Source organism: Aythya marila (assembly GCF_965140915.1).
Source record: "Aythya marila genome assembly, chromosome: 1".
NCBI lineage: Eukaryota > Metazoa > Chordata > Aves > Anseriformes > Anatidae > Aythya > Aythya marila.
Genome location: NC_139042.1, coordinates 170,261,376 through 170,322,323, shown reverse-complemented (window position 1 = coordinate 170,322,323; position 60,948 = coordinate 170,261,376). Strand labels below are relative to the sequence as shown.

Sequence of the window (60,948 nt, the reverse complement as noted above, 5' to 3'; positions counted from 1 at the left end):
AAACTTTAGATGTGATATGCCTAGCCTGAAAAACACAGATGAGAGAGAAAACAATCTGCAGAAACTTCATGCACAAAAATAGAAGGTTAGTTTTTAACAAATCACTGCAGGGCTAATGAACAAACTGGCAGTTTTACTGAAGAAAAAAAATATATATATCCAGCTCAATATACACCATGGTATCAAACTCCCAAACTAGCCTACCGAAAATCACTGATTTTAAAACTGTACAGTTTTATCAGGGCTGCATGCTAAGAACTGTTTTGTCCTAGAAAAAGGGTTGCTAAACTTGTTTTAATCTTGGAGATTTAATCCTGTGAGTAACTTTTCAGCTGGGAGACATTTCATTATGTCATCGAAATACTGCTGGAAGCCGTGCCATGTTCTCGTGTCACAAGCAACCTCCCAGCCAAGAGGAGAGCTATATTTGGAAATGTTTTTGATTTGCAGGCAATCTATTTTGTGTCAGCCATGAAGCACAAGAAGGAAGATATCCCTGTCCCAAACAAAATGAAACCAACCTTTTACTTCAGACTTCTCTTTGAAATTCCCTGTTTCATTACGCTTGCTGAGCTGACTCTAGCCAGTGGAAATAGTTTAGGTTGGTCACTCCAAGGGAAGTTATGTCTTTGTAGCTTATTAAATCTCTGGAGATATGACTGCAAACAAACAAACAAACAAAAAACAGTCTTATGCACCGGAGAGGTTTTCTAGAGGAGCTTATGTCTCTTCCTTGATAAGGGAAGAAAATCAGAAGCTTAATTTATAATGTGAACTGAACGCTAAGATGGTGAATGTTAGCAGACAGCACTACTGCTCCTGATGACTAAAACTCCAGCTCTCCTGCTTCTGTGTCAGGAAGATACAGGATATCCTTCACAGAGAACTTTGAGATGTTGTTCAGCAACCCAGAAACAATAAAAAGAAAAATGATTTCCTGCAGAAGAATTACTAAATTATATCCACCATAGCCTGTAACTGTGGCCAGTCCTAAAAAGTGGCTGCATAAAATCACGAGGATGAATTTTTAAATGTTTACACCCAACTATGCATAATGAGTGGTGCCAAACATTTTGCATTATGAACTGATTTTACTTACTATCCAAGCAGGTCCTTTCCAACAACAAACCTAATACCATGTTCCAGCCAGTCATGCTGGTGCTTGGAGCTGTGCCACTTTGTGCTCTCCTCTTAGACAGGCGCTGGCAACAGAAGATCTAAGAAAAGGAGTCCCAGTCAGAACTTGTGAGAAGAAACTCTCCTTTCAGATTTGATAGCCATAACTTGAAGCTCAACCATCATTTCTGTGTCTGTACCTGTGATAGCTTCTTCAGACAGATTTTATTCTTTGCCTGGTCTGTAGTTACTGAGCACATTTAGTAATGCACAGAATGGACAGGATTTCCTTCACAGTCATTACCATCATTAGTATGCCTTCAAGATCTTCCCCGTTTTGAAGTACAATACTCTGATGTCTATCCTGTGTGTCTGTAATTTTAGGTCCACACTGTATCCACTGCTTCCATGGTTTATTTACAAGTGTACTGGGCCAAAGCCCCTAGGAGTAACCTAATGCTGAGCAGAACTTCTGATCTTCCTACCCAACCCCAAGAGAGAAAAGGTTGAAGTGCTGAACATATACTTATTTACCTGAATACCAGACTCAGAGCCCAACGCTATGTTCACTAGAGGGGAAACTGCTACATGCCATAAAATAAAGTAACAGCAGTTGTGCATCTTTCATGTGTCTATGGATAACAAGGATGGCTGCCTTGCTGTGTCCCCAGCTTGAGCTTCCTATCTGGAGACATTCATATCAGAAATTCACTGTCATAAAACAAGGCTTTTCAAGCTGTGCACCTCAAGACTGAGGTTCCCAGCTATGTTTTGGTCTGCACCCCAGAAGCACATCCCCAGGGACTTTCTGTGCCGATCTGCTAGAATGTTGCTGGAGCACCCACAAGGGCTGGACAGCCATGCCCTTTCCCTGCCAAACTTGGCCAGGCTCGATCAGAAACACTCAGACCCTTTGAGAACAAGCAGAAAACTCACTTGGGAGACCTGTAGATCTTCCTCTCATGTGGCAAGGTCCCCTCTTGTCCTGTTAGTGAGCATCATGCTCTGTTCCTGCTGTCACCTGTGCCCCAAGGTGAGACAAACTCTGGCAGCTGGTGGGGCCTTTCAGCACCTGGGGTCTGCTGATGCCTGGCACCTTGATGCAGATAAAGAGAAAAAGCCCAAGCAATCTGGACACGGGGCTGTATTCTCTTATTTCCCTGTTATTTCAGGATAATGCACCTGAATAGCCAATAGCACATTATTAATCCGTAACTACCTGCTGTGAAACACATTTGTAATTTTGGGATTAGGCACACCAGATTCTCTTCTTCACATATCTTATTTCTATTCATGTTTCCCTAGTTTGCCTGTGGGTACTTTTAAGTCTAACTCTCATTCATATTAACCTCTCTCCTGGCTGTGAAGAGCGGTCTGAATAAGGTCATAAATAATGAATAAGGTTCTTCCTCACTGCCACACTTGCGTGAAGTCCCACGAAGTGGCCTCAGTGTACCTTTTCTGGTCCCATGCATGTCCACAAACATTGGCAAATGAAGTTGGTGTGTTAATCAAGCTAGTTTTCACCTGTGGAGCACATGGCTTTGAACGTCTACTTTCATTCTGCACTAAAAAATGCTACTGGAAACATGGAAGAGGAACTATTTGCTCTTTTTGTTGCTGTTGTCCCTTTTAATTGTTTTTAGCTCATATAATCCTATAGATTTTTCCATGTGTCCTTGTACATTTACCTAAAACTGCCTTGGTGTTATACAGATTTTTCCAAGGGCAATGGGAAAAAATAAATAAAAAATAAAGATAAAAAAAATAAAGGAGGAAAACCACCACCAACAACACAAAAATATTTTATCTAGATAAGTGCATTTTAACTTACGTTATGGTGGGCCCTGTGCTCTTTGGAAAGATTTGCTGTGTTCTCTTTGCCTGGAATTTTTTGAACACACGTCATGCAATTATGTACAGTTACACCACGTACACTGCACATTTGTATGCCATTACTCTCAATAGCTTTGTAGTGTAGCTGTTATATAGTAAATCTTATGTAAACTAGATATTAAAATGTCATTTTATTTTGTATAAACATGGATTTCATTTCACTGGTCAGGTAAACAATGATTTAAAGAAAAGTACATCTAAACTCTAGCCTGGGCAGTATGAAACTTACATATTTTTCACTGTTTAGACCTGAACGTCAGCCAAGTGAATTTATTCACTTTTTTAATTTACTGTTGTGTTGCCAGAAGTCTTTTGGAGTCATCAAGAAAAACATAAATCAATTCCATACTAGTAAGTTATGCTTACCTGCGTATAACTCACTTCATCCAAAAGAATCCAAAGGCACTTTGAAAGATCCAGTTCCATCAGCACAGTCACATGAATAATCTCACCGAGCCTGGTTTTGCTCCATCTTTTATTTTCTGTACCTGTTTTGGTCTCAGAGAGACTGCAAAGTGCTTCTCCTCTCCACTGGCAGTATTTTAATGCATTGCCTAAAACCTCTGGTGCTGGTGTCATTAGGAGCTAGACTATCCCTGACAAAGTAACATGTAATGGGATCAGACCTGACAAATGTAAAGCACAGAATGCAATTAGTTGGCTCCATGTTGCAGGGGAAACATGGTAAATATGCAGAATATCATTACCACTTTGACCATAACTTTATCTGAACAAAACAATCTACTCCAGATAAATCATGCTACATGTAAAGGGAAGGTAAATTAGCTCTGATATCAGGATGTAATTAGCTACAATATCATACATTCATTTTGAAATCAAGGAAAGGGTTACAAAAATAAATGAGGTTATGCTCAGAAATAAATGGTTCTGGGAGGCAAGATTTGTGTCTCTATTGTTAATTTCTGAATTACGTATTTACTTTCTGCTATGGATGGTGAAATATAAGCCAGCTGTAAGGTAAATGTAATGATGTTTTTGGGTTGGTGATTTTGCTTTTTTTCTGCATATATATTCTGCAAATATATTCTGCAATATTGTATTAATTAATCTTGAAATATGTATTATTTGTAATGAATTTCTACATTGTGAAACTGGCTTTCTACCCACTGACCAAATGTAAACAATATTTGAGATGTATATGTGGGTAGACCAGACCTTTGGTCTGGTCTGGGGAGGGCTGCAGTTTGGTAGCAGAGGGCACTCAAAACAGGCACAAAATGCTTCAGACAAGAACTAATTTCTGGATGCTGAAGCAAGACAAATTCAGACTAGAAATAAAAACAGAATGTTGTAGCAGTGGGGATGGTCATTGAAGTACAACACACAGGGCTGAGGGTGAATTCTCCCCCACTGGAAAAGCAAATTATTAATACTTTTTTTAAAGATATGCTCCATTTCAATCACTGGCATGGGATCTAAAGAAAGATTTTGTTTTACTGAATCCTAAGGCCTGTAAGACATGGGATTTCAGATGGGGAGATCACTGTAAAGCCATCTGGACTTAAAATCCAGGAATCTGCACGTTAAAGCAACTTTGAAAACAGGGTGCAGATAGGTGCTTGTCCCAGGTAGATGCTGAAAGTTATGGGATAATTTACATTTTGACCCATTTCTGAGATGCAGAACTTCTGCTGTAGAATATGCTCACGACCCACTTTTGCAGTTGTCTCCTTTTCTGACAATAGCTGCGTTTCCCCCTATCCTTTTCTCTCACTTGCAGTTGAGATGCTGTTGTACAAGGTGAACTTTGAAGAGGCAGGCTAGATTTGGAAGCTGCTCTTCAGCTGTCTAACAAGAAAAATGCCTGTGGGCTGAAAATAGAATGGGTAATCTAGATCCAGCTGATAGATTGGTTACACTGAGGATATCGCAGCTGATCTTCAAATACAGAACAAGGACGGGACTCTGATAAAAGAGCATTGTTTAGGAGAGCTAGCAAGGTGAACGCAGTGGTAACGGAGGAGATCAGACTCAGCAGGTAGTGCAGTCTTGACTAATTCTTGTCTACAGCTCTATCTGTCTCTCCTTTAACATCTTGTTAAATGTGTACATTTTGAGTCTTTTTGACAGATTGGCTGGAAAGATGAAACCTACGGGAAGACAAAACCTTACCAAACAGAGCTGTCAGCTTTGTTTGTTGCTTGTGTGCGACGGGATGTTCCTGGAGATCCAAGTAGTTAATTCCCTTCACCTCAAAACTGAGAATGAGCCTCACGGGCCCATTCTTACAGCCTGCAGTGTTTATACCAAGCCATTCTTGTGCAGTCAGGGTCATCATTTCTTTCTGAAGTTGTTTGTGCCTGCCAGATTCTTTGATGCTGCATATGAAGAGGGTACTCCATATGTTCTGAAACAGTCTGCAGGAACCGACAAAGATGCCTTGCTATTACTAAACAGAATAAGAAACCTTAACAGTAGTGTGCCGTCAATTTACCCACAGAGCCCCCTGTTCCCAGGGCTCTACCCCACAAACACGTCCATCTACGTCAGTCCTCAGCACCCCATCCACACTGTGCACTGACTTGGCACTGGCAGGCTGTGGCAGACGCTGAATTCCCTAGTTTCCCTCTCAATCTCATCACATCCTTCTCTTTACCACATCCTTTCCCTGCTCCTGGCTTCCAGCACTGTTTATAATAGCATCAAAGACTGCAAAGCCTCAAAAATGAAAAGATGGGGCAATCACAGCCTGAGGGGGCAAAGTCACAGACAGCTGAGGGCAGGAGGAAAGGTTAGGGCTTGTCATGAATGTGCAAAGATGCTGTCTCCACAGCACTGCAGAGGATGGAGCCCCATGGAGGCTTGCAGAGCTCATGTTATTCTTGCCCAGGGCACTGCAGAAATTAGTGTCGGTCTCAAAGGAAACATGCAACCCTTAAAGATACAAAGCTATTTTTTTTATATTTTTTTTTTATTTTTTTGCAAGCACAGGCTACATGAGCTATGAGCCCATGGACATCACATCACCATTTTGAAACAGAACTTAAAGATGCAGATATTAGAAGGTAACTGTAGATCTTGTGTAATATCACTAAGAACAGTACAACAAAGTCAAATTTCCTAATGAGAGCTGAATGAAGACCACATTTGTTTAAAGATCTACCAGGATTGTGCTGATACTGAGCATTCCCACTTGGGGTGGGGAGGATTCTGTGTTTTCCATAATGCCTGGTACTTATGAGTCAGTCTTACACCAGGTCCTTCTTCTATTTGCAAAGCAGTGTCAGGATTTTCCGTCTACTTCCTTGGGATCTGTATCAAAATGGAAATTACCCCCAAAATCTCTTCAGGGTAATAAAATGGCAGTCCTGACATTTTACGAGCCATGTGGGAAAGAAGGGCTTAAGCATAGTGCTTCTGCTGCTTCCTCTCAAAGATGACAGTAGTCTGGTTGTTTTTCAAGTTTCTACATTAAAGTTTGCTTATATCTGGGTGGAAAAACAAAACAAATAAATAAAAAAAAAAAAAAACACAAACCAACACCACCAACAAGAAACAACTCTTGTATGACATGTCTGGACTAAGCTGACAAGCATACTGCATGGGTGATTTGTATTTACAGCAAGTCCCAGAGGTGTCTGAAGCAATCTACTTTCAGAAGTAGAAGTTGTCATATTCTAAGTCTGCTTTTAAAGAAAACTGGACCTCAGTGGTAGTCTGTCATTAAAATATACAATAATCAGAAGACAGGGCAATGTGTGAGAACAAGCATGTGATGTTCAGAGTTTAGTGAGGTACCTGTTCTCACCATAGGGTGCTTTATGGTTGTAGATAAATGAATAAGGTGATTTTGTTTTAATCAGTGAGTTTTTTAAATGGTGTTTATGCAACTGATAGACATTCTTACTGCATTGGTTGTAAATGGCTGGGGTTTTGTGAATCCATGTGCTGCTCAAGGCAGAGGTGCTGCACTGGGTGCTGGTTTATAAGTTGATGTCTTCCTCACAGCCACAGTGTGTCCCTAGGGTATGTTGTCTGCCTAAGCCCCCGTACTGGTTCTTTATTATTTTGCAACTACTGTCATTTCAAAGACTTCACATCACAGTGCTTGGGGAAGATGGGAAATGAAAAGGCCTCCTTGTGGGAGATCGGCTTGCTTGAGGTCAACATTTTTTTTTCTTTCTCAAACAAATGTTTCTTCTCAACTGGAAGTGTGTTCAAAGATGGTCATGTTTCCTGGCTGTGATATTCTGTTGATCCTTCAGTTATCCTCTCATGTAGATTTTGGAGGATTTTGCTCCATGGGATCAAAGAAAATGTTCAAACTCTCATGAGGATAATTCAAACTAAATAGAGGAAGTTTCTTTCTCTCTCCATGGTTGTCTGCAAAGCAAACTTCTAAGAATTTGTCTTTCTCTGTAAAGGGCATGAAGCAGTCAGGTGTCATACTTCTTTCCCCCCAGGGTTTACTGATCATCTGCCAACACAGTGATGGCCACTATCAATGGGCTTCTCCTCAAACAATTTCCTCTCCACTGCTTTCAGCTCCCTAGAAGTGAGCATGTGGGATCTGTTACAGACAGTAGATGCTGTTACAGCTCACCTAATGCTATGATATATTAATATTTACTCAAAAGCCTTATCTTCTCAAGGAATCAACATGTTGGATCATTTATCTTTCCATTTACAAAATAAATACATACACATATAAAGCAATGATTTTTCCTCTATGTGTACTCCTTCTTGTACTCATACCTTCAGCTTGAAAAGAAAAATCCCTTTTGAACTGAATGCCTTGTGAATACTCTAGAGAATAAACCAAAAGATTTTATATCCTTCCAGGATTTGGGAGAAGCTGTGGAGGAGTGTGGACTTTCCACTCAAAGTCTTGGAAGCAGCAACTACAACTTTGGCTAAAGGCCAAATGAGGAAAATTATATATATATATATATATATATAGGGAGAGAAGAACAATAAATCAGCTATCCTTGGAAGGCGTGTGGTCTATTCTTCATCAGCTCTTGTGCCTCTGGCCCTCTGGTTTGCTTCCTGTAGTTCTGGCAGTTTGCCAACAGAGACATTTTCTCTCTCTCTCTCTCTCCACCAAAAAAAAAAAAAAAAAAAAAAAAAAAGTAGCACATATTTATACTGAATTACTTCACTAAAAAGCCTGAGCAATAAAACATATTTGCTATGGAAAAAAAAAATATAAATTACTACCTTTTGCTTCTCTGTTATGTTCAGTGGCACTTCCCAGTTCACTGAATTTGTCTCAGTTAGACCTGAGCTGTGACTTCACATCGCACAAGTCCTGTGTAACCTCTGAGAAACAGACAATTTAGCACATACCCTTGAAACTCCATTTTAGCTACAGGAACCAGTCTGGCACCCCATCAAAACTTCCAGAAGACATACATTTATTTTCAGTACACACAGCATCTTTTTGCTGCCCAGATGAATCTTTATGTATTTAGTGGTTAAGGAATTGGTTCCTTCAACCATGCCATTTCAAGGTGCCACCACCTTCAGAAGCTTGGAATTTTTGTCAGCTTGCAATAAAGCACTTCCCAGGAGCGGAGACCATCATGCTACACAGCTTATCTCACAGTGATAAGAAGCCACTGAACAACTGGAGGTGAGCAAGGTGAAAATCTTATACAGAAAGCTAAGTGCAATGATGTTGCAACAACCAACACCTGATTGATTTTATAGTCCTCCATGACAATAAAAAGCATAGCTTAGGAGGACCTCAGTGTATGAGAAGAATTTACTGCTGCAGTTGAAGTCTGGATAAATGTATGGATTGGGGGGAAGGGAAGACCTAGAAATAACTGGAAAATGAAGTAAAATCAAATATGGATTTCACGAAAAAAAATGACTGTCTTGAAACTAATGAAGTTTCAAGAAGTCTGTTCACTAAAAAAACAAACAAACAAACAAACAAAAAACTTTATTATTGTTATTTTTGAATTTACCTGTCAGGGCCCCAGTTCCACTAGCCCATTCCCCTAGGCTTCCTTCTTCTGCTCCCCTGGGGTAATTGCCCCAGACACAAATTCTGCAGCTGCAGGGGTTGGACTAGCACAGAGCCTGCAGAAAAGAAACTGGGGGAACAGTGAGCTATTTCTATTCAGACAAGCCCTGGGCAGACTTAAGCCCACCAAACATTTCCAGTCATCCTCTCATGCTTCCAGCTCTCTTTTCTCCCAGCTTATGTCCCAAAGTTTGCTGGGAGATGGACAGCCCCAGCTAGGAGGTGTGGATGGCCAGGGCTGGGTCCATCTGCAGCCTCCCCATTGACTGAAAAACAACCAAAGAGAGCAACAGGCAAGAAGAAGTAGTAGGCAAAATGTTGACTTAAAACGGGAGAGCATAAGTGGAAACGGCAATGAACGGAGAGACAGAAAAAGACAAAGGTCACGCTACCAGGAAGTGAATGCCAGAAAATAAGTAAATAATAATAAAAAGATTATGTTTTTGCTTCTGAGCTTCATCCTCTTTACTCTATGTTGCTCTCCATAATATTTTTCATATATTTCCTACTGTATTCTGACTTCCTTTCCTGTCTCTTTGGTATTTATTGCCTGTTTTTCAGTGCGTTTTCTGTTTACAGAAATAGATCATTAAGCTTTACAAACGGAAGCTGACCTCTATGTGAAAGTACTCATTCTGTTTCTAAATCCAGACAAAGCCTGCACATCGCCTGACTGGGGAGACATAACATGACTGTATGCGACTGTATGCGATATTTCAAAAAAAATACTTTAAGGATTTCCCTTCTCTAACCTCACAGTAACAGTCTTTTCTTCTTTACTTCTTTAATTTCAGCTCTGTAACTCTGTCCCAGTGCGTTATGAATCTTCTCTGCAGATGCTGTAGCTTGTAGTGTTCTGCACACCTTCAGGGGCTGAAGGATGGAGAGGCACCGAGCTTTCCCAAATGACTTCTTTTGCTATTAGCTGACTCTACAGAAGGGGACATGTCATCTCTATGATGACAGTGACATTTTTTTCTTGAAAGAATAAGCAGATGACATCCCCAGGAGATGTTCTTGAGCTCGCCAGCTTGTGCATGTTGGAGAGTAAAAAATTAGGGCTATCCAGTTATCTGTGGTTTGTGTCTGTCTGCTTTGACACCACTTCACAGCACAGTTTTCCAAGTGCTGGAATAAATGCTGGCACCTATCTTGCTGCTGTGTATGATTTCCTTTTATGAGCTAGGCACTTATTAGAGGTATCCCCAAATGCTTTATGTTACCCATTTCGTACTTAACTAAATCTCAGTTTATAAGGATTTGCCTATAGTTAGCAAATTTGACCTTTCTGCAAATTAAAATGAGAGGTAAGAAAATAATTTGTTTTTTTATTTAAAGCCTGGATCCTAATCGCAGGTGGAGCTGTATGTGAGTGCTCCTTTTGAAATCACTGGGATTAATTTCACTAGGAAAGCAGTACACATACTGAAGGGCTCTCTTGGGCCCTTTTTCTTTTTCTCTATTTGTAGAGCATCTGTAGGAGCTCTCCTTTGTTTACTCGATTTTCCAAATTCTGGAATGACTTTATGTTGCACTTTTCTGAATTGACAGTGAAGTGCTTGTGTGTTAATGTGCCCGTTTATTCCTTTGGAAGGAGATTACAAATGAGGACAGTGAGCTAAAGCTTCCAGTTCCTTTTCATGTCATGTATTTGCTGATTTCCTTCCCTCCCTCTATCACGTACGAATACACACACAACCACCAAGCATTCAGGCAGCAATCTAAATGAGGCTGAGCGGCTTAGGGTATTTCCACACCAAAGGACCAGCAGTAAGGTACTGCAGGCGGTGTTAGGGAATTCACTTTTAACTTTCCCTCCCTAATATAAATACAATGGCCTTTCTCCCAGTAAGTCAACTTGGGACTTACACCCTGTGAAGTGGGGAGCTGAAGAACTCACCACAGCTCTCTGATACCTCCAGCTCCCAGTCTGAGGAGAGCTCGGTTTAACTCAGTACATCAGGTTGGTTCTTTCCTTGTTGCCCTAACAAACCCTGGTTACATTTTAATGAGAAAGTTCTTTCCCAGCATGTAGCCTTAAATTTGCTTTTCAGCAGGTGGCTCGTGGTTTAACTCCAAAGTCACCATGTAAATCCCGACAGTAGATTATACTAGTTAATAATATAACACTCAGGCCCTGAGACTTCAACTTAATGATTCATTTTCCTTTTATTATTAATAAATTCTGCCCAGTGAAAGCCCAGGCGAGGAAAAGAACTTGGCTGGATTTTTTTTTTGATTCTGAGTCCTTCTGACACATTATCTTTTAATTATGTCTCACTTTGTGCTTTGGTAGAGTGGTGATTTTAATGATATTAATGAGCTTTATCACGAGTGAGTGAGGTATATAATTTCCCAGTTGCAGTGCTCCCTGTGAGATACTGGGCTCCCTGACCCCAGAGAGCTGACACCTCTCAGCACCTGGCGGAGTTATAATCTCAGCTCCCATAAAACGCTGCTGTGGAGAGTGAGAGGCTCCCATAAACCCTTTAATGTTCAGTCTCTTTCGGTTTTACATATAGAATTGGATGAGCAAAGGTTACCGGAGTTTCGACAGCTGGGACTAACCCCGTGTGTGAACAGCTGGGCTTGAAACTGAGTGGCCCACACAACGAGCACATGCAAGATTACACCGAGTTTCTGTATTGATCTTCGAGGTGGTTAGAAGAGGAAACTGAATTCAAAGAATGACACGGTGCTTCACAACCTTGTGGTTTCTCTCCAAAATGGTTTGGTAGAAATCCTAATGACCAACTGCACGCTAATCTTGCAGTAACAGTTATTTCACAGGAGTTTTTTCAGGAAAGTCCAGCACTCAAGTGACAAGAGAGCCAGCAGTTTTAAATGATGCCTTTGGTCTCCTCACATCTCCCTTGTTTGCATAGCTGGGGGAATGGAGGGGCTTCACAAGTGAGGTGGGAAGGCACAACACCAGAATGGCCAACGGCACACATATTTCCTTCTTTTCTTGTTCCCGAGGTTCCTTTTCTCTGAGTGCACGCTGAAGGGTGTGCCAGTGACTGAAAAGAATCAGCCACCATTAGGCTTTTCCCTGAGATTAGTTTTGTATTAATGCCACTCCGCTGACTCCATCACAATTGCTTCAGTTGTACGCGAGAGGAAAACAGGAACCTTTCTCCTCCCATTATGCATGATGGGAGTGTACACAAAGGAATAAGTCTAATGTTCTAATGAATATTAATGCTAAAAGAATCCAGAAATGATACAGAAAATATATAATATAGACACTTAGAAACACTGGCATGGTCTGGTGAAAAGGGAAAACATTTTCCTTGATGTGTGATTTACCAGCACTAAAATATAAATATGTTGTGAGATAATCTCCTGCAAAATAGCTGTAATAGCAGGACAATAAAAAATAACTTGTATTCTTGCAGACTGATGCATAGGAGCTCAGAGTCTCTTCACTGACCAATAAAACACCCTTTGTTGTCTTAATACTGTAATAGAAGCAGTGATTTATGTGTTCTTAAATGGCAGAAAGTGCAAATCCCTGAACACAGAATAAAGTTTAGCCACAGTAGAACACGCATTGGAATAAAGGCCAACAAAAATCTAAGCCTAGCAAGCCACTTTAGCTTCATATATGCTCGTGTCAGTATGAACACATAGTAGTGAACTGATTTGTGGCTGTGACTCTCCACACTCTTGCTCTGAATATATAACCTCATTTTTTATAATTGTATTGAAATACAATTTTATCCTAAGATAAAATTGATCCTCTGCTGGGATTTTTTTTATTTTAATTTTATATATATATATATTTTTTTTTCCCTCAGAGGTTAGAGAGAGGGAGGAGTTGCAAACCTTACATGTGTACCATGCAGTGAAGTGCATGTCTGAGAATTAGCTGAGCCTTGACCTGTGTGCTGTGAGGTTGCTTTAGTAGGTTGCTGTATTTTGGTTCTGAAGTGCCTTTGCTGTGCTCAGCCCAATCTGCTGGAAGGACCACGTTGACGTGTACTCAGCCCTGCTCATGTCTAAATTATCCACAACACATTAATGAGACCCTGGTGTCGACTGTGTTCAGGACCTCCTGACACAACCTCTTACTGGGTTTACTTTTAAAATATGGATTACAGGTTGAGAGAACAGGCTTGGACCTATCTGCAATTGCTGGTGAGATATATCCAAAGGGTTTTAATATTTCAAGCTCAGAATGTAAGGCCTGCTTCACAAAAACAGTGGGAAAAACAGAGATATTTAAATGGCTTATACCCTGGAGCATTTTAAAAGATGTTGAAAGTGTGTGTACATTCTCCTTCTGTGCAAACTCTGCTTAGCATGAGAGGATGATGAAAAAGCAACAATAAGCCAATTTTTTTGCTTGCCTATGTTGTAGGCCAGTTTTCTCTCTCTTTTTTTTTTTTTTTTTTTTTCCCACTTCCTTCATCCTCATCATATCTTTGAGTAGCCTTGGATTTGCTTTACGTACGGGTCATTTATCCAAAGCCCAAATCATTTGCTGTGCCAGATGCGAACAGTCAGAGCATAGCAAGGCACTGAGCACCCGCTGCGCCCGTCACTGTGGGAGCCCCCAGAGCCATCATCTCAGCTTCGAACATGCGTGGCGTCTCAGGAATTCCCTGGTGGCTGACCACGTAAGCGTTTGCTAATACCACGGTGGCAGAGATGCCGTGTGACTGACTGGCCCTACACTCCCGCCCTAAAACTACATACCGAAGTCCCAGATAATTAACTAGCATCCACCTTGGGGAGGCAAAAAGATTGACAGGGGGAATTTCACAGTGATGCTTACGAGGTGCAATGCACAAACAGGGCAATTAGATATGAGCCGTGTCCCGAGGCAGCCTGGCAAAACCGACCTTGGTGGTCCCTCGTAATTTGCTTGGAATTGCCCTGTCTTGGTCACAAGGCAAGAGCCCTGATCAAGGCAGAGCCCTGACTGAATGGCTCATGAAACACGGCATGCTCTGTACCTCTCCTCACTGTACTAGCGTATTATCTTCAATAATGCATTTTAATGTACTATGTGGGCAGGAATACTTTTAGACAAAGTTTTACAGATAAGATGTTTTATTCTAGACTATTCTGGTTCTGTTTTTTTAAACTATACCTTAATTCTCTCATTCAATGGATGTGATTTAACCACTTTATTTTTACCAATAGTTGCTAAGCTTTGTTCTAGAACGCTTTGTACAGTTTATCACAGGAGGATGATACCTTTAATAGCCCAGCCTAAGCCTCATCAAGACAGACACTTTATTGGCTTTCCCTTGCAGCAAGTAGCTTTCTGATCCCACCTGCATCCCCAACTGCTGACCTGCTCCCCCTCTTCCTTAGGTGACCACTGTGGTGAAGAACCAGTACTGTCTGTGTCCCACTGAGCAGGCACTTATGAGTCTGCAGGACTTTTTGGGTGCCCATCTGGAAAAACCATCCTCAGATTATTCTTTTTAAAAACAAGTGATTTGATGCCACTGCTTTACAAGCCCCTGGCAAATGGTCTGACACTCATGAACACACTGTACATTTATTTGCAAGTAAGGGAAGACTAATCTTCTGTCACGAAGAGTCAGTTCATGCTCTTGGGTAATAAAAGCTGAGGGGGCAGGCAAATGGATCAAGAAAATCCTAATTCACTTTGCCCTCTGATTTCTGAGCACTGTATACCTTCTCCTGCCAGGTTTCTAATACATATTTTTGTCCTGGGAGCTGAAGTCTGTTGATTTCATCTATGTGCAGCAATGGTCTGGAAAGTGCTGATATATATGTTCAGTTGGCCAGTGTCAGAAAGAAGAAAGTTTTGTGGCCACTCAGCGAGACATAGTTCAGATTCCTGAGTATAACACTCAGGCACGAAAAAAAAGCAATCTTTGCTTTTGAGTATTTAGCCCCTTTTTTTCTTTCTTTCTTTCTTTTTTTTTTTCTTTGTATTTTTTTTTCTTTGTAGATCTGTGACTATGATTTTGCAGAAGGCTGGTAAAGGAATTAGTATTTGCAGCCAAGGTACTTTACAACTATATTAGTATGTTCCTCCTCTTTGTCAACCTAAATCTTGCATGAAAGAGGCTTTTAAATTGAAGTTTTTTGTATTGCATTCAGAGGGAATCAAGATGAGCTTGTCCTCATCCTGAACTTCACTTCAGACTCCATCAGGTAGAACTATCCTCACTAGCAGCTGCCAGGATGGATTGCAGATGGGAAAAGAGAGAAAGAGAGGCATGTAGGCAGGCCCAAGGTTCAAAGGCTCACGCTGAAAGCTTACAATGCACACAGGTACCAATGCAATGTGTTCCCTCTGATTTAATTACAAGGCTGCTTGTTACATGATAGACTCTTTTTTTTTTTTCACACATATTTTTCATAGTAGCCCAAGATTGCTTGAACAAACAGTGGAAGCAAATTGTGAATGGTGCACCTGACTAGAAAGGAGTTGAAACAGGACACTTAACAGGCTTTCTCTCGTCTCAGTGTTTAGGTGTAACTAATCCCAGAACATGCACGAAGCCATCTGTGACTCTGACAGTCAGAGAACTCAACATTTAAGATAGTGAAGTAAGAAATCCTGCAAGCCCTAGGAAAAGATTATTTTATATCAATTTCAGCTTTTCGTATCAAGCTTGAATGTGAACAAGCTTCCTTCCCCTTCCCCTCCTTAGGCTAACTAGAAAAGCGTATTTTCCTTGACCGTTCCTTAAATGTTGAAGGTATCTCACAAAAAATGCAAATATTATGACAATGTTATTCAAATACTTTTGATGTGCGTATGCCGCTTGTGAAAATGACAGGAAAATTCTGGGAGTCACCAGAAAGCATTTATATGACTGGCAGTGAAGGGGAGGGAAATTCGGGGTGTCTGTGACCATCTGGGGGGATGTTGAGGAAGACAAAGCTTGCTTTCTGCAGCAGTGAAGGGAAAGATTGGGTGGGTGTGGGCAGGAGAAGGTACGATTGTTTTCTCTGTGACAGGAGGGGCTAAGGGAAAGTGTTTATTTCTCTGTACCAGTACAGGAAATGTCTTTGTTTATCATGTATCTGTGGAACTGGAAGAGGCAAAGTCTTTCTGGCTGCAGGGATGGATTTTTTTTTTTTAATTATTTTTTTTTTTTTGCTTAGGCACAGGGAAAGGGGAGGTTTATTTTTCTGTGGAAGGGGATGAAGGGCGCTCTGTCTCCAGAGCCACCAGCTGTTTCCAAAAGGCAAACGCGCGGCCTGCACGGATTTTTGAACGAGGGCTGTGCTACGTAGGTAGGAGAGCTCCTTTCAGCGCCGTCCCAAGCCCAGCAACTCCTCGGCCACCTATTTTTGGCAGGAATGCCGCTCGTGCTGACAAACCAGGCACCCAAAGCACCGTGCTCGGGGCAGCGGGGCAGCTGTCCCCTCACACCCCCACACCCCGCTCCCCTCCTGCGGGCTCGGGGCACCGCCAAAACCCTCTCCTCCCTCCGCCATTTTCCAGTTTCCACCCCATTAAACATTCCGGGTGCCGTGTGTCCACACCCTGGGTGCCACCTTTGCCCCCACAGCCGCCGGTGCCCCCCATTTTTCGGTGCCCCCCCCTGACGGGGAGAAGCCGTGTCCCAAGATGGCTGTGCCCGGGGGGGGCATCGCCGGCCGGGCGGGCGCTGCGGGACGGAGGAGGAGCGGGTGTATGGGATGAGGAGCGGCTGTATGGGATGAGGTGTCCATGGGGGGAGTGTTTGGGGTGTGAGCTCCACACGGGGCCGTTGTGGGGCCGGGTGGCTGGCGGCACGGAGGGAGCCGAGGGAGGAGCGGAGCGGAGGGAGGCGGCCGGCGGGGCGGGCATTGCCCCCGCAGCGAGCTGCTCCCAGAAGGAGGAGGAGGAGGAGGAGGAGGAGGAGGAGGAGGAGGAGGAGGAGGAGGGCCCCGTCCGGCCGCCCTTCTGCTGCCCCCTCCTCCGCGCGAGGGGACCGCGGCCACCGGGGCGGGGGCTGGGGCGGTGATGAGCTTGGGCCGGGGGCTGCTGCGGTGGCAGCGCCGCTGCTGCTGCTGCTGCTGCGGGAGGAGGCGGCGAGCCCTGGGAGGCTCTGCCCGGCGGGCCCGGGGCCAGGGGGATGCGGCGGAGGACGCGTCTGGGTGCCGCTGTAGCTGATCGGGGCCGAGAGGCAGGAGCCGAGCGGAGAGGCCGAGGGGGAGCGGAGGAGAGGCGCCCTGGCACGCGTGTTCCTCTGCCTCCTCTCCAGCGGCCATGTTAACCAAGAAACCCTCCGCCAGCAGCGCCGCCGCCGCCGCCGCCTACCCAGCCGGTAAGGAGGGGGCCGCCCCGGCCGGGCCGTGTGGGGCGCGGGGAGGAGGAGGAGGAGGAGGAGAAAGGAGAAGGAGGAAGGAGAGGAGGAGGAGGAGGCGGCCGCGGGGCCGTTCGTGCCGGAACAATGCTCCGGCCCCCGCCCGGCAACGGAGCCCGGGGGGCCGGCGGGGGGCTGCGGGCTGCGGCTGTTGCGCGGGGCGGTGAGTTGGCGGCGGGGAGAAGCGAGGGGGAGCGAGAAATAAACGCGGGGACGGCTGGGGAAGACGGGAGGAGGAAGGTGAGGGGGGCTAAATAAATAAAAATAAAGGAGCAGGGGTCCAGGCGAGGCCCTCCGCGCTCACCCCTGTGCTCTCCGCAGGCAGGGCAGGGGACAGCGGCCGCCCGCTGCAGTCTTCCCCGGGCAGCGGAGCCGGGGGGGCCCGGGCAGGAGCTGGGACCGGGCCGCCGTCACCCCTCGCATTGCCGCCGCTCAGGGCCAGCAACGCCTCGCACACGGTGAGCACGGGCTCGGGGCGGGGGGCACGGGGCGCTGGGGGTCGTTGGGGGGGCGGCTGAGGGGCTGGGTGCGAGCTGGGTACCCCCCGGGTGCGCTGAGGGGAGGCTGGCGCACCCCTCTGCCCCTCTTGGGTCCGGCTTTACAGCTCGTTTTTCACTCCCAAATCACCCCCCTTCCCAAACAGGGGCTGTTCTGGTAACCGCATTTTTCGAGCTGAGGGTGTTTTGTGCTCCCCTTGTCTGCGTGGGGAGCGCGGGCCGAGCGCTGCCTGCCTGGAAACAGCTCCCGCTGGGTGCAGGGGCAGCGCTCGGGTGGCTCCGGCTTTATGGCTGCGGTGGTTTACCTAGAGAAATGAGCACCGATGGCATGAAAAGGATGTTATTTTCCTGTTCTGGGCTATCTCACGTTATCTCCCACTCCTGGTTAATCTAGCAGGAATGAAACTTCCCGAGTATGCCACTATATATGGATGAGAGAGGGTATCTCTTGTCCTGGAGGCACGACGGCGTGGAGAGAGGGGTCTATAGGCTGTCATGTTAACACTAAATGTCTGAAATTTTTATTGCATACATTTCCTTTTAAATTAGGAAAGATCTCAGGCTGACCCTGAGAGGCATTGATGGCATACTTTTCTCAGAATTAATGAGTTCTTGGTGGATGCTCACATACTATCTTCGTAAACATATGGCAGGGCTTTAAATGGTAATGTGATTACGGGCTGGTGGAAGGTGAAACTATGCATTTAGATATTAGTGTTTCGGTGACTTTCCGTGTAGCTTCAGGGGTAAAAGCGTCTTACTCAAATCCATTTATAGAAAGAATTGGCTTAAATTAAAAAAAATGCAAGTGTATGTTGGATGTTCTCAAAAGGAATGATGAATATTCTGCAGATTCGAGGTGGAGCTGCATACTTAAGATCAACATCAGTGTATATTTATGTAGCTAGGATATTTATTTGAATAGTTCATTGCTATCGAAGACAGGGTTTTGCATATTTGCATTCCAGTTAGGTGCTGGTCGATTTTAGAAGCGGAACAGTGGTTTAGTTTTTCTTTAAAAACAGAAAATAAACATAGTACCAACAGCCTGGGCACCAGTCATGAAATTGTACATGGAGACAGGCCCACAAATAGCAGGGGCCCACATGTAGCAGAGCCCAGACTTAATTTAGGATTTGAGAAAGCCCAGTGATCCAGCTGTGTATCTGGGACTATCGGCTAATTTTGGAAGCGCAGGACCCTGGTATTTTTATACATACATGTATGTGTGTGTGTAATGTATAGTGTCTATAGATAGAAGCACACATTTTTGTGTACGTACGTATATAAAGGTGATGTCTTTATGAAAGCATGCAAGGAGTGTTTGAGCATTATATTTCTGTTTCCAGTATTTTTATACTTATTTCACTGTGTATGCATGCATATGTTTATATTCAGCATATATGCGTGTGCATATACGTACGTACAGATGGAATACCTAATGGAAGCACTCAAGGGTGATGGAGCGTTATACTGCTGTGTTTCAAGGCCCCCTGGATTCTGACTGTTGCAGAGCCAGCCTTGCCTTTGCGATACGTTTCTACTCTACAGTATTTATTTAGCCTTGGGTACTATTACAGAAATACCTCAGACTGCCTCTGTGAGTTGTGTAGGTTGTTATTTTGTGGTTGGCTAACATAACTTTTTGCGGTAAGGATCAGATGTGACATCAGAATGCTGGATTTTAACCAAAAAAATGGTTATAGATGTTGTGCGAGCATTCTCTAAACTTCAGGCCTGCTGACCTCAGCTGACACCGGCTGAAATACAGTGACTTTTGTGTCCCACTGCTTCCTCCAATCAAACCTATTTGCAATGGAACATTTCGGTTTTCCTAAATCATTTTCTTTCCTTGTATTTGTCTGTGTACTGTGTTTTCATCCCTGTTGTGTCATTTTAACTTCTCTAATAGCTAAAAATGAAACGGATATTTCTCTTCTGTGTTTCAGACTCTCAGAGGTATAGTTTGCTTAAGTGGCTGAACTTGCCTGTGGCTGCCTGTGCACGTGTGCATCGTGTATACACTGATTGTGAGGAGAGACTGAGATGGAAGAGAGCTTTTTCTTTAAGCCAAAAAGTTTTTCTTTGAATTCAGACAGACAAGAAGTCCGCTACCTGCCGTGTTTTCTTGCAGCAGTTGTGTGATCTAGCCTGTAGCAGAGCTGTTGTCTCCCTCTTTCTAGTGACGTTTGGTGTTTGGCAGGGCACAGCAGCCTGGGGGGGGGGGAAGCGGGGAGATGCATGGGCTTCATGTAACAGGGCAGAGGTTTTGGCTGCAGTCTCTGCAGTCGCAGCAGCCTTTGTTGCTAAGCAGACTGTTGTGTGTTGTACCAGGGAAAGGTTTTGTTTATTTTCAAAGATCTGGGGCTTCATCCTGGGCATTTTCTTGCCTGTCTCGATCCGTGACTTTATCTTTTTGGATGCTTGCGATGGAAAACGTGAACTCGTTCCCAATCCCTTGCCCTCCTCATTTTCCTCTCCTTGTCATTGTTTTCTCTTCTGAAGCCCTAAGTTTTTGCATTGATGATTGGAATCGTTTCCTATTTGCTCTGTCCTGTTTCATTACGGTGTGCTTGCATCCACTTGACATGCTGCAGTAGAGATTATCTTGCTTGCCTGCTGCTTTGCTCGTGTAAATCCCCACCCGTCTGTGAGTCTCTCTCCCAGACTCTTGTCTCCTGCCTACCTCCATCTCTGTTCTTTCTTATTTGGCACATGTCCCTGCGTTCTGCACTCTTCCTGTTTCTCTTGCAGTAAAGCAGTCTTAATCTTTTTCTCCTCCTGTCTAGGACTGTAACAACAACCCATTTACAGTGCCTCATTCAGTGCCCTCTTTCTTCAAGGCCTTTCCAAGATTTCCCTGCAGCAGGCCTGTTTTCTTTTGCCACCAGGGACGAGTGTAGCCATATACTTTTGCATCATTCAGCCTTAATCTTGAAATTATATAATTAAAAAATAATAATTTATGATGGAACAGAGATCCCTAGAGTCTGTTACCTGAAGATCTGGTGGGTCACATGCTGCAAATTTTTTTTTGTTGTGTGCAGCTGTTTTTAAAGCAAGAAGAAACAAAGAAAACATCTTCCTATTCTGATATGTTTGTGTAATAAATTGCCACAGAAATGCTGTCATCTTTGAGTGGAAATAAGTATACAGTCACGACCTTGCTCTGCCTAGGTTTCTTTGGGTGATTCTTCTGCATGAAACTTTGGCTTAGGGGAAAGTGAAGCTACCTCAATTTCTTTGGGAGGACATCTGAAACTTGGGCTCTGACAGTTGGTGGCTGTGCCATGGGAGCGCAGAACATCTGGGCACATCTCTCCTACATGTGCACATCAGCTTCCCTGAAGGTTGGATGTAGTGTGCACGGAGTGTCCTTGTTGATTTGAACGTGGGTAACACACGGGGGTGCCCCACGAGTATCCAGGCTCACTGCATATGCACAGCATAGCCCAGACAGGTGGAAGGGAATTTATGAATCAGTATCGCTCCTGAAGCATAGCTCTGTCTCTGAAAATATTTGCAGTGTAAAGTCAATGTTAACTTTTCAAAAATAAGCTTATGTTGGCCGTGTGTGACAGCAACGAAAAATCCAAATGATTTTTTTTTATTTATTTTTTTTCTACAGCTCTTGTTGAACACAAGCTCTTTAGGACAAGGGCTTAGTCTTTTTCAGTGTATAAAACCCACACTCATAATAAAACCATTATGATAATCCTGCATTATTGTTATCGTGCTAATTAGCAGCTATTTTTAGTTCTGAACAGAGGAATGCTGTTGAATTCATTTATCAAGGAAAAAGGGCCTTTTGTACATTTATTCAGGCTGTAGTCAACAAAATAGGCAGTGAAGCATGCTACACCTGATACCATATGCCTCGAGCGTGGTAGGCTCACTGGGGCTGAAACTGGCGTGCCTGGAAGTACTGTAAAGAAAGGGGGTTTAGAGTGCAGCATTTATTCTTTAAATAAATTATTACTTTGGCACGGTGTTTTTCATCTGTACAGAGTAACAGCAGATGAAGACATCTTATTCCCGTGCAGTATTTCTGCAGGACATCATACGATTGCTTTATTATTGGGATTCATTTTACAAATCCTTCTAGATTCTGACTGATAGGAAAGTCTTTTTTTCTGGGGTTTTGCTCAAAATAAAATGATAAACTGAAGCACGGGTCAGTCTTGAATACTTTTATAGGGTGTTAATAGCACACCGAGTATGGGTTTTATTTTATTTTAATTTATTTGGTTTTGTTTCATTTTACAGAAAAGATGGGATGTGGTACAACTGCATAATGTGTTAATGGTTTTGGAAGACACCATGCAGAATAAGTATTTGATACTTATCAGATTGGTTAAGTAAGATGGCATTGGATCCTACAGACAGCTATTCCAGTCCCGTAGGGGGTCTTGAGACAGACATTGCACTGGCTGAGCGGCACTCCAGGAGAATTGTCAGTTTACCTTCTTGTTAGCAGGCAGGACTCAGTTTTATGCCACTACCGTGTCGTCACACCTCTGTCATCTAGGCGTAGTTCTGTAGTCCGCTTCTGTCTTTAAATCCATTTCGGGAGGGGCGGGGAGGGAGGAGAAAGAAAAAGAACAAAATAATTTCTGCTTGCGTTTTTCTCGGTGTCTTTGTTTCAGAGATTGCATGAATTGTTTTCAGCTTAGCCATCTATTTCCATAAACTGAGCAAACCCAAGTTAAAGCAGAATCATAGCAGTGATTTTGAAGTTACGAAACACTGCAGTGAGAGGAAAAAACCTTGTAATATTTGCTGTTTTACAGTTGATGTTGCTAGAACATTCAATATTAGCTCTTTGAGTTCAAGCTTACCTGGTATTTCAATATGTTTATGTAGAAGTGTGCACATCAAGACGTTTTTGAAGCTGCATGCTCTAAAAACATGCAAATCTTAGAAGGCGTGTATGGGTCTGAGCACAGGCAATCAAATATTGTAGTAAGGAAGGTGTGTAAGTGGGTGCAGGCTGTTGGCTGTGTACATAGGTTGTTGGTTCTGGAATTTATGGGCCCAGATGCAGAAGGGAGACGCATTATAAACCTCTCGGGCTCGTGGTTTCAGATGAAAGGCTGATGGAGATCCTGCGAGCCGTGAGCAGTTTGCTGCAGGACGGAGAGGGCTGTAGCCCTTTGTAGCTTCCCAAGCCCATTAGCTGTGGTTTGGGGAACTTGGAGCGTCACCGGTGAAGCCTGCGGAGCGTGTGAGCAGTGCAAGCCCCAGCTTGACAGCAAATCTCAGGCAGCTGGTAGGCAGAAGCAGATAGGCAGAGCAAAGGGCTGGTGAGAATCCAGCCCTCAGCTCATCCTGATAGGAGAGAGAAGAAAAGGTGGTGGTTCTTCTGCTGCGATGTGTCCGATACCTCTGAAACTCCCGCTGGGGTTTTTGAAAGAAAAGGGAGCTGTCATCTCCCCCACAAGCTTTGGAGCAGAGCCTGTGCTGATTTAGTGGCTTTTCTTCCACAAAGAAAACCAGTGCTACCGTCTGCATCTGCATTTGCATTCCCCAGCAGCAGCTGACTGCAACTGGCAGAACCAGTCACTGTAGATTTGGGGTGAAGCTGGGATAATGCTGCTGATTTCATTCTGCTGCTTGCAAAAAAACAACAACCCTATGAGCAGCAAGGGAAACAAAGAGGCTGCCTCAAGGTACAGGAAGCAGAGCTGCATGGTTTACACTTTAGAGATGTGTTTACAAACGTGCTTTTTAGGAAGAAGAACTCCTTAGTCCCAGCGGACTTTTGAAAGTGGACAAATGTTTGTGTTTTGTTGTTTTTTTTTTTCCAAAGCCCTGGTACAAAGCAAACAACTGAAGTTTGAAGAATTACGCAGCACATCTATTGAAACGTGCAGTGCTTGGGAAGGGAAGAAAATAGCTAACTGCGAAAACAGGCGACTCAAGTGGAAATAAAAAGAAAATTAATTCAAAACGTGAACTGTGTCAATGAGCACTTGTGTTAAGAAATTCTGAGAGATGTTTTTCTCCCCGTGCTTTTTCTTTCTCATTGGCCATACGTTAGTATAATCTGCTCCCAGTTTATCTAGGTATGTGCTGCCTTGCTGGTCAAGCAGCCCTGCAGAAGAAGTGTTTGTACCTGGAGTTTCTTGGCTGAAGTATTTGTGGTCTGTACAGTTACTCTGCTGCTTTGTTGTGCATTTCTCTCACAGGGAATTTTGCCATGCAGCATGCACTGAACCTCCAAACACATCTTACAAACCAGATCCAGTTCTTCTGAGGTGCACCTCGTAGCAGCTCTTGGGGCCAAATTCTCTTAGGTTCAGTCACTGCTGCATAGACAGGATCAGGACAACCTTAACGAGACTGTTGCAGGAGTGTGCTTCAAACTTGGCCTGCAGGAATCCCTGTAGGCAATTCCCTGGTGCTTTTGAGACATCAAACCAGGAAGACAATTAATGTCAATATCCTATATATCTTCCTTGTGCTTGAATGTTACAGGTGCCTTTGCTCTGAATTGCCATTGTGTGGTGGCACTTTCTATGAGATCAATCAAATCTGATTGCACGAGCTGAAATTGCTCTGCAAATAAACCTACGCAGTCCGACTGCAGTGATGAAATGAAACGGACCAGTCATTCAGTGTGAGTCAAAATGGAAACAGGAGAACAGTGAACTCAGCAGAAACAGTCCCTGAGAGCTCTTGTTCTTGCATTGTGTGAGCTTATGAGCTGCAAATTTCAAAATATTATCCAAAGGCGAAACCTTTGCAAGTTGGATACTCCTTGGGAGCAATTTAATGAAATGACAAAACCAAGTTACTACCGTATCTGACTGATACCTTAACAGAAGCAAAAATGGTGCTAGAATCTGCATTGCTTGTCCTGGCTTTTTCATTAGGAAGCACCTCTGCAGTTGCAGGACAGATTTCAGTGCCTCGTATCACTGCACACAACCGTCGTTTTCTGATTTCATTTCAGCAACCTGAAGTGAACAGGGAACGTGTTTTCCTTAGCTGCATAGAAAAAATAAGGTTCAGATTAAAAGCGCTCTCAACCCTGACTTGATCATCTGTCTGACAGTATCTGTGAACTTTGGGATGGTAATTTGGCATAAATATTAAGGCTGGTGAATCAGCTGGAGAGACAGCAGGGGAATTCTTCCCACGTCTGTCTAAGACCAGGCAGAAAAGACAGACTAATTATCCTCTACTTTAGAGCAAATGAGGAATTTTAAGGACAGCTATTTTTGTGGCAAGTATATGCTTGTAAATTTCCTGTTTCTCCTTAAAAGTAACAGGTTACTTGCTGTTTTCATTCTCCAGTATTTCTTTGCTTGAAAATGCTGAGTGCTTCTTCTCCCTTGTGAAAACTGTAAAGAACAAATGTAATCTGTAGAATCAACTAAATACTTTCTCCATCCCTATAAAATAAAGTTGCATGTATGTTCTTCAAGGCAAAGATCTTCTTCCCATTCAAGTCTGTATCAGGCCCCAGATCTCATCTTGGTTAAAAGTCATTGTAAGGCTGGCGTGGCAAAGTGCTGAGGGATGTACTTATGCTTATACGTTGATTTGAGTGCTTTGCTGAATAGGGACTGTCTCAATCGCAAGCAGGGAATGGCTTCTCTCAAACTTGAGAAATGTCCAGGTTCTTCTCCTCTTTGTGCAGGTCCCAGCACATTCCTCACTGTTTAAAATTGTGTCTGGTGCTTTTGATATCCAGCTAGTTTTAGAACAAGTTAAAATTTTGATTTCTGAGAACAGATGACTGGGAGAGCCCTAGCTATGTAAGCTCTAGCAGGCATTATATATTGACCTTCAGCAGAAATAAAACTGCTACTCTGAAATCTGATTTAATATCCCTCAAGCATACTTCCTGGTGTAACAGGACTGTTGCCTTGAGGGTTCCTTGGAGGAATTGTTCGCTTAATGTTGTAGCACACCATTGACTGCCTTGTTACAAACATTTCAGAGAATCACCAAGGTGGAATTTGAGAAAGTAGGATCTGGAGGGTGTAGTAGCATCTAGTAGTGTTGTAGTATGTGTGTTGTATTGTTTACATTAGCTGTAGACAGCTGAATTTTAAGAAAATACTTTGTTTTGAGGTTTTGAGTTCAGAATGAATGGTGAAGTGTAGAAGAATTTATGCCTTTCTTGTTAACTGGGTATGTATTTATTTCCAATTTTAGGTTGGAGGCAGTAAGCACACGATGAATGAGCACCTCCATGTTGGTAGCCATGGACAAATCCAGGTTCAACAGCTGTTTGAAGATAACAGTAACAAGAGGACGGTTCTGACAACGCAGCCGAATGGACTTACAACGCTGGGCAAATCTGGATTGCCAGTGGTTCAGGACAGACAGTCAGAGAGTGCTCACAGACGACAAGGGAGCTCCAGCTCTTTAAAATCTACGGATGGAACAGGGAAGGTGAAAGCCTCCGTTATGACACCAGAGCAGGCAATGAAGCAATACATGCAAAAATTAACAGCTTTTGAGCATCACGAGATTTTTTGCTACCCTGAAATATACTTTTTGGGTCCAAATGCAAAGAAGCGGCAAGGTGTGATTGGTGGTCCAAACAACGGCGGGTACGATGATGACCAGGGGTCTTACGTGCAAGTGCCCCACGATCATATTGCGTACAGATACGAAGTCCTGAAAGTTATAGGGAAAGGAAGCTTTGGGCAGGTGGTGAAGGCCTACGATCACAAGATGCATCAGCATGTGGCACTAAAAATGGTGAGAAATGAAAAGCGTTTCCACCGCCAAGCTGCGGAAGAAATTAGGATTCTGGAGCACCTCCGGAAACAAGATAAGGATAACAACATGAATGTTATTCACATGTTGGAAAACTTCACATTCCGCAGCCATATCTGCATGACATTTGAATTGCTGAGCATGAACCTGTATGAATTAATAAAGAAAAACAAGTTTCAGGGCTTTAGCCTGCCTTTGGTCCGCAAGTTTGCCCACTCAATTTTACAGTGCTTGGATGCTTTGCACAAAAATAGAATCATTCACTGTGACCTTAAGCCTGAGAACATTCTGTTAAAGCAACAGGGTAGAAGTGGTATTAAAGTGATCGATTTTGGCTCAAGTTGTTACGAGCACCAGCGTGTCTACACTTACATTCAGTCGCGTTTTTACCGTGCGCCTGAAGTCATCCTTGGTGCTCGTTATGGGATGCCCATAGACATGTGGAGCTTGGGGTGTATTCTAGCAGAACTTCTCACCGGTTACCCACTTTTGCCTGGAGAAGATGAAGGAGACCAGCTGGCTTGTATGATCGAGCTATTGGGCATGCCTTCCCCAAAACTCCTGGATTCATCTAAGCGAGCCAAAAACTTTGTGAGCTCGAAGGGTTATCCCCGCTACTGCACCATCACAACCTTGTCTGATGGTTCTGTAATACTTAACGGTGGACGCTCTCGGAGGGGAAAACTACGCGGCCCGCCAGAGAGCAGAGAATGGGGTAATGCATTAAAGGGATGTGATGATCCCCTCTTCCTTGACTTTTTAAAACAGTGTTTAGAATGGGATCCCGCTATCCGTATGACACCCAGCCAGGCTTTGCGGCATCCCTGGCTAAGGAGACGATTGCCAAAGCCTCCAACAGGGGAGAAAGCCTCGGCAAAGAGAATTACAGAGAGCACTGGTGCTATAACATCGATTTCCAAGTTACCTCCGACTTCAAGCTCAGCTTCAAAACTGAGGACTAATTTGGCACAGATGACAGATGCCAATGGGAATATTCAGCAAAGAACAGTGTTGCCAAAACTCGTTAGCTGAGTTTGAAAAACCCAATGCTGTTAATACAAGAGATACAATGTGGCTGAGCCTTATTTGTATGAAAAAGTAGCTCAGATAATACATTTTTATTTGCTCAGTAACTTTATTCATTTGTATCTTTCAGCACTCATTTTAAATGTAAGAAATGTTGATTTTGTTTTTATAAAAACACGGGGACAATGCTTTAAGTTTTTATACTTATTTTTTAAAATGTTTGTCTTCTACAGTACAATTAGCCTTACTGTAACTAGTGTGACACAGTAATAAACATCAGTGGCAGGCCACTGGTTACAACATGATTGTCATGCATTGCAGCGTGGTGTCAAAGGTATTAACCTTTCTCTTCCATGGTTCATATTAAGTTTCACCTGGGGTAAATTCGTAAGGCTCTTCTGGAGTTTACGGGTATGGGTCTTGATCCTGCAAACACTAACACCCATGCCTGACTGGACTCCAGGGAGAATTCTCAAAGAAATACAGTTAAGCACCTGCAAACTTGTTATCTGAAATGGAGCCATAGCATGTAATATTGTCATTTGCTGTATGGTAGCCCAGAAAAAGTAGTGGTATCACCTAGTAATGATACAGTCACCGCCTGTGGAATGGTTTCTCTATTAGACAGTAATGTTTTTGATTAAAATGATCGTTCATATGTAATGCAAAAAAAAAAAAAAGAAAACTTCTAGGGCTAAAATAGACTTTCTACTGTACATGCCATGTGCTAGAGTGAGAGGAACAGGCCTGAAAGAATGAAGCTGAAAGTATGTCTGTTCCTCTAAATCTGAAAGTGACCGATGAGTTGCTTCCTAAACCTGAAGTCAGGTAAAGCAAAACATTCTGGACTTCATTTCAGGTATATAACACTGAGGATTCACACTGGGTTTCTCTCTGTTTTTTTTTTTTTGTTTGTTTGTTTTGTTTTGTTTTGGGTTTTTTTTTTGGTTGTTGTTTTTTCTATTTTCTCTCCTCATGTGCAGCTTGGCTTCCCTGAATTACATAGGCAGAAGTGCTTGTTTTGTCAGTTTTATACTGTAACTTCCAGACTGTTAATGCTACATGAATTTCATAGGTTGTTTTTATTTCTTCTGACAATGTCTATCTGAGTGATTGTGACCTCTCTGGTACATTTACACTTCAGATCAAATCTGTACGTAGGGGCAAACACTATGTTACTGTATGGTTTTCTGTAGACAGGTACATTTCTTTAGACAGCGTAGGTGTAGATGCAAAGATCTGCTTTGGAAAGCATTTCACTTGGCAGGCACCACCTTAGATATTTACTAACACAGGAGAAATATCAAAGAAAAGGTAAATGACTGGAATTTGGCTCAATCTTTGGCGCTTGTAGCTGAAAATGATTTCGAAGGAGCAGTTAGAGATATGTATAGATTTGTTCATGTGTGTGTGTGCTGATGTTTGGTTTTTCTTTTTTTTTACTTTTAGTTATATTCATGGAAGAAAGATGGTCTTTACTGAGGAATAATATCTAGACCTACGTGAGAAATATTTACACATTGTAGCATGTTTTCAACAGGAACAGTTTGAAATCTAAGACTGGTATCTCATCACATGCAATGACTGTGGTCTACATTAGATGTATAAAACAGCATATGAAAAGGGAATTTTAAACAACGTAGAATATAATCTAGAAGGGTTTATGGATGTTAGGATGAGAGAGACTAGAATGGATTGCATAAAACCTCAATAACTTTACTATAGGCAACCTTTATATGCACAGATCTTACTAAGTTACGTGTACAAATTATGAAAAACACTTAAAGCATGGTCCCCTGAGAGGCCAAGAAAGTTTCCGGTTAAGTTGTTCTTCATGTTCATTAAGATTTACCACTTACAGCCTAATTTTGTTTGTTTGTTTGTTTTGGTTTGTCTTTTAATTTAATGTAAGACTGGGGGAGGGATAGAAGTATGAAACGACAGAATTCTCAGGAAACATATCACTCAACTTCTTGCCAAAAAGTCAACACCTAAAGAAGCTCCAAAAATAATTTCTGAGTAGAGGATGGTATTTGTTGATTGATAACTGTAAAAATTAGAGCATCAATCAACCATCTTTATTACTTTTTTTATATATATAAAAAAAAAGATCATTTCCTGCCTCTAGTCAAAGTAAATTATTTAGTGTTAAATGTTCACAACTTTATACAATGTGTGTAAGTGCAATATGTAAACATGTGTGAAATCATGTTAAAAATGAAATATAGTAATACAGCTAAGAGAAGTGGCTTTTGGAATATGAATATCCAGTAAGTTATGGTCAGTAAATTCTAAGTCTGGAAAAGAGATATATTAATTTTCCTATAAAATTAGCTGACTCCCATGACTGTGGGAATACAGTACTGTGTATTTTTTTACAGTAACTGGGATTCTTTACTTCCTCCACCAACTACTTGGCTTTACCACTCCTTTCTACCTTAGCTCTTCCCGCAAAAGTTAAGAAATGGGGTTACTTACGTGAGGGGTGGAAAAAGAATCGCCTCCCCCTTAGTATATTTTGAAGATAACCTTGATACGTGTTCCTGCCTTTCATGACAATTGAAGATGAAAACGTTCATAAGGTTCATGGGTCATTAATGGGCTAAAACCACTAAATTTTCTTTTACATGTAACCAGTTCGTAATGCCAATAACGCATTTATGACCAACCTTCTTCATAAATGCTACCGGAAACTTTAAGGCCAAAATATAGTGTGCAGAGCTATTTTTTTAACCCAGATATAGTGGAACTTCCTCTATACTAAAGAAGCAGCTACATCAAGGTTTCTAAGTTATGTGGCTGCTTTTTATTGTAGCTTATTTATACATGTAAAAAAGGAGGGGGGCGGGGGGGAGAAGACGTTGCCTCTTGCTTTGGTGTGATTTTATTATAAGGGCTCTGATAATTAGGCTGATAGAAGTTGGCTTGGAAACAGTGCTTAGTCTCACATGTTACCATTGTCTGGAGATGTCTGAGCTATTTTCAGATTTAGTAATAGCACAGTGTTGTCTTGTCTTTGGTTGCAGTCTCACTTGGCTCAGTTTCTTGCACCACTGGAGTGTTCATTACCACTGAAGTGTATTGGAACAACAGAGTGATGCAAGATGTGTAGATTAACAATAGAGGATGGATTGTGCCCTTGGTGTTAACAATGTGCCTTTTGTTACCAATGCCATGTTGTAGGGCATGCATCTTGGCCTCTTTAACCCTTTGAATACTGGAGCGTAGGGATGAAACCTATTTTTAAACGCCGAACCTGTTTTAAAACATCCTGTAGATTATCGAGGCCTTAACAGAAACAATAAGGCAATCACACTGCTGAGGTGGAAAGGACACTCTGTTCTTGTAGGACGTCTCGCTAAGGGGTTAAAGACGGCCCTTCCTCATTGGTTGTACTTTAACATCAAATTGATTTTTTTTTTTTTAATAAATTTTTGTTACGGTAACACTAGACAGAAATCAACTGTATTTGTAAAAATTTACCTCAGACTCTTTAGTTTTATAGTGTGATTTAATCCCAGGGCATTTGGTATGAACCAAAGTGCATTCCTTTTATATGTGCCTGGCTCTTATAAAGGTGGCCAGGGATTTTTACAATTTGGGTGCAAGGCACTTAAGCCACTTTTAACTTGGTGGGTGGTTTGAAGTTATAAATGACTTCATGGGAACGTTGGAAACACTTTAGACACAAGTAGCATTGGGCAATATTAGAATCTTTTGGAAAGGGTGTGCATTATTTAATGCTCTCCATTTTTTAGTATTTTTTTCCATCGATATTTGTGATACGTACAAAAAGAACACTTTATCTTTTTCCAGTCGGTAAAGATTAGAATATTGCCCAGTTTAACGCTACGGTAGCATTTAAATAAAACAAAAACATTTGTGAATTATTGTTTCGAGGGGCTTGTACATCTCTGCTACAAATTGTAATTACTCAGTTCGACTGCTCTACAACGACGTCTAAGCAGTAGCTTGGGGTTTTATTGGGCAACGACTTAGACACGTGACTGTAATATGCTGCAACTGTGTGTACTGAAAACATGTGAAAAACGATTGAATGTGGACTGTGTATATATGTATGTATACTTTTCTGTGAGATGCTGCTGTTGCCACTTAACATTAAAGATGTTGTAGTGGGGTTTTAATCCTAGTGGCCAGTTTTATGATACTGTATGTATTGTACAGCTGATGACAGGAGTTAAGACTGTTCTAGTGAATATTTGTTACATTTTATTGTTGTGGCCAGAGATCATTTCAGAATAAAATTTTATGTCCTACTTTACTTCTCTCCATTGTAGTTTGGGTTTTTTTTTCTGGTCATAAAGAGAGCCCTTGGAGTGATGGCAGTCCTTAATCGTGGAAAAGCCTTTTCCTAGCCCACTGAAGTCAGTGCCAGCCATGCCTTTGTCCCCCAGAAATGCCTATGGTACCTGCATTTAGTATTTACTTAATGCTGGAGGATTATTTTAATGCTGCTTTATGTGTCTTGACAGCCTTGAATATTGCCCAAAGGCTGCTTTTGGCCTGGAGTTTCTAAAGTTCTTCTCCGGACTTAGAAAGTGATACATTTCTTGGTTTATTTGCCTAGAGAAACCATCCTTGGCAGGAGTTTTGCCTGCACTGGTATTTAAACGTGTCATGTCTTTGTTTTGGTTTGGTTTTTGTTTGCTTGTTTTTAACTGACTTGAACAGTTTTTCAAAATAAAAGTAGATCTGGTTTTATAAGATTTTTTTTTTCCTGAGAAAGAGGGAGAGTATGTGATTTATTTCTTTGAAAACTGCTTTAAAAACAGATTTCTGCACTGACATTTGGGTCAGACTGACTTCAGAACTTGTTTGACTTTGTGAAGTCCCAGGATACTGCAAGTTTGGATTGGTACATTGGGCTAAAACTCTTGTCACATATAAATCCAGAGTAATTTCACTGCTTAGTGCAGTTACTGTGAGTAACTGGCCACATTCTCTTCTTGGTAATGCCAATGCCCAGAGCAGCTTTATTGAAAAGCCTCCCTGACTGAAGCGAGCACAGGCTGAAATCAAGGGATTTTAACAGCCCTTCTGTGTCTGCTATCCAGCACAGTCAGGAGATTCCAGGCCATGAAAAGCATCAAGATTAAATATAGATAAATACTGGTTACAGCCCCAAAAGAGCAGTGAGCCAAAAATTATATCTGTGTGGATTAAACCCTATTAGTTAATTACTGTGTTCCTTTGAGGAAAAAAGGGCATGTTTTTTAAGTTCTTTTTATTTGTTTTAATGGTTTTTCTTTTCATTCTAACCTGTTTCTCTCACCCTCTCCCCCAGCTACCTGTGCCTTGTACACTTCTGTTACATCTGTTTTTTCATTTGAAGAAGGGAAGGGGTCATTCACCTGATTTCAGAGGTCTGGAAGCTGGATTTTGGACCTATGCCATTTGCTGAGACTTTCCCTGTGGCTGGTGGGGAACGGAGTTGCCCTGTGCCAGCAAGGCTTCCCCCCCCGAGACAGCCAGTGGTACCTAACCCAGCTTAGGTGCCTGCCTTAAAAGAGGTGCTCACAATCTCAAATCCCACCCTGTGCTTGTCTTTGGGTGCTGTTATCTCTGCAGTGCTTCCTTCTGCAGGGTAACTGTGGCTTCCTCTGGCTTTCAGCTGTGCAGCTCAGGTTTGCTGTATTTGTTTTTAGAGCAAGCCAAGTAAAGAACGTGAGAAGTGCAATCATGATCAGGTACCATGTTTTTCTCTTCTAAGTGCTGCTGCTTTTCTTAAAAATACCATCTTTTTGTTTCCCCCCCACACACACGTTTTTTTGGTTTTTTTTTTTGATCTGCTTACTGAAAGATCCAGTATTAATTTTACTTTTTATCAGACCTTGAGAAATAATAAAAAACAAAAAACAAAAAACCAGGTAAATAAGGGAAGTATTTGCATAGGATTTGCATAGGGCTGTCTATGGTTAGGATCTGGTATTTAGAGGAAAAAAGACATCTGCAAGATTAATAGGGTCAATTTTGAGGTAAACTTGATCTTTCCTCCATCCATTGAAGGTTCAAGAGTTAAATATCAGGTTGAATTAGGTAAATGTTCAATGCATCTCAGTGTCTAAAAACCATTGATAATCTATTATGTCGGTAGAAAAAAGATCTTCATTCTTTGAGGGCTTGTCATTTTAAGCTGTGGTAATTAAAAATAACACTAAAGGGTCTTTTCTCTGGGTAGAATTTCAATTTCAATATTATACTTCTGTTTCAAAAGTTTAATTAATAATGGGAATATGCTGCTAGCATAGTCTTGTGTTTTATATTTTCAATTTTCTGAGACAAAGAATATTCCTAGTCCTTGCCCTGAGCACACGGTCTCCCAGCCACCAAATATGCTGCAGCAGAATAAAAGTGGCATTGATAGCACTGGGTTTTGCTCCTTCACAGAAATCCTCCGCGACTCCTGGAGCTGGGGTTTCTCTGTGTCATTTTCCCTATTTGGTTTTATGTCTGTTGTTTGCCTGCTTGTTCATTTGTTTGTGTTTAGGAAGCGCTTTCCACCCTCTGACTGTGGTGAGTCTTGGACTTCTGCCGCCTGTCAAGCACTTCAGAATCTGGGATAGAAAATACTGTAAAAATATTTTTTTCTCTATCTTTTTCCAAACAATAAACAGAAAATCTAATTTAGTACCAAACTCCAAAGACAAGAGATGCACATCTAGTTCCAACTGCAGGGTTCCAGTATCCAAAGCAGCCTTTAGCCTGGTCCTATAACCTCTGTATGAAGTTCAAAAGAAATGCCAAGTACTACAGAATTAAATAGCCCGTGTCCACTGCTTGACAGGAAGAAGAGATTGCTAAAGCCAGATTATGACATCTTTTTGGAGGTTTGGGACATAGCTGGAGTTAGGGAGAGGTCCTGCTGAGAAGTTTTTGTGCTGGCAGCTCTGCATGCCTCTGTGGGTGGTGGCAAATGCAGCGTTCCCACTAACAGAGCAGCCGCTGTTTTCCCCTCGTTGTAGATGGTATTTGCTTTGCCTTGGTTATCTGCAAGCAGCACATGACCATGCATACCTTATGCACCTAGAGATACTGTCCAGTGTAGGTACAAATGCCAAGGTGTTATTTTATAACTAACATTGGCCCTGGGAAAACCGTTCGGAGCCTGGCTGACCTGACGGTGCCCCATGCATAGCACCCACAGAGTCCATAAAGGTATGAGTTTCTAACTGCAAAGCATTGCAAGATAGAGGTGCAGTGAGGTATTAAACCTTGATTAAGCATAATGTGGGAGAGAAGCATCCACTTAGCAGAAAAGAAAAAACAGTTGACAATTGTATTCTAGACTCTTTGGGCCAAACACATTTTTCAGGTATAATACTAATGCATTTTATAAAAGGTAACACTAAAATTTACCTTTACTTCAGCTCCAAAGTAGCAAAAATTTATTAATTTTTAGTAGCATTAAATTTATTTTTCTCCAGGTGTGTGAGGTGCCATCAGACACTACAAATATTCTCTTCTCAAGCCATCTAGGTGTAGAGACATCATTTCTTGACAGTGAATGGGATCTAAACTTAAGAAAGACTTAGACTTAGAACTTGAAAAAAAAAGAAAGAAGTGCATGCATGCGTGTGTGTACACATGTATATATATATATGATCCTGTGAAAACCAAGCCCAAAAACTCTGTGAGCTTTCTTTGTAGTGCCTTACAGAGGAAAGAGATGTGGCTTCATTTTCCCCTCGCCTCTTTGAAGGCTCAGTACAAGCCCAACATCTCAGTGTCACACACGTGTCAAAGCACAGCCTCCCTGCTGGGATCCCTGTTTCACTGGCAGGCTGTGCGGAGGGGGACTCTCCACTCCTGCCGTGAGCAGGAGGTGGATGTTACCCCAAGGACAGGTGCTCCTTCTCACTTTTTCTGAAATGGGCATTCATCCTGGGAGAGCTGTTTTGTAGCCTATCCTGCTTGGCAACTGAAATTGCTACTTTGGAGTTAAAGCCTGAGTCCATCTACTTATATTGGCTTGATACAGAGGAAGAAATCTTAAGGCAAAGGCAGAATTTGTAAAGCCCACAGCCGAAACAAAAATGGCTTTCTAAATATCCCAGTACTAGTCATGTCCAACTGTGGCACTTCCAAGGTGGCACAAAGATGTTTAAGAAGAAACAGCTTTGCCCAGGACAGCCTGGCTATAGGAAGGCAAAGGACAGATGGTGGCCCTGCCTGCAAATTGCTTGCCAAAGGCTGTGAATTGCTAGTACGGTGCTTTGGAGATGGAGCTGCTCCAGAGGGTACACCAGCAGGGCCTGACAGCCCACTGGTGGGAGCTGGCTTGGGAGCAGGCTCTGTCCTGGAGCTGTGTGAGGGTAGCAATGGCCCTGCTCCCCTCAGGGTGCTCCTGTCACTAACAGTGGGCATGGGGCAGCGATGCTTGGCCTGTCCTGCCTGGCAGAAATGGAGGGTGAAGCTCAGGTGGTGCTCCTGTTGCTGCAGGAGAAAACGGTCCCTAGCAGAGGGCTGGGAGCATCAGGACCTGGTGCTGGTTAGGGTAAGATGCAAGGAGGCTGTAACACGCCGTACTGCTGCAGTGGGGGGTGATGTTTCCTGTCATAAGCATTCGCAGATGGCCTGTCTTAATTAGCTTTGACAAGTACCTAAGTTGCTGTAAGTTACACCACAAATGGGATCCTGAAACTTCCATTTTTGTCGCTTTTAAATAAAGCTTTGCCCCTCCTCTCAGTACAGCATTTTCATTTTTCTTTCCATGTAAGGCTCTGGAGATGAAATGAGATCTTTGCATAGCTGAGGAGCTGTATTTTGATTGACTAAATGATTTATAATTAGGAGGTAGCTCCTGCCAGTGCTCCTCATACGCTGAATGAGAATTGCCTGCAGCAAGTCAGCGCGGGCAGAGCTGCCAGAAAGGCACGCTAGTGTGTTCTCACAGCAGATACCTTTCAACCCCAAATTTCCTTCTTCCCCTGGTACTGACTCAGACAAATTATCTTTATGGCCAATGACTCTACGGGAGTCACCGGGTTGCCCTCGGAGGGCCTTCAGTACCTGCTCAGCGATTTATGACCTGCTGTGTGGAGGTGGTGGTGCTGGCAGCCTGTTCACAGCCTGCGAATGAGGTGTGAGGGCACGTGTGCCTCTGTCCTTGAAGGATGTGGAGCAGAAACCTTTCCCCACCTGGTAGAGGCCACAGCCTGCTTGCTGAAAAGGCCTCCCTAGGAGAGAGCTGGCTGCTATAGGGCTTCGAGGAGATGCAAGATTTTTTCCCCCTCAGACAAAGCCATGGCATGACAGGCCCCTGGGGTGCTCTGAGCAGGAAGGATCAGGGAACAAGATCAGTTCCTGGCCACAGGGGAGGACCAGCCTAAGGCTGTTCATTCCTATTTTTTCTGGTTTTCCCTTGACTGAGGTAGGCCTGGCAGTAGTGGTCAGGGAAGCTCTGCTTTTGGCCAAAGCTGAGGAAATCCTCGTGAGCCAGCCTGCTTGTAAGCAGGCAGACCAGAGAGCCAGGGAGCGTGGTGGTTGCACAGAGAGGGCGACAAGCAGTAAACGAGGGGATTTCTGGTTTTCTGTCACTGGTTTCATTCAGCCTTCTGTTGCAACAGACTTGCGTGTCAGTAGACAACCACCTGCCTGAGTGAGAAGTACCTTGAAGAACGGATTAAAGCAACATAAAATCAGGAGATTTAAATAATTGACTAAATAAATAGGTAAATAAATAAATAAATAAAGTTACCAGTGGACTTCTGTTAGATTGCCTTCAAGTATCTCAGCTTTCAGGGTTCGCATTTATCTATTTTTTTCCTTCCCTCTAACTGTGACAGCCAGAACCTTTCCAGGATCACAAAGCCTATGGGACATGCACTGTTACAGCATGTCATAAATTTCCCTTACATAAATTTACTATTTTTCTGCTATAAAAATAGTTAGCTTACTAGCTCCTACTGCTTCTGTTGGAAGGCTTTTACAAAACACTATTTCTCTGATGCTTAGAAATGTGCTTTTAGTTTAAAATAGCTAGTGACTTTTTTTTTTTTTTCATGCTATTTGTTCTTGTGCCAACATTGTCTTATAGCTTCAGTGATTCCTCAGCCCTGCCGGTATTTAGGAATGTATTTATAAAATGTAACCGCATCTCTCTCAGCCTGTATTTTGCTAGGCTCACCCCATTAAGCTATATTTGTCCCATCTATAAAACTGACTCCCCGTTCCCATCCTACTCAGTCTCTGCACCTGTTCTGGCTGGAGCTGTGCCGTGTGGGAGCTGTGGGCAGCCTTCTGGTCATGCTCCCACCAGGGACATGTACGGTACAGAGAATGCCTCTCCCTGCCTGTTAGGGTACTTCCCCCGGGCATCCCAGGGATTTTCTGCCCTGTGCTGTGCAGGCAGCTCACGGGCATTCCTCGGTCACTCTGCTGTACCCTTTGCACTCCCTCTGTCACTTACAGATGAGACACAAGGTACAGCAAAACTTCACGTGGCTGGCTTGCTCTGTTAAATCTCCATCGTCTCACTGCAAGGAATGAAACCCTGTGACTCTCATGAGTATGTATTATTTGAGAAGCTGGGGCTTTTAGGAAAGCATTAGAAATGATATGACTGTAAGAAAAAGTATTCACATTTGGCATTCAGTTTTCAATGAAGTGTCTCAGGATGTAATGCAGTTGGCTGTAATCAACATAGAAGGATCATGGTGTTGCCATTACACTAAAACAACAACAAAAATTTTTTGATTATTATGCTGCCAACTGTCAGCATTTCAACTCATGTTTTTCCTCAAATCCTCGCTCCTAGAATTACAATAGTTATATTTTCTGACCTTTTAGTGAATACAAGTTTCGAGACTCAGAGCTGTATCTGAAAAGAAGTTTGCTCTAAACCTCAAATCCACAAAACAATTCCTATGAATTTAAAAGGAACACATTAGAAAAAGAAAGCAGATTTAAGTTCCAGACTAATGAATTTGCAGGACACATATCAATATTGTGAAGGTTTTCTTAGTGTTCAGTGTCCTTGGTGCTATCAATAGCATGTGCAATAATATGATTTGAAGGAAAACTGCAGGGAGTAGGGACTGTTTAGAATTGCTAGGGTGAATTTAGTGCCAATCAGAACTAATAATGAGGGTGAAGGAGAGAAACAGACTGTCCCCTGCCATTTCCCACTTATGTGTCACTCCTAAAAGGGCAGTAGCTGGTGAGAAGGCCCAAATGTGCTGAATCGTGGGGTTTGATGGGGTTCACAAGGGTTTCAGGGATGTCTTCAAAGGTGGTATGCTTATATTGTATTGGCCCATAGTGCTGGCTGTTCTGCATGGTGTGCTTCCCAAACGTAGGTATTTTTCTAAAAAAATCAACGCCCATGTGGGTTATCTCAGAATAAGTTTTCACTACCTATCTTTTTTATTCCCTTTAACAGCGAATTCCATCCTGTAAAGATGAATGGAGTTTTTTTGCAAACGGCTTCTGCTTGGGATTGCTTCTGGGCTTTCCTTCAGTACAAAGTTTTCTGGACAAACTAAGAGACCACAATGAATGGAAGGGCAGGAAAGTATCATGGGTGACTGCTTTTAAGCTGGGAAAAACGTTTTTTTCAAGAACATTCTGAATATTTATTTTGATTTTTTTCAAAAGCGTGATTTTTAAATGTTAGGTTTCCCTTCTGTTTTTCTTCCCATGCTTCACAATTCTGTCTTTCTCTCCTTTTCAGCACTCACTTATGTTGCCACAGGAACCTGGAGAGAAGGAGAAAGGAGTTTAAAAATGAAAGAAGCTAGAGGAAATCAGTTTAAATGTGAAACTGAAAATGCTGCAAAAGTTTGCATAGAACTTTCATTTTCAGACGCACAGAAAATTAACTGAAAAAAAAAAAATCAGATAAAAAGAAATGAGACAGGTCTAGATCTGGATTTTCTGTACACAGAAGTTGTAGCTGACTAAAACTCCAATCCTATAAAGATTTCAGTACCTGTTTAGCTTAATACACATAAACATTTAATATTGCCAGGGTGGATTAGAAGTCATGTTCAAAGCGCTTCTGTGAAGCTTTTAATTGCTGGAAGATCTAACGTCCAGGATCTTAAGCCCAGAAGAACTCACTTCTTGTGTAACTAGAAAATACGGCAATATTAACGTCTGGCGTTGGATGAATGACTGAGGAGTTGACAACTGAGGCCTTTGCTGGATAGGTACGTGCTCACGCCCAAGTCTTTTTAATCATTTTTTCCCTTAATTTTTATTTTTTTCCCCTCCCTTTTTCTTAATTTTTACCTTATTTTTTTCAGGGAAGGTTTAGGGATCTTGTAGGTAAGTTTCCTGCCTTGAAGAAGACTCTTGAATTTAGTCAGTTTAGGAGAATGCAGTTGTTTTTGCCTGACAATGACCATATTCAGGTACAACATTATTCTGGTAAGAGGTTGGGATAGATTTTGTTTTTGGTATTATTTGCCCATCTAAATACACAGAAGAGGCAGCATCTATTTTTTTCTTTATTGCTGCCTTGCACACCAAGGCTATTAGGAAATGAAATCAACCCAACTTTAACCTTCAAAATGGGCAAGGGGGTGGGTTTTTCGGACAACCTGCTCCAGGAGCTGGCCAGCTTGTGCCTGCTGGGTGATGCAAAGAGCACGGGCAGAGGAGGGACCCGGTGTGATGGGCGGCAGCTGCTGCCCAGCTGGTGTAACTCAGTCATAGCCGGTGACAGGCAGGGACCAGAGGAGATACAAATGATAATTCCCTGGGGAGCTTCACGCATCAATAATTCATCACAATGAATTTTATAGCAGGGGTCAGAAGAAATTGAAGCGAGCCTGAGCGTTAGTTCTCTGAGGGAGGAATTGATGGGCTGTTTTTGTACAGGCCTCCTGGCGGGGAGGAGGGAATGCAAGCAAATGAAATGTAAATGAAGAAATTGACGTTGTTCCTGTTACCTGGAGCCAAAATAACAGAGACATGAGACTTAAAAACAAAAGGAGTGATGATTAAGGAAAACCCAGTAGCTGAAATTGGGCAGCAGTGTTCATCTGAGCTGAGGTGCCCCATCCATGCTGAGCTGGTGCACCAGCAGTGCACACTGCGATGGGTGCCGTGTCCCCTCCCAAAATGTTTTGGGTTCCCCACAGTGAGGCCATTTACCTCCAAAAACACCCTCAGAAGCTGGTGTTCAAGGACAAGGAAAGCCGTCACGCTTCGTTCAGCACTTCAGCAGGAGCTCCCCAAGGAACACCATACTTACACTGAGAAAATGTAAGGGCTGGTGCTCCAAGCCTGCCTGCAAAAACATCTCCTGGTGGAGCTCTGTTTGAGCTCGCCCAGCACAAGGTGGCTATTTTTCCACATACAAGACTATAATTCTGCCACTATTTGTGTTTGGGTTTTGTTTGCCTTACTTTGTAAATGCTGACTGAAAAGGGGTATTTTTGTCATATTTGAAGAAATGCCGGCTTAGGAGTAAGCTGTTATAAGCCCGTGAAAATGGCATGTTGCTTATGCGCAGCGCAAAATTTTCCACCCAGGCTCATATTTTCAAAAGCGGTCTCTAATTTTGGGTATCCAAATTTAGATGGCTGGAGGCTGCCCTGCAGTGATACCGCCTGCCCCTGAGTCTGAGCGCTTGGCAGCCCCAGGAATAGCTTCTCCAGCGGGCTCTGCCTCGTGGCGAGCAGCAGCCCTTGCCCTGTGCCTTGTGCATTCCTCCATGGTCACAGCCGGGGACTGCTCGTTCCCCTGGGTAAAACGTTGGCCCTGGCTGTAAGCTTTGTGCTCCCTGACTCTGGGAAACTTTCTTTTCCACTGACTTTGTTATCGCCACAGATGCAAAAGCATCTGGGCTCAGAAGAAAAAAAAAAAAGGAAAGGCTTTATTTTCCTCTGTAATCACTTGCAGACAACAGCTGTGAGACTAAAAGGAGAGCCACTTTAACCACCGCGAGTATTTTAAAGCAGAGTGGTGCGGGAGAAAGACGATCCCTTATCCAAAGCAGCCACGTGTGTTTGTTGTGCAGTGACAGGAGCCTGGCTGCAACCTTGCTGTGTGCAGAGCCACAGTGAAAAAGTTGACTTTGGTGCTTCTTACCCCTGTTTAGCTGAGTAACCCAGAGGAATCTCCTTCAAACTGAATGGGATGAGGGGAACAGGGTGAAGAACAGCCAGAACACAAAATGTTTGAAGTGTTTAATTATTTTTTGTGCTAACCTTGCAAAAGGCAGGGAGCTTGCCACTTTCTCACCACATTTTCCTCTTGACTGCCTTTTCACAGGGAAGCGTGACCTGATAACAAGTTAAAATGTGATGTTCTGTCTTACGTGCAGAGGTTTTACTGTGATTTAAGGAAAAAAGTTGCGCGTGTGGTAAGGCACCAGTTTCCAAAAATAAATGAAAGAATATCCTGGTGAACTGTGGTGATCAGGGGATTAATGTTGTCTCATTACTGAATCCATGCTGGGTTCAGGTATAATTAAAGGGGGCTGAAAAATCACAGGGGACACAGTAGGGTTTTTTTGTTTGTTTGTTTTTGTTTGTTTGTTTGTTTTTCATTTAAGACATAAAAAAAGCAACCCTGCTGTCAGCTGTACTGCAATTTCCAGAGCCAGATGAGAAACACTGGCATTATAAATAATGCCTTTTATACTGGGCATCACATTTGTGGTGGTATAACCCAGAAAATAAAGAAGCAGGAAAAGCTGTGCATCTCTCTTCAGACTGAAAGAGGAGGTTGAACAAGGGACGCCTGCTGTTGCTGATGAGGTGGGCATGTTCTGGACCAAGGATGCAGCAGGGGGAGAAGCAAGGCCGCTTGCTGGGAAGGCACCAGCAAGCTGTTTTCACATTTTCTCATGCAACAAACCAGGCATTGACTGACAATTTTGCAGATGTGCATGAGGATAAAGAACGGAAACTTTCAGCTCTTGTACCACAAGGCACAGCAGTGCCAGCTTTTGCTGATCTTATGTGATACCAGTGGTGTCCAAAAGCAACGAGGTTGGAAACCACTGTGCAGCCCTGCTGGTGCACAGGGTGGTGGCAGGACCCCACAGTGCACAGGGTAGGGGTCATTTCTTCTTTTATCTCTCTCCAGCCCATGACACCCTTTCCCTTTCTGCCCTCACAGTGAGGAAACACAATGCTGTTCTTCCTTTTGGGGGTCAGACAGGTGGATATGTCCTGCCATTTCCCAGCTGCAGGATGTGATCCATCTTATGTTTTTGTGTAGGAATCCCATGCTTCTGGCTGTCTGACTCGGTGCCAGCACAGAGGTGGCAATGTGTCCCACTGTCCCCACCAGGGCTGCTGGCATCACCCACGTGCAGTGCCTCTGACATGAAGTGTTTCTCTCTGGAGTCCCCATACAAGACTGCCTATCAAAAACCCAACACTCCTGTTGAATAAACCCCATGTGGCACCCTGCTCTTGCTGCCAGGGTAGCTAAACACAGGGATGCCACAAGCTTTATGGTTTATACCAACTGTCCACCTGCTCTCAAGTAATGTCCAGATATCTATCATAGGCAATTTTGCTCATGTAATTCTCCAGAGAGCAAGCCTCTTTGATACTTATTTAATGAGTTGGTGCTGAGAATGAGTATTCGCTTTGACTTGTGTGCTGAGACCATGGCAGCCACTCTACAAAATGTTCAGTGCTTCAGTAATTTTTGTGTGTGTTGCTTGTGTACACGTATTTGTCAGGTTTGTTTAATGGTACTATTATTTCCTCTGAAACCTAGGATTAACCCGTAGCAAAGTGGTCTATCCAGGCTTCACCCCATGACAGGGGTGTCTGCTGGCTGCCAGTGTGACCCACTGGAACATGGAATAAAGATGCTGCCTGGTTTACTCTCCCTATTGATCCCAGGAGTGACAAATTCCACCTGGGGAAGGCAGCACTTTGAGATATTAAAGGGTAATTTATGGATTCATTCACTGGGGTTCCAGAATTGATCTTTCTAAATGTTATGTAGCATATCCAATGCAAATCCCCTGGGATTTGGAACAATATTGTAAAATACCATCAATTCCTCATTCCTTTTGTAATCATTTAATGAAGCCAGAGTGTCCTGTGTTAAATGGACCCCTTCATCCTCTGGGTGAATTAGGTACAATTATAATTAAACTTTCGTTTAGAATTGGAACTAAATTAGAATCATATAAATAACTGAATCTTCAGTATTGCTATTCCTAATTAATAAGGTAACTGCCCTTGCTGGAATAGATTTTTTACGATGCATTAATAACTCCCAATTCCTATTACATATTTATCTAAGGCAATACATTATATTTCCAGTGTTTAACAGAAGACTCCCATAAGGAAAGATCTAATAAAGTGCTCTATTAGATATCGAGTGGTTTTAACTGTACGGCAGATTCTCTCAGTGCCTCCTGCTGCTTCTGAAAGATGAGACAATAAAATCCATATTGCAATGTGGTGCCACATTTTATCTGAAACTCAGCGAGGTTCTTGGTGTGCCACGCAGAATGTTAGCACACTGGCTAGGGTGACCTGAGAGCACACAGACACCAGCAAATAGCACCATGTCATTACTTTTTTTCCCCCCAGGGCTATTTTGATATGTACTTTGAAGACCTTGCAATTCATTCTGCAAAGCAGTAGGTACTTAGGATTTAGGATTGTAATGGCATTTCATAGTAATGTTAGCATTACCCTAAAGTTCCACTCTCAGTCAATTTTAAGTATGTGTTAAACCAGACTCCACAAAGTGTATCATGCTCATTACATGTTTATTCTCAATGTGGAAAGAAATTACTTCATGTGAAGCCATAATTATGTAACATCCCACTACCTTTACCTCCTGTGACAGACAGCCCAGGAGCTCCAACGGGCTCCGCTTGCTCTGCTTGCAATGCTCCAGGACTGAGCATTCACCCTCAGCTTCCCCAAGTCTTGCCTGACCCAAGTGAGTGACCTGGGACCAGATCACTCCAGGTGACTGCCTTCTTATATCAGCATAAGTGCGAAAAAGTGAGGAAAATGTTAACAGCAGAAAACATAAAAATAATCATCATTAGAACAAAACTGTATGAAATGAATATAATCTTCTGTGAGGAGAGGATAAGAAAAGCAAAATCATGGAAGGTGTTAATTTCTTTTTAACGATGTTTTGATGATAAGGATGGTACAAAACAAAACAAAACAAAACAAAACAAAACAAAAAACACAGACAAAAGTATATGGAATAAACATCTCTGCTGCAAACAACAATTTTGGACACCCTTCATCACCCTGATCTTTAGCTGTTCATTAGTATCATATCTAAAATGTGGCATAATTATTCCATTAAATATTACACAGTTTACGTAACTACAGTTTGGCAATCTGCTATGCTATTTTTTGATCAAAGTGTTTTAAAATATCAGACAATCAACAATAAAAAAACAACCCTCTCTGAATTACTGAAATGTGCACAAATATGGAATTTTCTTGCCAGAATGTATGTGAACAGCTCTTTTTCACCAAGCTCAGGCCTTAGTGTCTGTAGCTATGTGGTAGACCAATACAAAACTGTGGCACTATGAGACATATTCAGTGATGGGATTCAGTAGGTCAGGTTGATGGTTGGATTTGATCTCAAAGGTCTTTTCCAACCTAGATGATTCTTTGAACACAAATGCATTGTCAAAAACAACAGATTCAAGAAAACCAAAACACGATGGCATTTTGTTGCTGTGAATTCCCACCTACATCTGTGCTCAGGTGAATGGGCCATTGCACAAGACTCTGCAAGGAGTGAGGTGATGGGCAAAGGGCTGTTCTTACTTATCACCTTCTCTTGCACATTTCAAGTACCCAACCACATCTAGCTTAGCCCACGTAATGTTCCACCACATCTGCTTGTTCCCCTTGCCCTGGTAGGGCTGCTGGGGCTTCTGTTGCATCTTTTGGGACTGTACATACCTGGAGTGGAAATAAACTGTATTGCATCTATTGGCTACCGTGTGGATTCTTGTTAACTGGCAACCTTAGACCTCTGGTCCCATACATCAGGATGTCTTGTTTTCAGAAGATACTAAATGAAAATGAGCTTTTAGGAATGGCACAAAATGATGAAATTAATTTTGTTAAATTTTTCACTTAAGCCTATTTTCAATAGATGAACATCAAATCTGCTTCTCAGATTGATATAGTTTAATGAAGGTATTAGTAATGAGTGATGGGTGGTGGAATCAAAGCAGTATATGACACAGTGGCACAGAGCAACTTTTGTTTTTAAGACACTTTAATTGCAGAGGAAAAACATGTTCTCATCCATTGAGCACTGCAATCTTTTTGGCAACTGAATTGAATCTTTTGAGGGTGGTGAGTGCAATAAAACTATGCTGTGGTTTGCTTTAACTGCTCAGATCAAGGTCCTGGTTAGCTTTTTGGCATAGCTCTGCTGGAAGGGATTTCGTCATCCAGAGGCTGTTCATGCTGTGTTTTGTAATCAAGGCGTTTACTAACTGTAACTTTGTGAGTCCTGTATATAATTTCATGTAGCTTATTGTGATGCTTGCATTGCTGATCCTTAACTTTGGATGTGGGAGGTGTTGACTGTGAGGATTGGACAGCAATGGGCAGCAGACATTAAAAATCCCTTTGGTCAAAACTGCATGGCATTTTGCAGTGCTTTCTGCACAGATGTTTTTTCATGTCTGTAAGTTGACATTTTTGTGCACAAAGGTTTGACCCATTTATATTATTAGTTTTGACTGAAAAAAGGCACCTTTAAAAATGAATACTAATCCCTAATCCCTAACTATATGCAACAAGAGAAATCAATAGGTTAGTTACTTCATGTCAAGATGTATACGGACTTTTAAAAACTCTTACTGTTTCCCTCTCTCATTTGGAGTATTTCTTTCCCTCTTCCCTCCTTTATTGTGGAAAATGGCACATAGCAATGCCTGTTTCATATTCCCTTAGCTCTCCTCCAAACTAAATAGTTCAAGATGCTGATTCTCCAGAGGTGCCGAGTAACCACATTTTGGCAGAATTTGAGCTTGGTCAAATTTCTTGACAAGCAGGCAGCTCCAAGTGGCAGTAGGGGGGTGAACACCCTGTTTCGATGGGTGGCTTGTTAAATGTCCCCTACTGTGTAGTCCCATCTCAGCATCCCAAATACAGTATCTGAAGTAATTTCCTCCTTTTGTGACCCTCTCCTTTCTACCCCACTTTGTGATGAGAGGCAGTGACTTACACAATGAACATAACATTGAAGGCATCGTCCCATCAGCATTCACACTTTATAATAGCATATGTTAAAAAATGATAATTCTCGATTCTCTCCTGTAGCATAATTCTTATTTGTTTTACTACAGTTGTTTAACCACAGACCTTCTCATCATATAACTGCCTTTAGGCTAGATAGGTGTTCTCTAAGGCTGAACTTATCAAAAAGGAGTACAAGAAAGCCCCAGTATCCTCAAGCTGTCTCCTTGAAGCCTAGGTAATTTTATCACGAGACTTTAAGAAATTATAGAAGAACTACAGAATCACAGACTAGTTTAGGTTGGACAGGACCTCTGGAGATCGCCTGATCCAAAGCCTGCTTGGAGCCGGGCAAGCTTAGATCACATTGTTTGGGGCTGTGTTTGGTTGGGTTTTAGACATCTCCAAGGCTGGAGGCTCCACAGCCTCTCTGGGCGGCTGGTCCATTTTGTTCACCCTTGATGTTCAGCATCACCTTTTTTCCCCTAATGCCTAATTGGAATTTCTTTTGTTGCAACTCACGTATACCGTCTGGGTAAACTTGCTGGATGAAAGGTGTGGATGAAAGTGACATCAGGTTTCATTTGCTATGTCTGTACCAGTGAAATTAGAGGTTCTGTAACTTTTATAGGCTGCTTGGACTGCTTGAAGTTCATGGTTGGTCTCAGTCCAGGAATGGCACCTGTGTCACAGAGCTGCCAAGGTCATTTGAACAGCTCTTCAGCTGTTCGAGCAGACCGAACAAAGATGATAAGGGCTGAAAGGACAAGCAAAACCAGCCTCTTCATGACCAACAGTGCTCTTTCCAGACAGGCTCAAGGGATGCTGGCTGGTAGCCACCAGTGCTTTGGTGGTGCCTGCCCTGAGTTCTGTCTCTTGCTAAGGGGATGGGTGCCCTTTGCCAGCGCATCACACTGTGTGAACATGAGTCTGGCTTTCTGCACTCACCGAGCCCCAGCGACTGCTGCCAAACTGGTGCTCTGAGGCACAGACCCTTCTCCCAGCCCATCTGTCTCATCCATCAGGCCCAGCACTAGCCCAGCACCAGCATGGTGCTGGCAATGCCCTCCCCATCCCATCCCACACACCTCTGTGCGGTGAGGGAACAGACCAGCTGCGGACCCGCTGTGCCCCACCTACCCACCAGCCTGCCTTCTGCAAAGTGCCAGTACCCTCATTTGCTCTTTGGAAGGGTGCCAGCAATAACACGCCATCGGGTTCTGGCCTGTTTTAATGACTCCACACACTTCATCTTGAAGATTATGGGACTGGCCTTCTTGGACCAAACTTTACCCCAATATTTTCACCTTAGCCATATGGTTACATGCAAGGGCTCTAGAGATTCCCTTAAGACAGACACCAATGCAGATTCTGCAGTCCAGCTGTGTTCAACCACAGTCACACTGTATTTTAATTTTGCCATGACAAATTTGGTTCTCATTTCTTCAGCTTTAGACTACCTTGTTCTTTACGATAACAAGAGATTGCGCAGTGATGCAAAACAGGAAAAACAAGGGATGGGACACCCTCATCATCATGGTAACATAGTGTTTAAAATAAAATAAAATAAAATAAAATAAAATAAAATAAAATAAAATAAAATAAAATAAAATAAAATAAAATAAAACAAAACAAAATAAAATAAAATAAAATAAAATAAAATAAAATAAAATAAAATAAAATAAAATAAAATAAAATAAAATAAAATAAAATAAAATAAAATAAAATAAAATAAAATAAAATAAAATAATAAAATAATAATCTCTAGAAAATGTTCAAGGAATATGTGAAGGTAGGTACCAACAGCCACTGCAGTACACCAGGCATGTGGGCATCATGGCTGAGTGAGTGTTCTGCGTCTATATAGGAAATAATAGAAAATCCAGGAGAGAGAATTTTCTTACTGAAAATTACATTTGCCCATAAGGCCCTGATTCTGGACAGTTTCTTAGGGTAAGCTCTGACAACACTGGCTTTGCTCTGAAGGTGCAGGATATCTCTTGGCTACTTGCCCTTTGCAGAAAGGTGTCTGGTCTTTCCCCAATTCTGCTGATTCCAGCATGAAAAGTGGTATTTGTAGGTTGCCTTGAGACCCATTCCACCTCTGGATCCTTTGAAAATGTCTCTAGGTAGACATCCTTTGGACCTAATACCATTTGTTTTATTTTCATTACTGAGAACTGACAGAAAGACAGAAAGTACCCTTGATTTCAGGCACTCCTGTTGCCATAGACCTGTCTTTAAAGACCAGAGGGAGGATCAGTTGCTGCCTTGTCCACGAAAATAAACAGAGCAATTTTTTTTCTCCATAAGGAATACCTTCTTCTCTGGGAGTGGGAGGGATTTTTTCCTCTTACAGAGCGCACCATTTTCTGACAGCAGGGAGGACAATTAATAAGAGGTGGGTCTTCTCAAGACTGTGTTTTGGGGAAAGAAAAATCTCTTTTGTGACGTAAATATATGGTTAATCTTGCTTGGTAGCTGCCAGGTTTGTCTTCTAAAGCCTCTTTAATGGATGCTTTTCCATCTTTTCCTTTTCCCATTGCACCCTGTGTTTCTAATGTCCCAGGGTCAAGCCTAGGTATCCATCTGAAACACTGATGGAGAACAAACCCTGCAGGCTAATCAACAGCAGAGGTGGATGTCCTCAGGACAACGAGTGCAGAAGATAGTCACAGCACTCTTTTCACTGAAATGCTTCTTGTGTTAGGGAAGGGAATCAAAACATGATGGTTCTCCGGGTCTTGGCTGGGATTTGTAGCTACGGCCTTCTGCATGCTTCTGAAACACTGAGGAGCTTTCTGGACATCTTGGCTGTGCTGCCAGACCTTGGCTCCTGCATAGCTGCTCTGACTTCCAGCACTCTTGGAACATACGCTGACTTCAAGGGTGTTGGTAGGCTGAAAATCCAGCTGCACTTCTGAAGCTTAAACACAGGCTCGGGAATCCAACTTAAGCTTTGATTTTTTTCTTTTTTTTTTTTTTTTTGGAAAAGTATGCCTTCAGTCAACAAAGCAATACAGGACTTGGCCTGGCTTTCCTTCAAAAACCAGAAGTGTATTATAGAGCTCGTGCAGTCTGAGCTCTGCTGTGAGCCTGCCATCAGAAGGATGTGGCTCTCTCAGATAAACAGAGCCTTATCTAATTAGTTATTTATATATCAACAATCACCACAGAGTGCTGAATGCTGCAAAATTATATCGGAGGTGTGAGGAGGAAATTAAACTTCATGCTTTGAAATGCAAGAAGGCATTCACAATCCTAGGAATAACTTGTCTCTTGCTCTGTCCTTTCACAGGGCTGTTTGACCCCTAGACTGAGCTCTGGAAAATAAATGCCAAAGCCCCAGCTCTGTGTTTTTCAGAGTGATATCTTACAGTTTCTCACCGAGCAGTCTCAGTGACTCTTGGAGTAGTCCCTCCTCAGGAAGGAACGAGTGATAGCTGAATTTCAGCCCTTTCACAGCTACTGCAACGTGCCTGATGCAACCCAGACAGCTGCCTGCTGCAAATTTGACTGAGTTCACCAAAGACCTCCTCAAGCTACTCATTTCAGATGGCAGTCCAAAGGGTGAGGGCTCTCTGCCCTGTTTGCAATCCAGCCTGCCCATTAAGCCTTTCTCCCCTTTCTTTAAAGGTCAGAATTAAATGAATATCCCTTTCCCACTTTACAGACAAATGCTTTGGTAAGTGAGTGCTCAGAAGCCCTGGGGATGAATAGAGAACATAGCAAATATCCTGATCGACAGACGAGAATTTAAAAATATGGTATTGTGCTTGTAATATGGAAGGGGAGGTGAAACTCCAGTTGTTAAATTTGTCAGGGGTGGCTCTCTTCTCTGCAAGCTATTATCTTCTGTACCAAATGAGTACTGATGTTGGAGAGTCAAGCTGCGTAGCACATGGGGATTCTTAATATTCAGTAAACAGATCCACTTGCAGCTCCTGAGCACGGGCAATCTGCAGCGAAAGACTTCCCAAAGCAGGCTACAGCTGTTGTGCTGAGAGCCAGAGCCAGAGGGGAGGTCAAGCTATGTCTTGGGGCCAAGCCTTCTCCCAGGGGTGAGGAAGACTTCCCAGGACACACAAGAGCCTTTTCCCCTGGAAAGGCTTCTTTCCCGTAGCCAGAATGAGTATGTGTTCCCTCTGTATTGCCACATGGAGCTGAGTTTCCGTGGGAAGTGGTAAGGGAAGCAAGCAGGTAGCACTTGGTCAGAGCTACCCAGCAACGCTGCAAGAAAGCCAAAATGCTTTGCAGAGATGTGTCAGTGAATCTCTGCCGAAACATGGCCAGAAACCCAGCTGGCTTCCTGCCAGACTGCCTCAAACCTCCTGGGTTTTGAAAGAAAGAGGAAATAAAATTGAATTTAAAAAATATATATATATTTGAGAAACCATTTTTGTAAATCTAATGAAGCACTTCAGTGAGTACATTGGTTGGCTGATGCAGGCACAAACACACCTGGGGTGTGCTGACACCAGGATGTCCATGAGGGTTGCTCAAACTGCCTGATGCCCAAGCCTTCACCCTTCCCCTTCCTTACTGGCTTTCTGGAGGGTGACAAAGAGGGAAACTGAAACTTCCCTGTGCACCTTCCCCAGTTCTTTCACTTGCTGAGAGTGAGTTGCTATTCTTTCTTTTTGAAAAAGCTTTTGTTCTGCATTGTACGTAGGTGGGTCACCTCATTCATTCTCTGCACTAAACCATATTTACTGCATTCTGCTGTGTTACAATGGACTGTACCCTCCCATTCCTCATCTTTATAACAACAATAAACCCTTAAAATTAAAGCCATTACAATTTAGATAGAAAAATGTAATAAACACTGAATGAGAGTCTAAAAGGTCACAGTTCTTTTAACTAAATATTAAAATTCTTGCATGATCTTGGGGAATTCTGATGAAAAATCTTTATCAAAACCGGGTCTTATATTTTAGTAAGAGAACACATGAGGTTCGGTACTGAAGGTCTTGATGTGTATATGCATGAGCATACACACATACACCGATGGCATGTGGCAGCCTTGGCTGTGACTCTAAATTCTGAAGTCTTTCACAGACATTGGTTAAAGGGAATATAAATTCTTAACGTGGCTTAGATCAAGGTGGCAAGATGATGTAAAAAATTAGGGAATTTTTTCCTTAACCTAAGTCTCCTTACTAGTATTAATCTACTTGCAATATTTTCACTTAGAGGTACTTAGCTGAAGCTGGGCAAGGTGGAGGTCTTGCGCAATGTGCAACGTGTAGCAAGTCAAATTCTCAGTCTTGTGTGTGCAACGTGTGAAAAAAAAAAAGGAAGCAGGAAGAGGACAGCACGAACACCTTTTTCCTCTCTTGGGAGTGGAAGAGCCAGCTCACTGCATGACCATCCTTCCTCAGATTGTTTCTTCTGGATAGTTTGTGGTGACAGCAGGCTTTGAGGTGGGTGGGGAAAGCTGCCTCTGTGGGTGCTGGAAGGAATTTTGCAAACCTATAAGGGGTCAAGGGTGAGAAAGCAAGCAAAAGGGCTTGTGGGAGGAATGGAGATTTGGGTGTCTGGGATGCTCCTGGTTATGGAGTGGTGATATGACATTGCTCTGAATGATATGACATGGCAGGGGTTTAGAGAGAGAGAGCTGAAAGCATGTGTTTGATGTGGTGGAAGGTGAAACCAGTGGGGTGACTTGAAAGAGTCAGGAAGGAAGTATAGAAAAAATGATCTTAGCAGCAATATTTCTTATATATATATATATATATATATCTTTTATATTTATATTTATGCTTATGGTGATCGTGATGTCAAAGGAAAGGACAGCAGTGTTTCCAGAACAGTTGCCACAGAGGAGGAAAAAATAACAGTCAAGAGCATGGAAGAGGTGAAAATTTGGTGGGCTGAGGTGAGATGGTTTTGCAGTAGGACAAAGCAACAGCTGTATATTGCAGCCTGAACGCAAGTATTTGGTGGAAGGGAGAACTTGAAGATGAGACCAGGATGCAGGCCTCAAAGACGGATCACAATGCTGTTCCTGCCCTGATAGGGGAAAAGCAGAGATGCTGAAGGACATAACCACCCTGCTGAAATCCTTTGCATCTGAAAAGCTAAGAATGAAGAGCAAGCTCTGTGGAGCAGGACCTAAATTGTTGAAGCATTATATGTTTAAAAATGCAACAAAACCCAGAGCTTTTCTTTCTAAGTAGCATTTATTTATCTTCACATTCCTTTGGCTTGTGCAGCTTCTCTGCCTGGTTGCTGGCAAAGCATTTCTGCTCCTTACAGCAGCTCCCTTACATTTCATGCAGGTCCCCCTACCACGGCACAACAGCAACAGGCTGGCTGTTTAGCATGGCTTAACAAGCTTCAAAAGCACTGTGCCTCTTTGCCCCTCATTGATTTACAGTGCTAGGGCTGTGTTGTGTTGAGCTTATATTTTGTTTATTATTTCATTGTCCATTTCTAAACAGCAACCTCAGATATTTCCCACAGAAACTGCACCTCATCTTCTCCTTTTCTTTGCTCAGAATGGTGATTAAATAAAATACAGCTTTGGTTATCTTCCCTTTTCAATACCCTTTCTGCTCCTGCAATAGTGTAACTTGTGCCACCGTTTAGACAATATAATGAGGGTTATCATTGGAGTGATTAAATCGCTATGTTTGAACACCCTGGTTTAGCTTATTGCCATTGGAACAAACTGTGCGGATGCTGACATTTTCACAGTGGATAATGTGAAATTGCCTGGTCCTCCTGGGTTTCTGATCTTCTAAGCCTATGAACTATGGATTATGTTCTCAGAACATGCATTTTGTTGCAGGTGGAATAAGGACATTATTCCATCGCTCATAGGCTGAAAAGAACTTGCCCAGAAATGGGAAATGCTGCTGAAAAAGCCCTGCCTTCTCAGAGCTGAGGTTGTGATGTGGTACAACCTGAACGCGTGCTATATGGCACATGGTGTACAATACATGCCATTACCTGCACCATGTATTAAATTACGGAGCGGAAATCAGTCTCATAATCAGTCTCTGATTATGCCCCTCACTTTAGTTACATGCAGGAGGAGAGCATCTGCTTCTTCTTTTCAAGCACTTGTTTATAGAGCAAGTCTTCCTGCCAAGAATATAAGTGCAGGACTGGTTGTAGCCCTGCTGCAGGAGAAAACTGAGCTGGGAGATGCATCTGAAGTTCATGCAAGATGTGGGTTCCTCCTGGAGATGGGATGGGGGAATACAGGTCTATGGCAAGACCTCTTTGGGAACAATTTCCAGAAGTTCAGAGGAGCCTCCGTCTGCTTTGCAGCCCTTCTTGTGCAGGAGCTTGTTGTTGTGGAGCAGCAAATGCTGGCCCCACCAACACTCCTCATCTACAGGTCTTGGCTACCTTTCTGTTTTTCCTTACCAAGAAGCCTTTCCACAGTTGTTTTCTTGGTCTTCTTCTGTCTCCTGGGACAGCCCTCTGACTTGTAGTAGTAATTTGCCAGGTCTCTGGGGTCTTGAAGTTGAAGTAGCAATGCTGGAGTTTCCTTCTGTGTGCTTTCCACCTCCCCTCTCTCAGCGCAGGAACCCAGAGACTTGGCAATGAGGAAGAAGCCACCCACGTCAACAGCTTCAATGTGCGCTTTCTTTCTGGGGAAGCAAGCCTGGGCAAGGACATCATGAGCTCTTCTCTTCAGAGTGCAACAATCTCATTGTTTTTTAATTCTTTGGTCAGATTTTTAAAGCTGTTCAGCCTCTCCTTGGAGCATTAGTAATTTTTCAGGGTTTCACTTTAAAAATAATGGAATAATGGCAAGCTAGAACATCCAAATAACTTCTAAATTAGTGTGATCAATGCCAAGCATATCAGTGCTAAGCCAAAAATCCAGAGCCTTGGACAACAGATCATTCAGCTAGTTGATGTATATTCATTAATTGGGGTGGGAGTAGGGAGGGAGCAATGCACAAATGGAAGTGAATTCTTTTTTGGAGTTTATGTATACAAATATTGAAATGGGGCTGGTTTTGTTTCATTGTTAAATTCTGGAGTGTTTTTTTTTTTTTTTTTTTTTTTTTTTTCCCTCAAAAACATGCTCTTAGTCCCAGCAAACCACTGGAGAAACAATAGCTAATTTAATTTGTCATCTTCTCTGCGCACAGTTGTGGATGGAAAGGAAAGCTCTGCTTTGGCATCAAAGACCTTCAAGACCGAGCTCGGCTAGCTGTAAGCCTTTTTAAGAATAATGCTTGGTTACTAATCTGTGTGTGAGTAAATTCAGAGCTCCTCGAAAGTTGGAAAGGTTGAGTTCATGGCTCGCAGCCTGTTCCAACCTGAGGGCTGGCTCCCTGTGTGTTGTCCTCTTCGTTGCCTAGCACTGCCTGTCTTTCACTGCGCTTCATAGCAGGCTCGCAAGGCCACGTGTAGGCTCCAAATAGCAACTTGCAGGGGAGAGTCAGCCCCAGAAGGGTTTCCCCTATTTTCTGAAAAGCCACCACAGAACAGTGACACAAATCTTTTTATTTAGTGGCCGTCCCTTCATCTCCAGCGATCTTTGAGATAAAGCCACCCAACTGAATGCCTTTCTAAATGTCGTATTACTGCTAATCCTGGGTTAAGGGATAAGGGGATAAAAAGGGAACAGCCGCCTCATTAAGAGGGTGACTGGGGGCTCATTTTGCATTTAAGCTCTTAACTTGGCTTTACCACAAATCACTGAATCCACATGAACTTGGTGAAAAGCAGGTAGCAGCGCTGCCAGACCCTGCTGGTGCAAGCACAGAAGCTGGTGGCTTCTACTCTTTCGTGGTTTTTCTCTTCAGGAAAGCGTGAGAGGAGGAAATGAGAGTGATTCATGTTTCTGCCACCCTTGTTTCAGTGCTGCTGCCCATCCTCAGACACATGGCTGTGGGAGCAGGAGGGAAGTCCCCGTTCCTCCCCCGAGTGTGGGGAATGCTGCTGGTGTGTCCCAGCTCTTCTGAGGCGAGAGGCTGAACCTGGGCTCCTGTGATGTGCTTACACTGTCACCTGTGATGTGCTTACTCCTGTCACCTGTGATGTGCTTACAACAGCCTTACAAAGTGGGGCTAAGTGCCAAGCTGCTGCATTTCCTCACTGGGCTGGATCTGAGCTGATCACTGATCGCCGTGTGTGGGCTCCCCCCGGCTCCCTCCAGGCCTGGCTGCAGCTGGGTGAGCATCCAGCATCCAGCATCCAGCACGAGCTGCCTCAGGCCAGCCAGGAGCACCTTCCCCAGCAGCTGCAGGAGGGACACGGGATGTGATCAGGGCTCCTCAGCTCCACTGGTTTGCAACAGAGTAGGCAGAGCAGCGCAAAAAATGAAGGGGGATGGTTTGGGTGCTGGGGGTTGGTGATGAGAGAGAAGCACAAGCACAAATTTCCTGTTGATTTTATTTTATTTTTTTTATTTTTATTTTTTGCTGCTTTGAATATTGCTGAAGCATCTTGCACGCCTGGTTGGTTTGGGGTTCCAAAGAAGGAGACATTCAGTTTCTAGAGAGCACAAGCCCAGCTGTACTCAGGCTTTTGCAGCTGTGTGTATTGGAAAGTAAACAGTGCATCCAGCTAGAAACTGCAGCTGGCAAGAGGCTGAATGAAAGAAATGCTGAAGTGTCTATCTGAGCCTGAAAATCCGTGTCAGGGTTGAGATCACTGAAGATGTGAGTTTGGTTTCTGAAGGTGGCTTCACCTGAGTTTGCTTCACTTTTTAACTATGTTCATTAGCCAAAATTACTGGGATATGAACAGCAAGAGGTTGTTGTGCTGTATGGGGCAAGGCTGACTTGAAATGAAAAGCTGAGTGGGAGAACTGCAGATTTTCTTTCAAAGTGTTTTGTCATAAGTGGAGCCCTTTAGGGGAGGGGGAGAGGAGTGGGGAGACGACAAGCACTTGACATTTTGGGCTATTCTTTTTCAACATCCTTTAAAATATTTCTGCTAAACAAATTCCCAGAGTTGTGTCCAGATCTCCTTTCAGTTATGTTAGCACAGACTTTAAAGAAGAACAGACCAGTTCTTTCTTAATTGTTTTTTAATTGTGATCTCTTTTTAAATTGTCTTAAAAGCTGCTTTGTTTGTGGTAAAGAGAGCCACTTATTCTGTTCCCACCCAGGGAACGGCAGCACGATGCGAAAAAGCAAGAAAACAGAATATTGTATTCCAGCACAAAGTATCCATTGCTGAGGGACAGGAGCCTCTAGTTTTTTCCTTGAGATGTAAAATAAAGTAAAATTAAATTAAACGGTAGTGGTGGTGTGTGAGGGGTGTTAAATTAATCCCTGGGCACTGTGGGTGCCCCAGCATTTGCCATATGGCTTTTCTGTGGTGCAGGCAGTGCCGTGGGCATGCAGTGGCAGCACAGAACCCAGGAGCATCCCCTGCCTTCCACTGCTGTGGGTGTGAGGGCAGCAGAGCTGCCCAGTGCTTCCTTGCTGTTCGTGTTTGCTTGCCCTTCTGTGGCTGGGGGTTGTTGGAAGGCACTGGGAGGTGATTGCTGTGGGCACAGCTGCTCTGCAAAGTAAGCAGGTTTCCAGCCCGAGTGAAAGAAAAGCTTCTTTTAATCACCATATCCAACAGTGTAGGTAAAATGGGTTAGATTTGCTAGCAATGCTTTGTGTATGTAGGGAGCCAAGCAGGGGGAACCTGTCTCCAAGTGACTATATGACCTTAAGCTTCCTGCAGATGATCAGAAGCTTTTCCCTTTACCCTAATGCAAAAGTATCCCAAGAGTCAAACCATTTCAAGGACTCTTCACACAAGACTCTGCACATTAGTGCTCTTTCTCAACAGAGAGGAAAACCCCACTTCAAAATTCTTGGGTGTTCATATTTTCCTATAATAATATCCAAAAATGTGATTTATTTTTTTTATTTTTTTATTTTTTTTCCTTTGGACCTTTCTACCCTTGTTCTGCTTTTCAGTATTTACCAAACAGAGTTATTTCCTTCTGAGCCACTGCAACCTTCAACCCCTGATTAAATGGCTGGGGAGGGATGGGTTGTCTTTTCACTAAATGCGGCTGTACCTGAGATGTTGTGCCCCCAAGACCCTTCACTGAAGGGAAGGAAGAGAAGGGAAAGGAAGCCACAGTATTTCAGGAAAACCAGGTTTCCAAGATCCTAAGGGCTGGTCCAACACATGTGATGGAAACAAAGAAGTGGTGACTTCAGAGCAGGGTGATTGGTGCTTGCTTAGCTCAGACCTCAGGAACTTTTACCAGCAAATTAACGCTAACTACCAAATCTGCAAGGGGATTTTTCCCACTAAGGAACCAACCCCTTGTGGACATATGAGTCTGTATTTTCCTTGCACAAGGACCTGCATGCTGTGTCTTGAAAGGACTCAGATATGCTTAAGGTCTATGAATGAGGGTTGGTGGGGACCAATTAAAGGTATTGACCTAATGACTGCCATGTGGGCTATGCAACACTCTAGAGGGTGTTTGAGTACTGCTTTCCTTTGCCATCTGTATCTATTTTTGTGTTGAACTCATATTTACTGTTATCCCTCTCCTCAGTCAGTTGCTACACTTTCACCTTCAGATAATCTTCACCTGACTAAAATATAATATTAATTAATATAAAATAATAAAATGAGACCAATAGTCTCATTTTCCAGCTCCATTTTGACCCAGTTCATGCTTAGCTAGTTCTTAATCTAAGGTTTATTCTGCTACCATCTAGAAATTGCCTCCTGTCTGCAATACAGTTTTTCTAATATGCCTGTCACTTCCTGGGCCAGTGTTCAACAAATTACTCAATTTTTGTTCTTGTAGATAGTGGATATAGTGCCAATTTAAGTTTCTTTTGCCCATTTTTTGTGTGAAATGGACAGCTTGTGTAGTCTGTGGAAAACAATTTTAATAGGCTTGTGCCACACTCTGAAAAACATTCGAGAATGTGCTTTTAAAACCGAACCAAATACAGCCAAAATTTGTGGTTAAAGTAATAATTTACATTTCCTGTCATGTAATTACTCTGATTCATCTCTTGAAACACAGATTAAAAGTAGTGTTCTGGTCCTTACGCCTATTTTTTTTTTGAGGGGGGGAGGGATTTTTGCATACAGAATGAGGGAACAATTATTGCATCCAATAAATGCCATGTCTGCAGTTTGGTACAGAAGGGCACGATATTCATAGGAGTTCTCTAAAGAGCAGAATAAAATAGGCAAAAATCTTATATTGCTTTATTTTTCTTTCAGTTTCATCATTGGTATTTATATGAATGCCTTAAGCTTATCTCAAATTCTCTTTTATTAAAACCACTTTTGAACTCACCCTAATAAATATCAGCTGTTTTGTTTACTTCCCTTTTGAAACAAAAGTTAGCTATGGTAGGCAGGAAGTTATATTACTACTAAAGTATGTGAGCACAAGCAAAAGGTAAGTTATTTTTTCTGTCTCAACAGCCATGCAAAGGTTTATTGTTGAATGGGGCTTAAATTACACACACAAAATGAAAATTCAATTGCACGCACAAAAAGCTTGCAGTGAGTGAGAAACAAATAGTTGCCCTTGGGAGTTTCTCTGTTGAAATGATCCTTCCAGCAAGCCCTAGCTCTTTATTTCTCTGTCGCAGTGTTGCTGGTGCAGTACAGCAATGCTCTTTAGATCGCAGGAGGTTTATTCAAGGGCAGGGTTGTTTTCTGGTATGAGTCCACAGAGTCACATTTCTGGGTTTTCCCCAGCACTCCTGAGGACAGGAGGGTTTCCTTGCTTCCTAACAGTGCCAGTAGGAGCAATCGATGCACCTTGCTTCCCAGAGTGTTAGCATGTGCCAAACAGGGAGTGTTTTACTGCCCCAGATAGATGCTGAGACCAGGCTAGCCTGTTCTCTCACTCTCTCAGCCCTTATTCATGTAGTAACTGCCTTCGAGAACTCTTTGCATAAGGCTTTGCATGAGTTTGATATTGACTTTGACCATCAGCACTTAGTCTTTCAAAGGAAATCAGAGGGCACTTGCGTCACTCCCGATGCTGGGCTGTGAGGACAGATGCCTGTCCCGCTGCCCAGGTGTCATGGTTGGGACAAGCACTGCGGCTCCGTGCCAGGCCCATCCCAGGTGGACTCCCCAGACAGCCTTGAGCTCTGCTTTGATATCCGGGTTACAAAGAGCACATTAAGACTGCTGAGAGGACAGCATTGTTTGCTCTTGGGTCTGAGGCAAGCTTGTTAATGCTGTAAGTACACATGTAAAGTAGCAAGGCATAGCTTTTCATTGGGATGAAATTTAAGTCATGTATGGATGCAAATCCAAACCTTTCCGGCAAAAAAAGTTGTCATTTTTGATGGCAAAGGTGATTGACCTGACTGAATTAGGGGAGTGATTTTAAATAATCTCTCCTATCTACAAACAAAAAGAAAGTATAGTTCTCTCAGCTTTTTGTGCAAACAGCAGTGTAGCATATCGGCCATACATAAAACTTCTGCTCATTTCCCTTCTGGTCCCACATCTACCCACGCAGAGCTGTAAAGCTGGTGCTCCAGGAGAGCATATTGGTCTGAAATTTCAGGCTCTGGATATGCATAGAAGCCAATCCGAGAGAAAGACCAATCTCATCTGCTGCTTTTTTCCCCAGAGTAGAGTTACAGAATCTCTCCTGGCTGGAAGGGCCCTGGGGAATACATCTCACCCAACCAGCCATTGACTGGCTCCACCACCAGCATGCTTTGAACGGATGGTGCTTGTGGATGTGGGGGAAGGGGACCTGCCACCACTGAATAATTCATATCTTAGAGTATGGACTAGAACCCAGAGGGTGAAAGTCCGGGGAAGTCGGGTAAGTGATTTCCTGGTCACCACAGGTGGTTTTTCCATGACGAAAATGAAGCGTATTGGCAAGCACGAAAGGAAAATGCACACTGCTTAATGCCATGCTTCACTACACTGTAACGAGAACTCGTTTACGAGGTGTCCCTGAAACCTCTCCCACAAACACCAAGTTGCTCTAAAGCAAGTGCAAACAGAAAAAGCAGCCTGGTGATTATAGGTTTTTACTAACGATAACATATGAAGGAGAGAACTCCTTCAGCTTGTCACTATCCTTTGAGATGGGACAGGAACAAAGAAAGACCAAATGGATCTGTTTAAGCTGCCATTTCTGTTGAGATAATTGGAAATTGGCAGAGCAACTTCTGCAAGATTGTTGAACAGTTGTAACAGAGCAGGGATATAGCACTGAACACATGCACACGTGCTCAGGTCTCTTCCCCACACCATATACTTCACACACA

At 42.9% G+C, this 60,948-nt stretch overlaps 1 protein-coding gene across 2 annotated transcripts; it reads left to right on the top strand.

Moving 5' to 3' along the window:
- Positions 1-16,910: 16,910 nt before the first annotated feature.
- On the top strand, positions 16,911-30,980 carry DYRK2 (dual specificity tyrosine phosphorylation regulated kinase 2). 2 transcript variants are annotated; one of them, XM_082755820.1, is made up of 3 exons: positions 16,913-17,259; positions 17,620-17,756; positions 25,962-30,980. In XM_082755820.1, the coding sequence occupies exons 1-3, from the start codon at positions 17,202-17,204 to the stop codon at positions 27,561-27,563; spliced, it is 1,797 nt and encodes a 598-aa protein (XP_082611946.1). In that variant the 5' UTR covers positions 16,913-17,201; the 3' UTR covers positions 27,564-30,980. The 2 variants fall into 2 exon arrangements, with proteins under 2 accessions (XP_082611947.1, XP_082611946.1); XM_082755821.1 differs by lacking the exon at positions 17,620-17,756 and having other exon boundaries at positions 16,911-17,259.
- The last annotated feature ends 29,968 nt before the right edge of the window (positions 30,981-60,948 follow it).

What these genes read in the sequence shown, in the direction of transcription:
- DYRK2 (XM_082755820.1), top strand. Translation starts at nt 17,202, where the DNA reads ATGTTAACCAAGAAACCCTCCGCCAGCAGCGCCGCCGCCGCCGCCGCC. An exon ending in CGCCGCCGCCTACCCAGCCG is followed by an intron (nt 17,260 to 17,619) that starts GTAAGGAGGGGG and finishes TGCTCTCCGCAG; the next exon opens with GCAGGGCAGGGGACAGCGGC. An exon ending in CCAGCAACGCCTCGCACACG is followed by an intron (nt 17,757 to 25,961) that starts GTGAGCACGGGC and finishes TTCCAATTTTAG; the next exon opens with GTTGGAGGCAGTAAGCACAC.